Raw genomic sequence first — 65,561 nt, 5'->3', positions numbered from 1 at the left:
CTTTTCTGAAAAATCATTATAGTGCTTTAGGTTCTCGACAAAATCGTTCATAAAATCAAATGATAGATTCACAAGAAGATCCTCCTTTCTTTCGAGTACTTTATAAGTAATTAATTTCAACTATTACATAATTATGTACGTGCTTACATATACTTCTTCTAACCATCTTGTAATCTATAATATAAAGATGAGTCGCTGAATGTGTTGCTAAGCGCAAAACTCGAGAACGGTTGGACCGATTTCGCTAATTCTTTTTTTAAAATATTCCTTGAAGTACGAGGATGGTTCTTATGGAGAGAAAAATTCAAAAAAAAAAAAAATTAAATTTCCTGAAAAAGTCTAAAAACAACACTTTTCTATACTCCCATACAAAAGATTTGTGATAATACTTAAAAGTCAATTTGAACTTTAATACCATACGATAAAGTTTGTGTTAGGCGATACGAAGTTCGCCGGGTCAGCTAGTCAATAATAATTAAAATATCTCTTAAAGAGTGTCTCATAATAAATTATTAATCTATTTCAAATTTTATTTGGCCACTCCATTGATTTCGTTATTGTTTTGAAAGGTATATTTGAAGTAGCCATTTCTGCTGCTTCGTTGAATTTCACTGGCAATCCTATAGCTCACAGAGCTTAACTAAATGTCTAACTGGATATTTTAAGTGAATAATTTATTATTGTCTTTAAATTATGATTTAATTGCCTCAGACATGTAAATATAACAATATAATAATAATAATAATAATAAATATTCTTTATTGTACACCAAAGAAAAAATATAATATACTAAGATTAATCTTAGCTTTGTACAATAGGCGGCCTTATCGCTTAAAAGCGATCTCTACCAGGCAATCGTGTTGCGGATGATATTATGACCGGTGAATACAGACAGACATAGGTGTACTGATATCGAGTAATATTATTGTATATTTATATAAAAACATATATAAATAATAAAAACAGACGTAATGTACATATTAATATATCGGTAGTAAAATTTCGTTCCAGGTCCAATGCATGGGAAAGTGGTCGTGTGCTATATAGCGACATGGGCAGCGTACCGACCGGGTGCTGGAAAATATGATATATCTGATCTAGAACCTTCTTTGTGTACGCATCTCGTGTATTCCTTCGCTGGATTGGACGAGACCACACACAGCATCAAAAGTCTTGGTAAGTTGTATAAAATTTTCGTACTAACTTGTTTTATAAGACCAGGGTAGAAAAAATTATAATAATCGTACGATTGTCTAAATGGTAAGTGGTTGTAGCTATCTATGTTCTGACAATCACAAGCAAGTTGTAGACCCTACTTCCACTGTGGAAAGTCTGTCTAAGGGTACTGAAGGCGTTAATAATATGTGGTAAACGCTAAACTCCAGTTGGGCCGTATCCTTGTTTGGCAGTCGGCACAAAAAACAACACTTTTGATCAGTAGTTAAATAGTATGTACCTGTACTATCATTCATTATCATCATCATCATCATCATTTCAATCAGTTCATTGCTGGACATAGGCCTCCATAAGTTCGTGTCAAAAATGGCATGAACTCATGTGCATTGCCCATAGTCACCACGCTGGGTAGGCGGGTTGGTGACCGCAGGGCTGGCTACTGTCATTAAATAGATTTAATTCAAAATTATGAGTGCCATAGTTAAAAATCATAATTCTTTATCTAATGCTTAAATTAAATTTGAAGAATATATTCTGACATATATAGTAACAACTGTCTGAATCTGATGCTATATTATTATCATCAATTCTTTCAGACCCCTGGCAAGATCTGGAAAAGGATTATGGAAAAGCTGGTTATAAGAGGCTGGTTTCCTTAAAAGAAAGATACCCCCATCTCAAGGTAACAGTAGCTATTGGTGGATGGAACGAAGGGTCACCTAAATATTCGGCCATGGCATCTAAACCCGAAACTAGAGCAAAATTTGTGCAGAGCGTATTATTCTTTTTGGAGTAAGTTTTTAATATTTTTTTTATATGTTACATACAACAAAACTTTATAAATAACTAGCTGTGCCCGCGGCTTCGTCCGCGTGAAATTTAACCAAGAAAGTTATTGTTCAGTTCGCAGGGTTGTAAAATAAATAAATTTCTGAAATGAAAGTAGCCTAAGCTACTCTTTATTATACACCAGGTGCCTGGTGCCGTGGTCTGCCAGTGGAAGTCCTGTCAAAATCGGTTCACTCGTTTCAGAGATTAGCCGGAACAAACAGAGACAGACAGAAATTGGAATTATTGTTGTTATTTAGGTATATTGTACCGTGTATATATCCATATGCATGTAGTAAAAAGCAGTTATTTTAATATTACAAACAGACAATTTTATTTATTTGTATGGCAGATAGCAGATGTAGTAAGGAGTAACATTAGCTACTTTCATTATAGACATTTATTGATTTTATAGCTCTGCAAACTGAAGAATAACTTTATTGTTAAATTCCACGCGGATAAAGTCACGGGCACAGCTAGTATGTAATATTTTTAATCAATAATATTTATAGGTTGAACAGAATTTATAAATAAGGAGCTATATTTTTTTTCGCCTTTTTTTAGTCATTTTAACTTAAAAAGCCTAAAACCTAAATGACGCGATTTTGGAGTTTCGTTTACAAATTGTATTGAAAATTAATTAATTATTTGGCCTATATAAGTAATCTCCTCCTGGGGAATTGAGGATAGGATCGGCAATGCACTTGCTATACTTCTGGTGTTGCAGAAGTCTATAAGCTACGGTAATCGCTTACCATCAGGTGAGCCGTAGGCTGGTTTACCGACCAAGTTATATTTATATATATAAAAAATTGGCTGCTTGGCTCTTTCGTGTCATGTATTGACTAATTCGTTGGGTACACAGTCAACATTTGTCTAGACTATGATTAGTAAATAACTGTAAATAACAATATACTTAAAAGTGTTATATGGTATTGGAATTTGTGTTAAATACTTCTAACATAACATCAGTAAAGGTCAGATGTAAATCAGCTTATGTAGCTAATTATGTAAATCAAACTGGTACATAATTATAATAAAAAACTGGTATAATATAAATATAATTAGAAGTTTAGTAACAACTCATCGGCGAAAGATTCCATCATTATTATGAAAAAAAAACGGACTTAAATGAATGAATGAGCGAGTGATTAAATTAATGAATTAAAGAATAAATTAATGAAACAAAGGAAGAAGTAAAGAAAGAATGAATCATTAAATGAATAACTGAACGAACAGTCTCTTAAAAAACCTTATCTAACATGCTGCTATACTGAGGATTAACAGATATTTTTTTCTAATATGAGTGACAATCACTATTAACTATCTATGGTAACATCCAGGACCAATAGCTTCCGCACCCTCCGAGCTACGATGACAAGATTCACATAGAGTTTTCACATAATTCGAATACGCATGGCATTTCCGTGCATTTTACTTCCCTTTTCTAAATAAGAGATTAGGCCTTAAAGGAATACCTAATTTTAAATTATGTTGAAAAGATAAATAAACATCTTTAACGAACTCACATGGTCTCCTGTGGTAAGCAACTTAATGCTAGTGTTTTAGGTAATAGCTGACTGATATAGCTAAATACATAATTGGATTATGTATATATTTTTTATGCGCCTCACGATCAACGACCCTCACTAGGATTATTTCTTGTGTCAGGGTCCGTCCGAATACACACATACATACACACACACACGTACACATACACACACACATACACACACACATACACAAGCACAAACACCCAGACCACGACAAACATCTGTTGACCAATACAATGTGCTAACACGCTAGTCTAACTTTAGGACTAAAAGGTCTAATTTATCTCGAAAGAATTGAGCACAGATTGTAATGACAAATCCTTGTTGTATTTTACTCTTGATATTGATATTTCTTTCTGACCTGTACCATGATATAGAGTAAATATTTTCATGTTTGACAAAAGTATTTTGTACCGCTTCATTTCGTATGGACTTGCATCTAAATCTCAGACGATTACCTCGGGATGTTAAGAGGACAGACAATTGAACTAGTATTAAAATCTTTTATGTTTAACTAATCCTACGCTTCAGCCTGTACGCTGTATGCCCCATGTAGGAGAAGGATCAGAGCTTAATCCATCACGCTGCTCCAATGCGTGTTTGCGAATATATTCCCTACTATACTATTTTATAATACTGTGTTCAAGCAGTATTGTGTTCCTGTTGGTGAGTAAGGTGACCAGAGCTCCTGGGGGGATTGGGTCGGCAACGCGCTTGCGATGCTTCTGGTGTTGCAGGTGTCTATAAGCTACGGTAATCTTTTATCATCAGGTTAGCCGTACGCTTCTTTGCCGACCTAGTGATGTAAAAAAAAAAAAAATCTATGAGTAACTACTGCAATCAGGTGAACATGATAACAACCAGGACCGACAGTTTAACGTACTCTCCGAGACAGGGTGAAGAGACCCACGAGAACTAACAACCAGACTGGAATTAAATATTTGTATAAGCACAAACATTCACTCCAAGCTGGAATTGAACCCGCGACCGTCGGTGTTTAGGGGCCGCCAGCACGGCGCACGCAACATTGCACCAGAGCGGTCGTAACTAATCCTACTTATAATTTTTTTTCAGCACGAACAACTTTGATGGCTTGGACTTGGATTGGGAATACCCAACGAAGAGAGGAGGTAACCCAGAAGACAAAGCCAATTATGTTTCTTTGGTTAAGGTGGGTCTTTTTAATTGATTTACGTAGGTTCCAAAAAAGACCATAAAACATCCAATATACTTTGATTTGTTAACGAGTAGGTATATAAATAAACTACGAGATACTGACATTTGATTTGTACTTAAGAGATATATCACTTTTACATAAGTTCATGATTTTTATATATACTTTAGAGGATCTTATTCACAAATCATTTATTTTAACAATTTATCTTAATTAACTATAATTTCAATTTGAAGGAACTTAAAGAAGCGTTTGAGCCACGTCAGTACATCCTCACAGCGGCATTGGGCGCTGGTAAGGAAACAATGGACAGCGCCTACGAACTTGCCAAATTAAGTCGTTACTTGGACTTCATACATATGATGTGTTATGATTACCATGGGACATGGGATGGTGTGGTCGGTGCCAACGCTCCGGTTAATGGGATGGGTGATAAGGATGTGCTTAGTTTGGTGAGTATTTGTGAATTAGTTGAACAAAGATAATAATAATAAAAAGAAAAAGATTACAAGATAAAGATAATAGAAAGAAAAAAGCTTTGTTGGTTTGTCTACAAAACTTGTTTTTGTGGGAGAGCCTGGTTATTGTGTATTCTTAAAATAAAAGATTACATAATTATGTTCTTGTGGAATTGCGCATTGAATATCTTAAGTTTACAATATTCTGTTTTATTTTTTCTACTAGTGTCTGCGGTAGGCAAGTCAATGATACTTCTGATAACCTTTTAATAAATATTTTAGCTTAATCTTTTCGCACTTGGCTATAGTTACGGCTGCAAAGAATATAGCCACCCCCTCTTTTTCCGTGGGTTTCGTAAGTGGTGACTAAGGGATAACACAGTTCCACTACCAACTTGGAACGTAAAAAGCTGACCGATGGCGGGATAACCATCCAACTGCTGGCTCTGAAATACACAGACCAAAGACGGGCAGCAGCATCTTCGGTGCGATAAAGCTAGTCCTGCGGTCATCAACCCATCTGCCCAGCGTGGTGAATATGGGCAACACACATGAGTTCACGCCATTTTTGGTGCGAACTTGTGGAGGCTATGTTCAGCAGTGGACTGCGATAGGCTGATGTGTGTGTGTGTGTGTGTGTGCGCATGTGTGTGTTTGGCACCTCATGTGTAGAGTTAACAAAATATTATTTATCAATGAGTGATTGTAATAGAATTACAGAGTCACATGTAAATATTAAAAATATATATATAAGTTTTCTATTATTAATATAACATTAAATCGTTGTGAAATTACTTGTTACTATTATTCAAACATGCTTTTTACAGAAATATACCATTGACTACATGCTTTCCCATGGTGTCAGCCCCTATAAAATGGTTCTTGGATTGCCCATGTATGGAAGAACGTTTATCTTGACAAACCCAGGCGTTAAGAGCATAGAGTTTGGTGTCACACCAGCGAAGTCCACAGGATTTGCTGGTCCTTGGACTCGAGAAGCTGGTTTCATTGGATACAATGAGGTGCGTTTGTAATTAAAGTTTATTTTCAAAGGTCTTTAAAGGGTTATTATATAATCTAGTAAAGAATATGACAAAATGGCAAAAGGGAGGATATTAATTTGAAAATAATATATGAATAATTAATATAATTTGTAAGAGTCACTGTGGAATTTAATGTTGTTTCTTATCAGCGCTATCTATATTCAAAATCACATATAATTATCATGAAATGACTATTCAAATTAATTTTTAAAGTTTGGTTGAATATATTGTATAGACAGACATCTGATAGAGATCGTAACTCATGGTAGGGAAGTTACCCATCAAACTACTGTGGAGCAACGTGATGGACTACTCCCCTCCAATCCATGTTATATATTTAGAAGTAGTATTAGCCACTTATAGGTTGCTTATAGGCTATTTATATATTGATAGGTTGATTCATTCATGTATTCACTTACTCACTCGTATTATTGGTTCTTGTACTTATGACCAATTTTGTCAATTATCCTACACAACTTACAATATTGAATAGGCATATTTTACTATAAATGAAGTTTTACTTATTAACAACACATAAATTAAAATTCTGTTACAAGGTCTGCATGGAAATGACGAACAAATCATCAAAGTGGACTCGCCATTGGGACGACCAATCCGCTACGCCTTATCTAAGAGATGGTGATCGGGTTATAGTTTATGATAACCCAAGATCTATAGCTATTAAAGTAAAGTAAGTATCATTACATAGTATAAAACAAATTCGTTTCCCACTGTCTGTATGCTTTCTGTTTTCTGTACATGCTGTATGTTTTCTTTAGTAAATAGAGTTATTCCAGAGGAACGTTTATATACATGCATAATATAGTAGAGGAACACTGATAGCTTTTGCAGCCGTGCGAAGCCGGGGCAGGTCACTAGTTTTTAATAAATGTGAACTATAAACAAATAAAGTGCATTTAATATACTGCAATTGTTATTTTAAAAACTGGACTCAATTTTGGTGACGTTGCAAACGCTATAGTCATAGAGGATTGAGAAAATAGAGTCTATACTAGAATGTCTAGCTTTCAGAAAGAGTAAACAACACATATTTGGCTTTTTTTAATGGAATATTTCACTTGTTTTTAGAATGGCCATAGCCTACGGTCTAGGAGGTTTGATGGTTTGGAGTATAGATACAGATGATTTCCGAGGTTCATGTGAACCAGAGGATGGAGCGTATCAGGATTTCATCGACCAGTACAACGATATAGTCGAAGATCCACTACTGGAAGAAGCTTTGAAGAATCTCAATTTACCAGATGGTTAGTTGTTCGTTAATATTATTTATTTTCGAAAAGAGACAAGTTCTTTTTTACCAAGTTGATAAATTAATCTTTGTTAGGTAACATCGGATTGTTAAAATTGTGTAACAATAACAGTAGTGTAATATCAAGTATCTTAGAATAATAAAAACAAATGAGGTCATGAGGCTTTGAGGTTACGGTGGTATCGTCACATGTTCATGTTTTGAGGTCAGTTCTCTAATGTATACTCAAAACAAGATTACATTTTATTTTCATTTTTATCTTTGTTGGGTATAACGCCACAACTACTTAATCAATTTAAATGAAATTTATCACAATTTGACGCAATCTTACAAGCTAGTACACAGAACACTTTTTATCCAAAACAATAGCATACAAGGTAATGGGTACAGTATATTACAGCAGTGACTTTTCAATCATTCACTCTTCAATTCAGCGAATCATAGAGCAGAAATTCTTGAAATTTCAGTACCTATATACCTTAACTGAGGTAGGGCACAGCAGGAATTTCCTGCTCAAAATATGGAGCAGCCCGACTGGGGTAGTACCTCGACCTTACAGAAGATCACAGCTAAATAATAGTGTTTTCAAGCAGTATTGTGTTCCTGTGGTGAGTAAGGTGACCAGAGCTCCTGGGGGGGATTGGGGATTGGGTCGGCAACTCGCTTGCGATGCTTCTGGTGTTGCAGGCGTCTATAAGCTACGGTATCTCTTACCATCAGGTGAGCCGTACGCTTGTTTGCCGAACCAGTGATATAAAAAAAAAACAAAACCTATATGTAAAGCTCATAGACAATGATATAAAATTAATAAATATACAATTTTTTTAGCTAACCGTATTGAAAACTTAAGTAGACGTACATCATACGTTGTCTCAAACAACAAACTACACCTCCGTCTACCAGAACCTGAATTCTCCAACTACCCTATAATGAGAACTATAAATGACGCAACAACACTCGCCCTAGAAGAGAAGAAGATAATGGACGAAATGAAAGCAGTGACAAGAAGTAACGAAGTAGAAGATAGAGATGATGAAAAGAGCTCAGCGAAGGTTGTAACTGGTGGGATTGTATGTGTTCTAATCGGGTTGATGATTGTTTTCAAGCTTTACTGACTGGATGTACTGTGATTGCTGTCTCAAGCATTAGACTAACTCTTAGATTATGACATTGATGTCAGACACTTGTGTCCATGTAGCTGAAATACGATTCAGTGTTATTTTTGTTAGGTTATAGTGATTATTCTGTTATGTATGGATTAATTTTTATGGTGTAAATAATTCTTTTCGAAAATAAAAAAGTTTAAACCTAAGATTTTCAACGGAGCTAGTTTGTAGTTCAAGGGTTATGACAAGATTTATATATATAGAAATGGTTTACTAATCTGTTAAAAAAACAACATATTTATATACTTACTCCTCTGGCTCAGCGACCCGAAGTGGATCTTGGCCTCCGACACCAAAAGTCTCCAGCGGTCCCGGTCCAGAGCTATTTATTATATATTATACATATTTATATAGTCATTTTTAAATAAAAAATATTTTAGACTACTCGAAAAATTGATACTCATAATCATAGAATAAAATTTAGAAATGAACAAAAATCTAATATGTAATTCAGTTCACCTAATCGAATTAAAATACTCATTTATATTTACTGTTTTCTAAACTCTACATACGTAATATATTTCTAAATAATATTATTAAGAATTTGTTTCACTTGCTTATATATCTATTTGACATATCTATAATATAAAAAGTAGCATATACTAGATAGAACTTAGGTTTTTTTTTCACTATCAAATTTGACTTTTTTGTCACATCTTTTCGTTACTTACTTGTATTTCGAAAGTTGTACGATGTCAGTTTAAGTTAAACAGGATGTAATCGTCAGTTTTGTCTTCTGGTAATATTTTCTATCGGTGACTCATATGAGAGATAAATTTTATCAGCAACCAGTAAAATTAGTCTGCTTCTGGTGTTGCAGATGTCCATAGGCCACGGTAATTGCTTACCGTTAGGTAAGCCGTAGCCCGTACGCTTGTTTGGCGACCTAGTTATATAAAAAATGTAAAATATTCCGTCCAAGACATTTGTAAATAGAGATTTGATATAAACATAAATAACTTTAATCTAGGCTTATTTTAAGAACTAAATTCTTATACACCTATATAACTTATAAAATCATATATTTTGTACAATCTGTTAAATGTCACTTCTATTATTGTAAAAGCCTGTAAATATGCCAATCATTGGCGAAAACTTATTTTTCAAGTATTAAGGGAGATCCGCTTTCAATCCATTAACATTGTGTGATACAGTTGTTCATTTGATCATTCATTAGTGCTCTGGACATAAATTCGTTTTCTGTTAAGAGCTATCTATCATAGTCGACGTTTAATTGAACTTAAAAATGACATTAGATACTGACTTTTTTTGACACATGACTTCAAATATGACATTAGGAATAGACATAAGAATTTAACTTAGGTAGGGCACAGCAGGAAATTTCCTACTCAAAATATGGAGCAGCCCGGCTGGTGTAGTACCTCGACCTTATAGAAGATCACGGCTAAATAATATTGCTTTCAAGCAGTGTTGTGTTCCTGTTGGTGAGTAAGGTGACCAGAGCTCTTGGGGAATTGGGTCGGCAACGCGCTTGCCATGCTTCTGGTGTTGCAGACGTCTATAAGCTACGGCAATTACTTACCACCAGGTGTCGTACGTTTGTTTGCCGACCTAGTTGTATAAAAAAATATGACAGTCGTTTTTTGTTCGAGGTAAACGACAAAACAACACGGATAGCGACGCAATGTATAATTAACGGCACGGATATTGAGAGATCGATGACAGAGTGAGGCATCGTGTAAGGATAGCAAACAAAATAGTTTCACTGACTTACTGACTAACTGACTGAGTAATATACTAAAAAGTTGAAGGTCTGCGTTCAATATACTTGCCACTAACTACATGTATCGACATAACGCGACCAAACTAAACACGACTAATTTTCATTCACTTAAAAAATCAGTAAACAATTTTTTTATCTGTATTCAATCATGGTACAGATAAAATAAGTGGAGTGGCACGAAATTAAGTTAAAAATATATCACAAATCTCCCTCAAATTGAATTAAACGAAAAAAAAAAAAAACATATTTTATTAGATACTCGTATTAGATACTATACAAGTTGAATGTTGTAAGTTTAAAAATAAGGTTTTCTAAGATAATAAAGAATGTATTGATATACAATTTTGTTTTTCTTTGTGTTACATTATTTTCCTTAATCATTTATAAACTTTTCTTAATATTAATTTATATTTTTTTACAGAATATTATTACTTCTGTATGGACGATGACCAAAAAATGTTGAAAAAATGGTAATTATTTATCAAATAATTTTTATTTTGTATTCTAGATAGCCACTAGCGGTTGCTGGTTCGATTTCCTCTCGGAATATACGTATTATACAAATGTATTTTATACAAATATATTTATACAGATTTGTTTCCTGTTTAGGCGTTTGTCCTTGTGGCTATCCTCATCGTGCTTCGGAGAGCGTTAAGCTTTCAGTCACAGCTGTTATCACATACACCCGATAGCGATAGTAGTCGAAGTAGAGGTAATTTTAATTCAAAAAAAAATCTATTTAAAGTATAAGAATATATTTAGGTACAATACTCAAATCCATATAGCTATATTCTGACATCACCCAAATCCTAGTATTTTTTAGGACTTTTGAAGTGCGGTAGAGATCCCGCCTTTGCTTGTTGACTTTTGCTTTTTCTTGTATTAATAGGAAGAGTTTCCTCATCTCGCAGCACCGTCGATCTTAAAAAAGGCTACTTATTCAGAAAAATCAATTTAATTTTTACACTTCCTAGATTTGTTGAATTCAGATTTCGTAGATTTGTTGAATTCAGATTTCGTAGATTCTTTAAATCCAGATTTCTTAGTTTTGTTAAACACCCTTAAGTAAATCCTAGGATTTTTCAAATTTTTACCTCAAGGTACGTTGCGGTTTATTTTGACATTTTGATAAATGCAAAGATTTTGGAATCGGACCCTAGGATTTACTAATAAGAGTTTGTAAAAAAAGTGCGTGTCTTATTATCTGTGTCCCAAACCATACCACATGTATGTATAATTAAGTTTTCTTTCACTGCTGAGCACAAGACGAATTAATAGAAAAATTATTAAAAAAAAAACTACTGAAAAAGTAGTTACTCTCTGATCAGAACCAATCATATGGCAAGATATAGTAATTTTATTTATATCGGGGTTTTCGATAAGCTGATAGGTTCTTTACAGTTGAAGTACAGTATGAAATTAATGTATTTTAGGAAATATTTGCTTTTTAATAATAATAAATTTAATAATAATACGTATATTTTGCGTAGTTGTATTTATAGTATCTTCGGATACCATCTTAGATGTAGGTTACAGCAGGATATATCTTGCTCAAAATCTGAAGCAGTCCGTCTAGAGAAGTACCTCAACCTTACAGATCACTAAATAATACTGCTCTCAAGTACTGTTGTGTTCCTGTGCTGAGTAAGGTGACCAGAGCTCCTGGGGGGATTGGGGCTACGCGCTTGCGTTGCTTGTGGTGTTGCTGGCTTCTATATCCTATGGTAACCACCGGGTGGTCCGGTCCGTACACTTGTTTGGCGACCTAGACTTATAAAAAAATACCATTTCACAACCATTTGAAGAGATTTTTTTTTGTGTTATTTCATGTGTCACCTATTAATACGAAAAGAAAATGAAAGCCACACACTAAGTACTAAAGGTGAATAAAGGTAAGACAAAGAGAGGTAAAACAAATAAAAAATGCAGACTAAAAATAAAGAATAAAGCACATTTATGTATTATATAAAAATTTACTTAAAAGCAAATTAAAGTAAAAGAAAGATTATAAGAAATAATTTTTTAAATAATGGCACTCAGCGTGACAATGGCATAGTGTACGTTTTAGCGCTATAAACCATTAGTTAAATTAATTGATTAAAACTTATTTTAAGATTTAACTGTGACGCAATATTTTTTAACAATTTCTGTTTTAAGCGTCACATAAAATTTTATTATGAGAATCAGGGCTAATATTAGTAAATCACATGACTTACTTAATAATATGGCTAAATAACTAAAAAAGTTTTAAGTCTAAATAATGAGGTAAATTGAATTTTTTATTAAAAAAAAAATATGACGTCATAAATGCAAGTCTTACATTCCGTAATAGCAGACTTCAGTGCAAGTCCGTACACACGGCGATTTGCCCTTTTCAATGTCAATTCTTCTTATGTCCTTAATTCTTTCCATTTCATCGAAAACCTTTTTTTCTTCTGTTGCCAAATTTATGGCCTCGTTGACAGTTCTTAGAAGAGGGTAGTTTGCAAATCTTGGCTTCGGTAGGCGAAGTTTTGCTTTTTTATCGGAAATAACGTAAAATTCGGTTTCGACACCAGCTGTAAATATTTTGTAATTATTATAAGTTAGTAAGTAGCCGAATTGAATAAGCGACAAAAAAGTATCTTTGTTACAAAAGGCAATTGTAGGTATACCTATACGTATTAAAAGAATTTATAGCTTTTTAAGATTAGCACCTTACAGAAGATAATAATACTATAATGCTATTCTCAAGTGTTATTGTGTTCTTGGAATGAGTAAAGTAGCCAGAGCAGCGTGGAGCTGAATTCAGGTTAGGGTTGGTAATGCGCTTGTAATGGTACGAACGTACTCTTCTGGCATAAAAAGAGCTCTTTGGTCGGTAGTTATTGAAAGATTTTTTATTAAAAATTTTCTTCTAAAAGATAAAATTGTTACCTTCTTTTAAACTTATCAAGGCATCTTTCAATAGAGGCTGATCGGCAATCTTATTGAATCTCTCGATGTAATCTTTATAGGTGTCCGGTTCATCATCACACGATCCTCTGAAGTCATCTGTGACTATACTCCAAGCTGAAAAACCGCCTATTCCACGATCCATTGCATACCTGCAAATGACATCTTTTATAAAAGGTAAACAGATTCATATAAATAATAATGAAGCTAGTAATTATTTTGTTGAAAGTTTTTTCTTAATCCTTTTTAGATGGTTCTTGTGGTAAGAAAATTAAGAACATTGCGCAGAAAATTGCGCCAATACTGACAGCCTGGTAGGTATTTTGTATATCTTAGAAACGCCAAGCAGCGTACGTGGCTGAATTTGATGTTTATAGAATGCTCTGACTAAAAGATCTGAACAATGGATTGATCAAATCTTCCAGAAAAATGAATTGATCGAAAGAATAATATTTATTAAGAAGAATGATCATACTTGACTTTGTTTGCAATGGAGCGAGGATTGTCGTATGTTATAAAACGCGTTTCATCTGCAATATATGGAGTACTTGTTTTCTCATCCCAACCGTGGACCCATGGTGATGATTTATTTGTAAATTCCAAGCAGATCTAAAAACAATTAACCATATTACTAGCTGACTTAACAAACCTTTCCCAAGGTTAATGTTTTACCGATTATTCTTTCTATGAAAAGCTGGTTATCAAAGTTACATAAAAAAATCATGAACACTACTGCTTTTTTCTGTTTTTTTTTTTTTGGTCACGTGGATATTGATAGGGGCTTAAATAAGAAACTGGATAACTTTCACGATATTATTCATATAAGTAATAAGTAAATGCTTTATACAAAGGTAATATTTACTACCATTTCGGCGATCTTTCATAGACTCTTATGATAGGAAAGCTTATATAATTATTATTTCCTTAAAGTTACTCTCGTTTCTTCTTCTGTCATTATCTGTCTCTCTTATTATCATTTACTTTACCATTTTCTGTTAAGGTCAAATATATAAAGAAAATTACCTCATTGTATCCCATAAAGCCGTTTTCTTTACTGAACGGTCCAGCAAAACCAGTGGTTACTGTGGTGGTTTCACCGAAAACGATTTTCTTAGGATTAGGAACATTGAATGTGGATGTACGTCCATACATTGCTAGACCGAAAACCATTTTACTGGGGGTCAGACCTTTGGAGAGAAGATAGCTGATGGTATAATCCTGAAAATAGTTTGTAAACCTTTATATTTTTAAGTTTTAATGTTGAGAGACAGAGTAAGAGTCACAAATAACATTTAGAAAATAAAAAAATCTAATACGAGTGAAAAGGTGGGAGCCGTCTAGTCATTTAAGTGTTATTTTTAGACTTTTTGAAATCGAATATGAGTAAAAAGGTTTTAATTGATGCGTTAAAATAAGAGTACTGGATTCGAGTTAAAATGCGAATAGTGTTAAGAAAGTTTTAATTAAGCGCAATTAGAAAGAACATAATATGAACAATATTTAAGAATTTTGTCGGCTTAATGTAACGGAAATACCACAGACAATTGGCTATGAAGTATCAACAGTAGTTGCTTTTTAAATGGCCAGTGGGTTTTCTTAGAGTCTTATTTATATTAAATTTTAAAGCGTCGAACGCGCTTATGGTCCTTTAACTTCGTTTTTTGATCATTTTTATTCCATTCACTAGAATATCGAAAAAAAAAAACAAGCAGGCTCCAATAAAAACTTGAAAAGTAAAGAATATAATCGTGTCTATATAGAAGTTTGCAGTTTTCTTTTTTGATAGTGGTCATTTAATATCAGAATATGTATTGATAAATTAACGGGAGGGTGATTCATCTTTTTAAAAATAAAAAATAATTAAAAAAACGTAATTAAGCTTGCTTGATTAAAGTGAATTAGGTAACCAAACATAAGGGTATAATTCAATCCAAAGTATGATGTTATAAGCACTCGTATGAAAATAACGGTTCCCCAAGTTATGAGGAAATTCGTGTTACATAATTGAAACGCTGATTTAGCATCAACGTGTATTGTCCTCATGATTTGAGCTAAATAAATATATGCATAGGTACTAGATACACGCGTTCGTTAAGTACTTTCCCAAAGATTCTAAAATCCTAAGTGTCCTCAAATATTCTAAGTGTCCTCAAATATTCTAAGTGTCCTCGAAAATTCTAAGTTTCAACTTCAATGAGGTTTCTACTCACGATACTGTATATATCATTCTCATGTTGCCCATATATTGGTGCATTAGCTCCGACAACCCCATCCCAAGCTCCATGGTAGTCATAGGTCATGATATGCATGAAGTCTAAATAGTAATTCACGTGGACTAAATCATACACTACATCCATGTCATCTTTGCCAGTTCTGAGTGCTGATGTGAGAAGGTATCCATTTGTTTCAAATTCTTCTGATAATTCCTGAAATAGATATAATTTTTATGTGACAAAGAAAAAAAGAAGAATAGTCTTGATTTTTATTTTATTTTATAAATATGATATTATTTTTTTGTTAGTTGAAACTTACTTTACGAAATTTCATTTAACTAGCTATACTAAATTATCTATAAAATGATATATAATTTATGTGGAATGATTGTGACGCTTTTTCTAAAAAGGGAGGCAAACATCCTAACCTTAGCGTATTAATATATATAATGATGATGATAAATTCATTTTGACTAATGACTTTCAGTAGGTCCAAAATAATAGGTACGGATGATTTGGCAAACGTCACACAGAATGGAGAAATTTAAAATTTCAATAAAAATTATAACAAAGACAAAGAAAGTTAGCATCTGAACTAATAGAGGATTTATCTTTAATTAGTAATATAAATTAAATGTAAATATAAATCTTAAATAAATAAATAATAATAAGTTCGTGGTTTAATTTAATATAATTACTATTTAAATTTTCAATGAATGATCATTTACCCTAATCAAAGTAACGAAGTTTGTCCTATCTTCCGGTTTTCCTCCTCTTTGTGTTGGGTAATCCCAATTTAAATCTAAGCCATCGAATTTATATTTCCTGAAAATAATAATAATAATACGTTTAATATTGTGAGTTTCCCACCTACGTGGTTGATGACATGTTTCGGTCAAATTACGAAGAAGGTTAGCAAAAATGGCCGACCAAGTTTAATTAATCTATATATTAATTCTTGCATTTTATTTACAATTCCTAGGACCTAAATTAAGGAAATTTATGCCTTTAAAAATATTTATTTCTCAAATATCTCAATTTAAAGAACTTTATATAATATACTATATAATATAGACGCAGCGTTGGCGCAGACGCCACGTTGGCGCAACGGTTACAGGCATGGATTGTATCTTTTGCATTGGTGGTTGCGGGTTCGATCCCCACTCATGACAAACATTTGTATTGGCCAAACAGGTGTTTGCCGTGGTCTGGGTGTTTGTGCAGTCCTTGTGGGTCTCCCCACCGTGCCTCGGAGAGCACGTTAAGCCGTCGGTCTCGGTTGTTATTATGTACACCTGATAACGATCGTTATTCGTAGTCGGGAATATATCCGCCAACCCGCATTGCAGCAACGTGGTGGATTAAGCTCTGATCCTTCTCCTACATGGGGAAAGACGCCTATGCCCAGTAGTGGGATATTACAGGCTGAAGCGTATATAATATGCTTTGTTTTTTTTTCATGTGTTATTCTAAAAAGTTACGATTACTCTTTTTTTGTGTAGGTATGAAACATGTTTGTTATTTATTGTACTATACTTTAATGAATGATGTTTATGTATTCACAATAGTATTTGTAACAAGATAAGACAAAGGTAACAATTTGGTGATCTCATTTCCTCAGTTTTTCCTTAACTCAAACTGTTTACCTAACACTCATTAAAATACCCAGCACGATGACATGTAGTTAAGCGCATCTATTTTGTTAATCGAATATTATTAAAGTAGAACTTCTTTACGCCCGTTTGACTTGGGGCGTAAGTTGGTGAATGTGTGACGAGAGCGTTACGAAAAGTGTGATCGGGTGAGGCGAATGGAGCAAGAGTGAGAGGTGCGAGGACATATTTTCTTACTCTCTTTCTTTCATAGTCAGTTACGTTTCGTATTTCTAAGACAGTGCACACCTACAGTGCAGGTCTATTATGCAGAAGTTTTATTTGAGTCGTGTTAAGCACACTCGGTTTTTTAAAAAATACTGTGGTAATTAGAGTTTGTTCGAAAACGAAAAAAAAAAACAGATTTCATAACATCAACAAGTAATATAATGTAGGTAGTCGAAAAAATAGTCAATAAAATACGCATCATTGAGGATAACTCAAAACTACTGATTAAGGTGATCGGAGCTCCTGGAAATTAGGTGTAGGGTTGGCAATCTGCTTGCGATATTTCTGGTGTTGCAGGCGTCTATAAGCTACGTTAATCGCTTACCATCCAGTGACTGGTAGTTGTATAAAAGAAAAAGAAAAACGAGACCACAAAACAAGCACCACCTTTCCATTAAAAAAAAACCATCCAAATCAGTTCACACAGTCAAAACTTATTAGGTAACACATAAAAAAATATAGTCAAATTTAGAACCTCCTCCTTTTTTGAAATCGGTTAAAGTATTTAATAGTTTTAGTAATTACAATTATTTGGTAAGGTGGTTAGTTGTTGAATCAGTTAGTCATACTAGCTATTTTTTTTTGTCTTAGGGCCCTAATTCGATGTGTGTTTCTAATACTATAAACGAGTTATACAGGAAATATTTAGACAAATCCTTTATTGTGCTGTTAGATGTCATTTTATGCAGCAAAAATTTAATCTTTTCCAATGGTTTTTACTAAAAAAATAATAATTTGTTAATAACTATGAAAATTTTATATGTTACTAGCCGACCTGGCAATCTTCGTACCACCTTATTTTTTTCTCTTGAATATAATAAATATATACCTCGAAATAAAATATATCTTTCAAGTTGGATTAAGCACACGATGTTCCAATTTGATTAAAATCGGTCAAGTAGTTTAGGAGTCCATCGCGGACAAAAAACATGACGCTTAATTTATATACTTGACAAATAACGTAACACTTAATTTATATATATTAAGATTTTACACCATTAAGCAAATTATTTTTTACGGTAATATTTGTTTGTGTTACACATACACGTTTAATTACAATCAATCATTACTTACTCTAAGTAGTTCATTACGCTCCTTATAAATATGGTTCTTAATTTTGGGTCGGCGGCCATTTTGGAGTATTTCGCAGAGCCCTCGTTCCATCCCCCGATACCCACTGAAAGTTTCAGGTGTGGGTGTTTTTCTTTCAGTGCAATGAAACGCTTAAAACCACCCTTACCTCCGTTTTCTTCCAAGTCTTGGTAGGGGTCTGAAATATTTTTGAATATTTACTGATAATGTTATTGTCACGTTTATGGTTTTGTCAAATATAAATGCTTAACAATCAACTTTATGTAAATTATTTATAACATACATTACACAATTTTTATATTATTTATTTTTATATATTGTAATATCAAATAGTGTGATGATAGAACAAAACAAAAAAGAACCAAAAAAATAAAATACTGTTATTACCAATATTTTTAATTTTGAAAGTATTCTCATCCATCCCAACAAAACAGTAGATAATGTGGGTGCAGAGGGATGGCTCAATATCATGGATATCGAAGCTTCCGGCACCAGGCCTGTATACTGACCATCTTGATACGTAGCATACGATCACCTTGTCGTGAGATGATCCTGTAAAACAAAGAGTTTGATTGATTCAGTCTGTAATATCTCACTGCAATGGTTGCAGCTTAATACACCACGCTGCTCCAAGCGGGTTGGCAGATATATTCAATACTATGTGTAACGATCGCCATCAGGTGTTTACGATAATCACCAGGACCAACAGATTAAACTGCTGTAGGTAGACTCATTTGGATGGACACACGAAGCGATAAAAAAATTCTGTAGAAATATAAGTATCCATTCCGAGAAAACAATGTTTAGGCGACTAAGCTCAACTATGCCAGAGCGGTCATTAAACAAGAGATTAAAATGTAAAGAGATGTAAAAAAAAGAGAATTTAGAAGGAACAGCAGAAGTATCAGCATAATTAGCAGTATAGCAGATAGTACTTTTGTGGTTAGTAATGTCCTGGATTACTTATCCAGGATGGATAACTAACCTCAAAAAGAATAAGGTATTATATAATTCTAAATCTTTTTAAAAACATTTTATCATTATTACTGTGTTGCTTTATTGTATAATTCAAAAGAACTTTACGAGGAGTTGTTCTACAGACAAAGTGCTACATTATAACAATAATATGAAATATGTGATGTGGCTAAGCTTAGTTACAATAAGTGAATTGTCTCTTGCTTTCTCCACTCTTGTCTTAAATATATACTTCATGTCCTGTTTTTGTAAATTTTATTTTAGAGAATAACGCATTCGATGGTTTTGCTTTGCAGTTGTTTAATGACAATGGTGACAGTGCGACAGTGTCATTATTTAAAGATCATGTCCATTCAATAATAGAACAAGTGGGACAGTAAATGGAACAATAAAGGATGGAGGACTCAACTGTGTAGTTACTATTTTAGTTTCTTCTTCCATAAAAATGGAAGTTAAAATACACACACACACACACACACACACACTTCAGCCTATCGCAGTCCACTGCTGGACATAAGCCTCCACAAGTTCGCGCCACAGCGTAGTTGGGTGGTTTCCTGCCATCAGCCGACTTTTTAAGTTCCAAAGTGGTAGTGGAACTGTGGTATCCTTTAGTCGCCTCTTACGACACTCACGGGAAGAGAGGGGATGGCTATATTCTGTACTGCCGTAACCACACAGCAAAGTTAAAATATAAAAGGAACTAATACGTATAATCAAGTTACATCAGTTCATAAACACCCTTATCGCAAAAAAGAGCGAAAAACAGGCAACAAGGCATTTTTTTTTCATCATCCACACTAATCTAAATGATAATAAAGGATACGTTCTAACTTTTATTTGTATCAGCTAATTCTAAATTGTCCTTGAGTGTAGGGTCAAAGACATTCGAAAACAGTTATCGAATCGAAAAAGATTAGTATAAAAACTAAAACGTTAAGGAAAGATCAATTGATAAATAATAATCTCAGTGTTTTTTATTTATCTACAAAAACATTTATACTCTTAGACACTAAATGACTACGTACTTATAATCCAGGAAATAAAAAAAACGATTTACAGATGACAGTAGTGTATGAAAATCCCGTATCTATCCGCCCCGTATCTATATCTATATTATAAAGAGGAAAGATTTGATTGTTTGTTTGTTTGTATTGAATAGGCTCTGAATAGAAAAATTCTTTCACTGTTGGGAAGCTACACTATCCGCGGATGACATAGGCTATAGCCTATATTATATTTAAAATAAATAGGATTTTTTTTGAAATTTTTGTTAAAAAACTCGTGTGAAGCCGTGGTGGTACGCTAGTTTATTATATAATTTATCCTTATGAGATTTTTTATCACCATTGGGATATAGAGTGTTACAATATAATGTTGTTTGTTATTATATTGACATCTATGAATATAAAAAAAAAAAAAAACATAAGATAAGCATATGTTGTCAAAAATTTTAATTGCTTTAAGAATAAAACTTTAAAGAACCGGATCCATAAATTTATATCATTTGCTTTAATTGGATGCAGATATAACATCAACTAGCTATGAGTCGTATTTGAAAAAATCATTTTGAATTTGATTAAACATTTTTAAAGGAATTGTCGCGGTATGAGACATTATTTTTTTTTAATTTAAACTTCATACGTTTGACTGTTTGCAAGATAGGGCAACGTATCTCGAGTCAAGCTTATTTGTAAACTAGCTGAGCCACGCGGTTTTGTAAGCTTTAATTTGAGGGAAAAAATAGCCTTCTTCACTTCTCCACACAAAAATAATACGTCTGTTTGAACCAATGGTTCCGTTCAGTTAATTAGCGCATTTCAATAAACTAACAAACTTTTCAACTTTATAATATTAGTGTAGATGTCTATATATACGATTTTTACATTTAATTAAACGTACGAATAATCTTTAAATACAATTTTTTGCGTCAACGACTTTTTGTTGATCATTCTTTATTATCGATAGGTATAACCTTTGATTGTACACACTTTTATCAAAATACGTGACGCATGCAAAACAGGCAAACGTGACAGGTTGTTTATGAAAAATTTAAAAGCTTAAGACGTCCATATATTAAGTAATTTGCTCTATTTAGATATAAATATTTATAATTAATGTTTACGTAATCAAACAGTTTGAGAGATCGCTTATTTGTACGAAATTGTTTTAAAAAGCACACCTATCTGACTACCAGAATCTTCCTACATTACATTGTAATGTAATGTAGGAAAATTCTGGTGCCTCTCAACAGACTACTAAAAAAACCTCTTTTATCTATATTTTAAGAGTTTTGTCAGCTAATTCTGATTGTGTCGCTCTGTAATTTAATAAATTTGTGTACGATAAATGAAATGTAATAAAGAAAGAGACTCCCAATGCCAATCCCCACCAATCACAATATAAAATAACCTCATTAGTTTTCTTTTTAATTAAGTTATATATAACATTCTTAAGGATTAATAATATTACCTGCAATTGATTCAGCCTGTGAGATCCCACTGCTGGACATAAGCCTCGTTCTCCATGTAAGAGAACGGTCGGACCTTATTCCACCAAGCTGTTCTACTACGAGTTGGCGGATATACTAAGAGTAAAGATCGCCAACAGGTGTCTATGACAACAATCGAGATTAAAGGCTTAACATGTTTTTTGAGGCACTGTGGGGAGACCCACAAGGATAGATACTCAGACTGGAGTCAAATATTTGTACGAATTACGTTAGCGCAACGGTCACAGCACTGGTTTGTGGCTGTTGTGCTGGCGGATGCGGGTTCGATCCTCGCCGTGTCTGGGTGTTTGTGCAGTCGTTGTGGGTCTTCCCACCGTGCCTCGGAGAGCACGTTAAGCTGTCGGTCCCGATTGTTATCATGCACACCTGATAGCGATCGTTACTCATAGTAGGGAATATATCCGCCAAACCGCATGGGGCAGCGTGGTGGATTAAGCTCTGATCCTTCTCCTACACAGGGAAAGAGGTCTATGTCCAGCAGTGGGATATAACAGGCTGAAGCACGAAATATCCATTAGGAGCGGTAGTCAAACCTGCGACCGCCGGTCTTTGAGCTCCTGAGCCGTCGTCCGCGGAGATATTAACCGTACAGATAATATATAGAATAATAAGAACAGATATATTGTTAAATAAGTGACAGAACGAAAATCTTACAAGTATAAAACCGAGTCATGTACAATACATGTTTTAGCATAAAATTTACTGTTTCAAACCTGTTTCGACCGGCTTCGGTCCACTTCAATCGATTTCCGTTGAAATAATCATCACTTATGCTAATCTTAATAATTTTCTGTACATTGAAATCTTATTTACGTTATAAAGTTTTTATTTAAAACTAAAAATAAAGTTTTATTTTAGCCGAGCTAACAGACTTTATCACGACTGATTTTTACCAATTTTCTTTAGTTTCTATTCTGTTAATGCTCTCAACAAAGTATTGAAAAATAAAAAAAGCAACCGGAATTGTCCAGTTGCTTTATAATTTCGAACATTTTTGAATATCATATCAAAAATTTACCGTTCCAGCGCGGATCGAACCTGCGTCTCCGACTGACCGTGTCGGCGCTCTAGACAATTAAGCTATGGAACGATGTACCCGTTAGATCGAAATTTTTGATATGATATTCAAATATGTTTAGAATTCCTAATGTGTGAGTAACACAAAAATAAAATCGTACATATTAAAATTTTGACTCAAAATTTTTTTATTGATATTATTAAACTTGGCAACACCTTTAGCGATTCCTGTATATTTATATAATATAATACATAAAGGATTAAGCTCCAGTCCTTCTTCCACGGGGAGAAAGAGGACCATGCTCAGCGATGGGATATTATAGGCTTAATCGATCGACACAAAGGAAACTATGATTTTTAAACCACTAAAGTCGCAAAGAAGCGTGTCTACGTACGTAATAACCTGTGTAGTATATTTCACATAAAAATTTTACTGCACGAACATTTATGATATACATGTATTTTATCTTAAGCACGGGTCAGAAAGCGGGCCTGTTAACAATGACTTTGGAATAACTAAAGAAGATATTGACAATTAATAATTATCGGGAGTCATTTAAAGAAATATAATAATAAAAATGTTTATGACGATAACTCCTATCTATATTGCCTAGTCTTTATTTGTTATATTTTGAATATCGTTTATCCAACTACCGTGGCAAACCATCCCATCTAATGATTTGTCGCTGTTACCATCAAGGAAACAAAGTCATCTGCACTACTACTATAAAACTCCTACTATAATTATAGAATATACCTATTTAAAAAAAAAAAAAAAAACTCCACACAGTATAACATCGAACTCTTGAATTCCTATTTTTGTTCATAGATAATAGTATTTATACGTATCCCACAAAAAAGGGAATTAAAGTAAGAACTCGACAACAATGTTGTTACAGACGCAGTGGTTACAGATATTGAGTGTTACGTTAGCGATGGTGAGTTCGATCACTACTCATGACAAATATATAGGCCATAACATATAATTTTAGTACCCTGGGCATTTGTTTGTGCTAGTTAATTTATTTGATTTATTTAATATTTCTTTCTTCTATTAAAATTTTATTAATAAATTATTATATTTATCTTTACCAACATTGATAATTTTCAGTGTTGGTAAAGATAACGTAAACGCAGAATTAGAAAAAAAAACCGCTAAATATATTTACATAATGTGGTATGTTTGAGGAAAAACGTTAAAATAATAATTTTATCTTCAACGAACACCTTATCTAAATATTATACATAATATTATCTTCAAATACATGTGCCTACTAATTGATTGTTTACATACATGAATAGCGTATTGACATTTTGAACTTAAGATGGAAATAAGTTTAATATTTATTATTTTACTAGTTGACCACGCAAATGTTGTTTTGCCATATATGTTATTAAGCCCCCCCCCCCCCCTTTAACTTACTCGATATGCACACAAAATTTCATAAAAATCGGTCCAGCCGCTTCGGAGGAGTATTTTAACTAACATTGTGACACGAAAATTTTATTTATAAGATGACATTAAAGAAAATTTTCGATATACGGTATATACCTTTCTGTATGTACAATTATTAATAATATTATTTTCGACCTTAATATGCCTTAGCTATTAAATTGTTTTCAATATTAAGTTTAAATTTATTTTCTGTCAATTATTAAATCATTCGTGGGATCACATTAAGCTTGTAAGATCATTTTAATACTTCGTTCCGTGGTAATAAATTGTAAAATCCTGTTTCGAGTTCGAGCAGTCGTGTTTTGGTTCCTAATTTATACGTGTAATGTTGTAAGGTAATGGTCATTTTTTTTTATTTAAAAATGTTGATCCACGGGCTCAAAATGCTCGTGCTTTTTGTTAATCATGCATGCATTATAATAATACCACGGGCGATTTTTCTTTATTACTACAGATCGACAGTCCTGTGAGTGCCTAGTAAAACTAGAACGTGGTCCGACGCTGCCGGTTTTGTTTAAAAAAAAAAAAAAACTGGTAATGGTCATTATACGCTCATACCTTCGCTTATAAATTCGTAAATTCGTTTTATATCAACTAGTGGTCGCCTAGTGGTCGAAATTCGACCATAATTAATTTAAATTATAAGTTAGCACATTATTAAGGTTCTGTTGTCAAATACTATATTTCTATGATAATAAACAAAGGAGTATATATGAGTATGTGTGTCAAAAACATGGTAGTGTGTGTAATGTTTGTTTATTAGTTTAATGTATTTTTATGCATAATATAAAAAAATAGCATTTTGCACTACTTCGCTATATAAAGTTCTAGCTGACCCGTGCCCACTATTATTTTTGATGCAAATATATGCTAGTTTTCCTCTCGCTCGCATTTCTCCGACTTAATTTACATATACTGTTATTTTTCACTAAATTTTTTGTTCAATAACTATAAAATATAGCCTATATCACTCCTGAACAGTGTAGCTTTCTGTTAGTGAAAGAATTTTCATGATCAGATCAGTATTTGCAAAGTAACCTTTGTAGTAACCCCCTACAAACAAAGTTAGAAATTTTACCTCTTTATAATATTAGTGTAAATAAGTGTGCGAAACTTCATAATCCTCCGTTCGCGCAATTTTCGTAAAGAGGATTAGATTAGACGCAGATTACTTACCTAATCTTTTCTTAATGTTCAAAATATACATCGGTTTAAATCAAACAGATTTATACTAAATATTATAAAAATTAAATTATAAAAACTATTGTGCACTTTTATTCTCGACATTTATTTTATCGCTGTTAATAATATAGTTTTAAGCGCGTCAATTTTTAATGAGTTACACATATTAAAAATTTATTAATACTTTGTTAAAACTGAATTTTCACATTTATTTATTTCATCCATAAATCCACCCATAAATTACGTCACACTAATTTCATAATTTTTTTATCCCTGTCCCCGTTCTTGTCACATTTACATGATTATTTAGTCACTTAAAACATCCGTTTCGACATTAATTTTATTTCCATTTAATTTATTTTTCAATTAAATTAACATCACATCCGACACAGGTACAAAAAATATAATTATTTTAATACTAACAATTATATTATATATTAAAATATTTTGAAATATTGTAATGTCACAAAATATCACATTTTGTGAACCCCCTAGCCCCCTTTAAGTTATGACGTAATTTATTAATGGCCCCATACAATAAAATTTATCGGATACTATATATTTGTTTCATGAGTAATTTGCTGCTCTGATTAAAAGCAACACTAACAAACGAAACGAAAGTCAGGAAAGTAATAATGACAATTCAAACAACTAACAATAAATATATGCATATATATCTTATTTTACATTGAAACATGCATAATATTCAAATATTTTAATAACGAAATTCGTAAATATGAACAATTAAACGTCTAAAAAATATAAATTACAACATATAGTAATCTTTCTTGTAACCAAGCTAAAAATAAATCCAATTCCTTTTTTAATTTACCTAAAAGTACATAGAATATTTTTTATTACTGAAAGGTGAAGTAGTATTTTAAATAAATACATAAAAAAGATGCTAAGAGACAAGAAAATGACTATTATTTGAATTTAGAAAAAAAGAAAAACATTTTATTTACCTACGAAATAATACAATTCGTACTGCGTACTGGCTGTAAAAGAAAATATACAGCATTACAAACTGACTTATAAACATTAATAATTTACATCTAATTAATGACAAACTGATAATCACTTTAGAAATGATTTCACAGAAAAATATTTAAAAAACCTATTAAAATTATAGTATTTAAACTAAATAGAATTGATCCCCACTTTTGTATCTATGTAGCGTTTTTTATTACTTATATGTAACTAGCGACCCGCCCCGGCTTCGCACGGTTGCAAAAACTATCAGTGTTCCTCTATTATATTATACATGTATTATACATATAAACCTTCCTCTTCAATCACTCTATCTATTAAAAAAACCGCATCAAAATCCGTTGCGTAGTTTTAAAGATTTAAGCATACGAGGGACAGAGAAAGCGACTTTGTTTTATACTATGTAGTGACTACACTACTGTAATTATAATAATATTTATTATAGTAATTTATTTCTACAACTAGGTTGGCAAACAAGCGCAACTGATGGTAAGCGATTACCGTAGCCTATTAGCCGTAGACACCTGCAACACCAGAAGTATCGCAAGCGCGTTGCCGGCCCTATCCCTCTCCTGGAGTTTTGATCAGCTGAATGAAAGAACACATAACCCAAAGCAAAAAACACAAAACTTTGTATTTTTTGCTATACTTTAAGATGTACACGTTTCTAAAATTATTTCATGACAATAATAATAATAATGAATGAAATATATAGCTTTTGAGAGATTCGAAAAGTTATTTTTTGTATTGAATTACCAAGTAATCGCTGGATATATGAATTATATTTATATTGCGTGACTATTACTTGGGTATTTTTCTTTAACCGAATTCACATGAAGAATGTATTTGCAATATATAAATTATAGAATTTTCTTTATTACAGTTTTTATAGTTTATCTACGAAAATGGTTTGAAAGCTTTGTTTTATATTTCGCTTTCCGATTCTTTTCTTGGTATTAAAATTATTTTTACTTTACTTACTATTACTTACGTACTATTTTCATTTCATTGCATTTGTTTTACGAATGTACGTTTTTGTGTTCAAAATGTCTTCATATTTTTTTTTTTGCAAAATCTCTGAGATGTGATTTTGTAAAGTTGCTAATAGATTTCTTATATTGATACGTTGCTTGATATTTCAAATACATATCTTTGCTTTAAATGCGTATTTTGTAAGAATAAAAGATTTTTGATATGATATTAAAAAATGTTTAGAGTAAAAGAAGAAGATGGAATGATATTTATAATTTGAGAACTGAGGGTTTTTTCTTTTCTTTTTTTTCTCTGTTTTTATTTAAGGAGTTTTAGTCCATAAGGACTACGCCACTCCATAGGAACATCACACATTTACATACAAGAAATTAATGAGGTCGTCGTCGCATACCAATGTTTACAATCTGAACTGAGAGTTTGTTTGGTGATTTTAAATAAATTATTTATTTGTGTTTTGTAAAATAAAATTCATATTAAATAAACGATAGTAAAAAAGTAATATTTTAAGAAACTAAAAGAAAAAAAAACATTAATTTGAAAACTATTCTTTTATATGACAATAAAAAATAGTAATTAGTGAACCTAAAATAATTTATATTAACTTAACTTGTTTTTAACTTATACAAATTTATTAAAAAAAATAAGTATTAGTTACTGTAAGTACTCCAAAGCTTTGCTTATAAGGAATTTAGAATTATTTTTTATTTTATTTCTATTAATAACGTTTAGCTGTCAAAGGTTAACATAAAGACGAACAGAAAGTCACATTTATAACATTATTAGTAACGTAGTAACACGATAAATGCCAATGGTTCGCCAAAATATGTCGTCATCATTTTTTTAAACTGCACCATCAACCGGCATGAGAAGCCTTAAATGATTCGTGGCATGTTAAGCTTGAAGTTACTTTAAAAACAATTGTTTTTTGTAAATTTCGGCAGTGAGCGATAACTTTTTTTTTAATTTTTATCTAAAATAGCATTAATATTATACAGACTAAACTACGAAAATATTACGAACAAAAAAATAAACTTCAAAATGTTTATAATTATCTGATTAAGATATATATACATACATATATTATATGTGATATTATTTATGTGATAAAATATTTATTAATTTACTAATAAACAAAATAATATAAAACCTCTTTCTTACCTGCCAATCCTCGGCTCTGGGAGTTATGTAAAAGAGTCACAAATAAAAATAATAAACTTATAAATGCCGCCATTTTGTTTTGAGATCTTTGTTAGACATGTACGTCTGAACGCGCTCTTGCGCGTACTGATTCGTTTGTATAGGTAACATATACCTATATTTACTTGAATATTTTTGCAGTAGTCTTGGGAAAATGTTCTTTTTATTTTCCAACTCTGATATCATTAACCTCGGACAGATTTGGGTAATTTCCTAATGTAAGAATATCATCAAATTAGATTTTTTTTAGTAAATCTTTAAGCATATGAGGAAATATACAATGATAAAGCAATTAATTGTCATTTCAGCCTATTAAAGTCTACTGCTGGACATAGGACTCTCCAAGTTAGTATCTTATGTGCTTTGCCCATAGTCACCACGCTGGGCAGACGGGTTGGTGATCGCAAGGCTGGCTTTGTCGCACCGAAAACGCTGCTGCCCGTCTTCGGTCTGTGCATTTGAAAGCCCTATAGTTTGATGGTTATCCCACCATCGGTCAGCTTTTTAAGTTCCAAGGTGGTAGTGGAACTGTGTTATCCCTTAGTGACGACTAATTGAGATTTTATGATACCCAAGGGAAGAGAACGGGTGGCCTATATTTTTCACTGCCGTAACCACGCAACAGATGAATTTTAAAGATACTTTTTTGGCTTGACTCCTTATGAAAAGACTAGCTGTGTCCTATGGTTTCGCTCGCGATGTTATATAGTCTTATACCTATAGCCTTTATCAGGAAATGGACTATAATGGAATTGGGGAATGGTCGCGGGCACAGCTAATATTTTAATATATCTAGTTTCGATTCGCGATCTTTCATTTTATTATTTGACAGAGCCGACAGAAAAAACCTACCTTTAAAAAAAGTAAACAAAAACTCTTCATCATTATAATATTAATACAGATAATAAAATCTTTTAATATATAAAAAAAAATGTACGACAGAAGGTTATCTTTAACACTATCGGATGTAATTCATGACAAACGATGTGATGTACTGTTGTAAATTGAGATTGTTTTATATGTAATTATTGACTAGCCCGTTGGCGCAGTTTGTAGTGGCCCTGCTTTCTGTTCCGCGGGTTGCGGGTTCGATTCCCGCCTGAGTCTGGGTGTAATATTTGTATTTATGTATTTATATATGCATTATTTCCATGTATATTTATATATAGTTATAACAGTCGGCTGTTACCTGTAATACAAGCATTAAGTTGCTTACCATAGGAACAGACGACCGTGTGTGTATGTTATAAGATATTTATTTATTTATTATTATTATACAAAATTTGAAATATATATTATAGTGATACACGATACTAATAATTATCACTGGAATGCGTTAATTTTATGATAGATACTTAACTGAGGTAGGGCACAGCAGGAAATTTCCTGCTCAAAATATGGAACAGCCCGACTGGAGTAGTACCTCGACCTTACAGAAGATCAAAGCTAAATAATACTGCTTTCAAGCAGTGTTATGTTCCTGTTGGTGAGTAAGGTGACCAGAGGTCTTGGGGGAATTGAGGACGGGGTCGGTAACGCTCTTGCAATGCTTCTTGTGTAGCAGACGTCTATAGGCTACGGTAATCGCTTACCATCAGGTGAACCGTACGATTGTTTGCCGACCTTGTTGTACAATATAAAAAAAAACAATAATTAAACAATAATTGCTTCTTCTTGATATACTTCTTTGGTATTAAACGAATAAACAATAAGAGATGATTTATTTATATATATATAAAAACTACTATACTTTTCTACACTTTTTTATTATATAAACACAGTGGTGTCGATCGCAGATTTCATCTTGCACGGATGAAATATTTGAAGGTCAAGTGCCGAATTTCATATTTCTCGTCAGTATATATTTTGTTTTAGGTCTCCTACTTCGATTGAAAAACCAAATTTGACAAATAACTAACTATAATTACATAAGACGCACTAAATAAGGTAACGATCGTTATATTTGGTAGGAAAAGTATTGGTACGTGTAAACTATAACAGACTAAGCTCCAACCCTTCCCCATCAGAAGAGTTGGTTTATTGTACATCAAGAACACTCAACAATCACTACTACATCACACTCATAGGTCTCAGGTTATCTTTCAATTGATATTATCCACTTTTTAAGTCTATCATTTACGAGGGTAGAACACTAGAACTGAGGCTTAGAAGCTTAGTGGTTTAATCATTGTAGATTCATTCTTTTGCTGAGGTATATTAATAAAGTTTGCGAAAGTAATCACGACTCGTCTCTCTTTTTAATCTATAGTAATATAATAATCAAAATACATTTTAGACATACGATTCAAAGAGAAAGTTATCGTACAATTTTAAATTATAGCCTTTTCTATTAATTTATAATTTATGGATTTTCAAAAAGCGTTCGACAAAATCCATCAATTGTTAATACGTGTAACTAAAAATATATAATAATAAGCTTAAGCCTGAGCAAGTGTATTGGAAATTGGAATAATAAGCCAAGCGACAACATGCCCTTGTATTTCTATAAAAAGAAATTAACGATGTTCTATACATTATGCAGAAATCCTATATTCTTATTCTGCTAAGAAATTAAAGAAGAGAGAAATGACATTGAAATGTGAGAAATGACAATGTATTACATTGACAATGATATGGAATGAGGCTTTTGCTATAACTTTTCAATTTAAAATTAATTAAATTGATGAAAATCAAACGTAAAACAGTTTTTTTAATGTTTTGCGATATAATATACCTTTAGCAAACAAATCTAAGGCTTATAGACGATCGCGTGCCTTTGCAATTTATTCAGTATGTTTTTTTTTTGTTTCTTTTTAATTTACTTGTAAGTGTGCAGTAATGTATAAAGAATAAAATAATCGCCCGATAGATACGCGATTTCTTAAGGTTTTCTTTGCTTCAAAAACAAACAATAGAACTAATTTTAATTCCACAGTCGTAATAAGTTGTTTACCTATTATGAATAAATTTAGCGGTTTACCTTCCTCAGTGGCGTGTTTAAGTAATCTTTTTCTAAAATGGCTTATGACTTGTATTTTTGATGGGCAATCCACCAACCCGGGTTTAAACCCAGGTGGGTTATACCGAATGTTTTGGGTGTTTTTGGATAAACACCCGATTTCCACCCAAATTTAGGGTGTAAATGATTTTTATACATAAATGACATTTAGTTTTTAATTATTATTCTTTTATTGAATTATACATAATTAGGTGAAATAAAATAATGCAAAAAAATCTATTTTCTGCGACTAATCATAAACAAATGACCTACTTAATAATATCGAATTCTCCATTATCATTGTTATATACGACAAAATGTAAAGGCTGTCTGGCTTCGCCTGACGTTGAAGGTGTAGGTTCGTTGTAGTCGTCCAATATTATCGGGTCTATAGAACTCTCTATTCCGGTTTCATTTTCATCATAGCTCTCATTAAGTTGGTCTATAAAACTCTCTATTATGTTTTCGTTTTCATTTTCTTCATCTAACTGAATGTTCTCATTATTAAGTTTATGTTTAAGATTCCAGTTGTAACAAATATATGAAATTTTCGCGGCTTTTTCTGTTGAAAGTCGATTTCTTTTGTTATCTATAATATAAAAATGAGTCGCTGAATGTGTTGCTAAGCGCAAAACTCGAGAACGGTTGGACCGATTTCGCTAATTCTTTTTTTAAAATATTCCTTGAAGTACGAGGATGGTTCTTACGGAGAGAAAAATTCAAAAGAAAAATTTTGAAATTTCCTGAAAAAGTCTAAAAACAACACTTTTCTATACTCCCATACAAAAGATTTGTGATAATACTTAAAAGTCAATTTGAACTTTAATACCATACGATAAAGTTTGTGTTAGGCGATACGAAGTTCGTCGGGTCAGCTAGTTATATATATATTCTTGAATACTGAAGGAACGCTTAGTTGCTGCTGATGTACACGGAGCCGACAGGATGCGTACCGCTACTTTGCTTAGCTCAGTCAGTATAGATTCCTTTTCACCACACAATGGGCTTAATACTACGGACTGAATTCCATATAAATTGTCTGGCCTAAAAGTTTTCTTAAGCTTTGTAACAAGCCAGTTCGGCCATTACATTATGTAAACTTAGTTGCTGGCCTAAATCGTGGATGAACTCCATAGCCTGAATTTCTTCATCTTGAGTAAGTTCAACGCCCTGAGCTGAAGGATCCAGCATATACGCTGCCAAATGAATTAGTCTAATGGATATTTTGCGCCTTTCAGCGACTGATGTCAGAATTTGCTTTTTGCCTTCTTCGTTCAACATTGAAGTATGAGGCAATGCGAAACGTATTTTAGCCAGTATATCTTTAAACGTAATGTATATTTTGTGGATACCAAACTGATCTCCCTCCAAGTTATATATACTTTCAGTAATAGGCTCTAGAATACTTATACATTCATCGATCTTCCTCCAGAAATCGTTATTTAAAATTAGATTTTTAATAATCAGCATCTATCAATCAACACATCTTCACTAACAGCCATTCTTCGCAAGGCTATCTTGTTTGTTTTTAAACTTTCTAACGAAATAACGTGACTTCCCCATCTAGTAACACAAGGTAGTTTTAATGTTCGTGCGGAATCCTTATTTTGACTCAATTTTGTCAGTAGCCAATTTAGTCGTTGGCTCTTTTTAACAGTTTTTATTAGTTTTAAGGCTTCCATTAAAAGAAATTTAATGTCTTTTACCTTTAAGCAATCTTGACATAACAAGTTTAAAACATGCGCACAGCAACCGAGAGGAACAACATGTGGATATTTAACTTTAATTAATCCAAATGCTTTTTGAATATTTCTGGCGTTGTCACCAATGAGGACAAGAAACTTATATACCCCATACACTCTCAATACTTTCTCAATTTCTTGACTTAGGTATTCACTAGTGTGTGCATTAGTTTCAGTGTTCAAGCTTTTTATATATGCAGGTTGCGGTTTTGATATCAAAAAGTTTATTATTCCTTCATTTCTCAGGTTACTCCAGCGGTCACACTGAAGATGTAAGTAATTGCAAGCGTTTAATTCCTCATCTAATCTTAGACGCATCTCTTTATACACTTTATCCTAATGGTATCCTATCGATATTGGCGTCCCTGATACAAAAATAGCTTTCGCAAATTGTGTTGTTGTAAGGTCAATCTCATCGGCGTCCTCAAAATAAGTGTTACTGTTAGCAGACGAAGAGGGGCTCATATGAATATCAGTTCTCTCTGGCAGTACGTAGCCCTTTTTTTGAATGAGTCATCTCGTATTGTTTTCATACACTTTTTTACTATTTCTGGACTTTTTAGACAAGTACTGAGATGTTGAAGCATTTTGTCTGCATTACTAAATTTATAGATCTTTTCATAAAACTTGCAAGAAACAGTTTTATTTGGTAAAATACGGTAATGCTGCCATATGCGATGATCCTTAGACCGCCCCATTGAATCTAAAATAAAAAGAAAGAATAATTAAATAATATTTATTGCTTGTGGTCTAGCTCAGGGTTAAGTTATTTAAAAGTAAGATTATGGCAAAAATTTCACATCATTTTGCACCAACAGACAGTAAAGTTGATATTGTATTATTATATAGATCTATTGTTATGTGCATTTATTCTAACCAACAAAGCGTGAATAAAATTTAACGACACTTCAAACAATTACAAAGCATAATTTAAAAAAAATATATAAAAATAGTGCACTTACCGGCTAACACTTTTAAAATATAGGTACATTGTATTGACGCCGCGTTGGCGCAACGGATTGTACAGCCATGGGTTGTATCTGTTGCGCTGGCGGTTGCGGGTTCGATCGCCGCAAATGACAAACATTTGTATTGGCCATACAGGTGTTTGCCGTGGTCAGGGTGTTTGTGTAGTCCTTGTGGGTCTCCCCACCGTGCCTCGGAGAGCACGTTAAGCCGTCGGTCCCGGTTGTTATCATGTACACCTGATAGTGATCTTTACTCATAGTAGGGAATATATCCGCCAACCCGCATTGGAGCAGCGCGGTGGATTAAGCTCTGATCATTCTCCTACATGGGGAAAGAGGCCTACGCCCAGTAGTGGGATATTACAATCTGAAGCGAAAGCTAAGAATTTGTTTTGTTTGTTAGTTTTAGCTCTCTAATCTTAAGTTATACTATCTCGAATTGAAAAATTATTTTATTGTTGGATAATCTCTATATCTATAATACGCCCAGTAGTGGGATATTACGTGAAGCGTGACACAGTATTTTATGGATTCTAGTGAAACCAAGGATGTCGATCCTTTTTTTCACACGTTTACGCACCAATTAAATTGCACTTATATCTCTGTAGTCTACTTTTATCTATCAGCACTTAGCAACGTCGGGAAATCCCTGATCATAGATTGCTTTGCATACCAGATTTTAGCCACTTGTATTTTGATCTTACGTAAAATTCAAATATTTTGCTATATTTTATTAGAGATTGTGGATACTATTCAAAAATATAAATCAATTGTTGATTGAGCGCAATCTCAGCTGCTTTGTATGATTATAATTCATTTTAATTCTAGCAATTTGTGTTTACATTTAAAAAATAATTAAAATTAAAATCAAATACTGAAACCGGTCAGTTAAATTACAACAATTGAAGTGAATAGTCATTCAAAACAAGCTAGGATTTCTGCAAATTAACAACTGCTATAATTTTGTTATCATTTAGAGCTGCCAACTGTCGCTAAATGGCAACACTGATTTCGGGGATTTATCTAGCAGAATGAACGAATGAATGTCATTGGTAGAACTGTAAATGTAAACGGCTAGAGCTAGATAGTTTCGAAGTTAAGCGTAAAAGGAATACGATCACCGTGCTAAGTGTAAAATTTGTTGCTAAGCAGAATGGAAGGCAACCAAAGTGATGATAAAAATATTGCATTAAAGCAGATGATTGATACAAAATCATGTGAGTATTATAAATAAATTAGATACATATTTCATCAGAATTCTTCTGCAACATATAGCCCATCTAATTTAATTTTTATTATGTAATCGCAGGAGAGAAAAAGAACAGACTTTGTTATTGGAACCGGTCGCCAAACATTTTAGATAGTGAGACACAATGTTTAGATGATTTACCGTCACCAACAAAGCTACATAGACCAAGTTCTCCATCTATTCTTTCTGTCCCCACGGGTATAAAAAGGAGGAAAGAATTAAAAGATGACGCAGTTAACAAGTCTAATTGTTCAGAATGTGCTTTATATGGAGAGGAAGAAGACAAAGGAAATGAGCTCTTCTAAAAATTAGTGGCGGAGGATTTAAGTATATTAAGCTAATGCTATGAACAAATCTTAAAGTATTTACAGGAAGCTAAGGGGTATCATGTAAATCAACTTACAAATGAAGAATATGACAACTCTACAACATAAAATAAGCTAATCTAAAGTTGAAATAATAGAAAATGTGATTTTTGAAATTTCGTTTTTATCTCTTACCATTTTATTTTACCCTACCTGATCTAATAATGTTGCCTACAAGTAAAATGAAATGAATGGAAATCACTTTTATAAAATATTTTTTAACATCACTAATTTAATTTCATCAAATCAAATAGACACCCAATTTTCTGGGTGTTTATGGGTGCTTGCGGTGTTTATCGGGTTTTTATCAAAACACCAGGTTTAAACCCGATGGTTTGCCCATCTATACTTGTATTGTTTTTTACTTAAAACTAATCTTATAAAACTGGAGAGGGCTCAGCGTGCGTTATTGAAAGTTAGTTATTCTAAGCCATTTTTTACCCTACCAAAGATATTTATCTTTTATCTGACGTACTCAGTGTTCGCCAACTATATATACTAAACACAGTGCTCAAACAACATTCTATGACTCGCTATGATCCTTTTTTAAATAACAACAAACGATGCAAATATAAAGTCTGCACCTCAGATACCCGTTGGTCCACCGCTTTCTCAAGGAGGTTTTTTGGTTTTATGGGCTGTCATCTATATAACAAGATAAACAGGTTGATCAACATATATCCGCTTACTAAATATGAATGTAAAAAAGCTATAGTAAAATGGCTTAAAGATCTAGACTACAATGGGACTGAGAAGTTGTTACTGGTCCTCAGCTAATACTAAGCACTCTAACACGTGTATACACATATTATGTTCATTACCACACATACATGTACATATACTAAGACCTACATACACTAACACATTTACGACATACACTGACACATTCATGCATTAAAAAATACATACACTAACCCATACATACACCATGACACTAAAGTGTGAGTATATTTAATAATTTTATTGATCAAATTCGGTCCGGATGTGGAGGGACTGGCAATCTGTAATACAGGTCTCCTAGTACAGTCGCCAGTCTCTCACACAGATTTTGTTTCGTTATGTTGAAATTTTTATTTTGTTTTGTGTGAGAGAAAATAAAATAAATATTTATTATTATTATTATTATTATTATTATACTGAATGTCACTCCGCCCGCCCAATACATAATAGATACATATATTATAATAACTACTTATATAAATAATATAGTAAATTTACTTATACTTACATATATAAATATAAGCGGGTGGAGGAATACGCCCCGGCAGGGAGATCAAACGGCCGGGGGTTAGGGCTGTAGGCTGAGAAACCGGCGGACAATCCTAGCCGAGTCAAGTAACACCGCCTTCTGCATCCTGGCTGCGAGCGAACCGTCCCGGATCCCCAGTTGCCTCAGATGGTGAGCGAGGCTAACCGGGATCAAACCGTTGGCAGATATTACGATAGGGATTATTTCAGCAGACCCCACACCCCACATGTCGACAATCTCGTGCGCCAGATCCAGATATTTACGTTTTTTCCCAGTCTCGGCTTTCACGAGGTTCTCGTCATGCGGGACGGTGATGTCCACTAAAAATACCCTCGACCGTGCCCTGTCCATCACCACGATATCAGGCTTGTTCGCCAGTATCGTCCTGTCTGTGGCGATAGGCAGGTCCCAGTAGAGCCGGACTCCGTCGCGTTCGAGTACTGGCACCGGTGAGTATTGGTAATACGGCATCCTCTGTTCCAGGAGACCGTACATAAGAGCAAGCTCTTGGTGGAGAATCTTGGCCACTTGGTTGTGTCTGTGCAAGTACTCAGTATTAGCAAGCACGGAACAACCCGAAAGCACATGCCTGAGTGACTCACCGGGATGACGACAGGCTCGACAGAAGTCGGGAGTGCCATCCTTCAGGACGTGCTTTCGGTAGTTGTTCGTCTTGACCACCTGATCTTGTATTGCACAGACAAAACCTTCGGTTTCCCCAAAGAGGTCGCCGAATCGCAGCCACTGCACGGAGGCCTTACTGTCCACGTGTGGTGCGTGAAGCGCCTTGTAGAACCGTCCATGCAGTTCCTTCTCCATCCATACGGTCTCCCGGTCAGAGGTGCTCAGTACGACCGGTTTCTGCCAGTTCTCTTTGGCCAAGGCTAGGGGGGTTAGTCCTTTGTCACACATTGAAACGTCACCATGCAAAGCGCTGTCCCGTCTCGTTTCAAAGTAGGCCCTGAGGCTGCACACCTCGCGGTTATGCATAGTCTTAGCGCTTAACATGCCTCGACCACCACACTTCCGCGGGATGTACAGTCTCATGACCGACGACTTAGGGTGGTGCATGCGATGGTGCGTCATAGTTGTGCGGACTCTTCTGTCCAGGGCGTCAAGTTCGGTCTGAGTCCATCTGAGTATGCCAAAGGTGTACAAGAGAGTGGGCATGACCCAAGCGTTATAAGCTCGGACCTTGTTGGCTCCAGACAAGTAGCTCCGAAGAACTTTTGTCAGCCGTCCAAAAAAGATTTCACAAACTGCCTGTTTCATGTCCACTTCCTTCACCCCTATGCATTGTGACATACCCAGATACCGGTAAGATTCAGCTTCGGAAAGGGTCTTGAATGATGTTAATTCGAGACTAAGCTGCGACGATTGAGTCACCTGACCCCTGTCCACATGCACGACCGCACACTTATCTACTCCAAGCTGCATCCTGATGGAACTGCTGAACTCCGTAGTGATTTTCAGCAGTTCCTGCAGGCGTGCAGCGTTAGGTGCCAGCAATTTGAGGTCGTCCATGTAGAGAAGGTGGGAGACTTTAGTACCTCCTCTCCGAAACTGAAAGCCTGTCCCCGAACGTTCCAGCAGGGTGCTTAGAGGGTTCAAGGACAAGCAGAACCATAGTGGACTCAGGCAATCACCCTGGAAAATACCCCTCCGTATCCTGATTGGGTCATCCGCCCCCGTCAGTCGCTCGCCCTGGAGACATAGGATCGTGCTCCATTGCCCCATACATACTCCGAGGAAGTCTCGAACTGCCTGGTCAACCTTGTACAGCTCGAGGACCCTCAGGAGCCATGAATGAGGTACCGAGTCGAAAGCCTTTTTGTAGTCGATCCAGGCGGCCGAAAAGTTCCGACGGTTGCGTCTGACAAGCTGGCCCGCCACAGAGTCGATGAGAAGGAGCTCCTTTGTACCGCGACCGCCTCCACGACATCCGTTCTGAGCTGCAGACAAGATATTAAACTCACCAATATGTCGTGAGATCTTACAGCTCAGAACGGACGTCAGTGTCTTGTAGATGGAGGTCAGACACGTTATGGGGCGGTAGTTGGTGGGATCTGCGGTGTTGGTGGACTTAGGAGCTAAGTGAGTGATCCCGGTAGTGAAAAGGTTCGGGAGTGTCTTCCGATCTATTGCCTCTTGGTATTGTCGAGCCAAGGTCGCATGGCAGACCGAGAGCCCTTTCAGCCAGTAGTGATGCAGACCGTCGGCCCCCGGACTTTTCCAGTTCGGAGCCCGCCGGACCGCACCACTGACGTCCTCCGTAGAGATGGCGATTGGGTTCATCGGTTCGATTTTAGCACATGCGTCCTGAACCGCCGCAATCCAAGGGCCCTCCTCATGCTCCACCTCCCCTGACCATATGTTGCGCCAGAAGGCGACGAGGTCAACCGTACTCGGTTTTAGGGAAGCAGAGCTCGATATCGGGTTCTCCAGCTTTCTATAGAACCTTTTCTGATCACTCACGAAGAGGCGATTTTGTCGAAAGCGCTCAACTCTCTCAGAGTACCTGCGAATGCGCTTTCCCCATGCCGCGATTCTCTGCTTCAGGCCGTCGATGCGCTCCGTTAGTTTATCGGCTATGATGTCAGGCTGATCGAGGCTGATGCCTAGCCCGTTGAAGGCCATTCTAACAGAGCGCACAATCCTTGGCCTTGTGTTGCCCGACCTGAAAGCTAGCAGCCTACCAATGAGGGCCCTGGCCAGGTTGATACGGCGTTCTATTCTCCTCTTCCAGGCTGGTACGTCGCTATTCTTATGAGTAGCGCGTCCAGACTCCTGGGTCTTGGCTCCGACAAGGCGGTGCACCGCTAGAGCGGCGCCGAAGAGAATAGAACCCGTATCCTCCAAGCTGAGGCTGCCTTCCAAATAGGGCGGCAACAGTCTGTTGGCTGCCTCAATGGCATTCCGCGTCGCGGCATTGAGGGGGAGGCGAGAGAGTCGCGGTCTCATTTCCAGAGGAGCGCCTCGAGTCTCGGAAATCGCCTCTTGCAAGATCCCTCTCATCTGTTCTACTTTTTGGGCGACTGCTCCCTCAGTGATCACCTCCACAGGCGCTTCGCTACGAACGCCTTCTTGTTGCGCTGACACTTCGTTGCGCACCGTGGACACGGGTTCGACTTCAGGAGCAGCCTCACGTCGAAATCGTTCGAGCTCGGCGGCGTCAAATATGCCCTTTCGTTGGATGTACCGAGCTCGATCTGCCAGGTTCTGTTCCGTAACAGTTAGCGTAGGCTCAAGCAGTAGGAACTCGCGGTGCATTACTGCCCGGTAGCCAGTCCGCCCGGTTTCACGTCCTACAGCCCTATAGTACGCACGCATGACACTCTCGTTCATTTTCGGTGTCCATCTCATGCGACGTACTCCACCAGCGGCGGGCAACGAATGCTGAGTCCCTTGGGACTCTGTCGTCGCCAAGCCAACTGGCGGGGATGGTGGATAACCCGACCGGTCAGGTGGTGGTGCCGGTCGGCGGGGTTGGCTGGCGGCCCGCATGCTGCCACGTCCAGCGCCAGCTCCAGACGCGCCCTGGCGTCCCCCAGGCAGCGGCCCTATGCGCCTTTGTAAATCATCCTCCATCATAGTATTTTTTTTTTTTTTTGAGTGCTAATATACTCACTTGGAGAGGCACTCACGCTCTCCAAGGAGGCTGCGCGGGTGTTATGCAGCTTTTGTTGCCCTTAGTCGCCTTTTACGACACCCTAGGCGTAGGAAGGGGTGGTCCTATTCTACTCTGCCGGGAACCACACGGCTTTTATTATTATTATTATTATTATTATTATTATTACTTAAAACACAAGATGTACTTATGTAGCCGTAGGAGATAATTGCGGAATGCTTAACATGAGAAATTTCATTCAATTCTTAAGATTCCTACCGCCCTTCCTTTTGTCTATCTTAAATGTGTCACACATATCAACCCTTGTATGAAGTCAAAATGCTAATGTCTATTTCGTGCAACACTTCACGGTCGTTACTTTGTTCTCACTGATCAATAATTAAAAAGTTTTAAGTATAATATATTTTAATTAAAAATGCTCACACACGCTTCCGAAACTTGTCTGTTTTTATGGAATCAATTTCTAGGAGATGTCATAACATTCGTTGTTATACTAGCTGCGCCTTGGAGTTTCACCTGCGTCATTTTCGATCATATAATAATATCGGGCATAAAAAGTGGCCTATGTATAATTCTAGACCTCCAGCTACGTCCGTAACAATTTTGAATTTTGGTTAGATTTTATTTACTCGGTCATTGATTCTGGATAAATTATTCTCTAAGCATAAAATGTTATTTCTTAACGATTTGGCCAAGCGGTTTATGGAACAAAAATATATTGATAATAAGTTACTAATTGTAACAATATCTATTAATATTCAATTTTTTTTTTATTTTTTTTTTTATTATTACCATACAAACATGTAACAAAAGTACAATTTACACATTCACAAATAAACCAATTAGGTTTACATAGGAATATGTCGTTCAACAATCATTCGCAACACAAAAATCACAATACAGTTCTTAATCAAAAAAAAACAACATAATTATGAAGGTAGTATTGAAAGAAATCCGACTCAGTAAATAAAATAAAAAATTTACATATACAAACATGTTAAATATACAAAAACAATATTGATACAGGCTGTTATAGCTTGTTCAAGAAATGCATCTTAAGCATGTATTTTATATTTGTTGGAGTTAAATTATTTCTTAATTCTAGATCAAGATCGTTGACTAAAACCGGAATGAGATAGGCGCTGGTACGTTTGCCGTATATATTTTTAATTTTAGGTATATTTAATTTTTTGTGTGTGACTTGACGTGTGGCAATTTTGTGTTCCTTTAGCTCTTGAATATCCAAATTGAAGAATTGATTATACGAGAATTAGAATATATAAGAATTAATTATACGAGATATTAAGAATTAATTATACGAGAGTCAGTATTGTAACTGCCGTGCCAATCTGTAATTGCAGGTACCGTCGGCCAAGAAAGTGGTGTACCACCCTAAGGTTGAATGCCGCTTACAGATTCATAGGTGATAAAGATTAGTTTCGCTTGCAGATCGATCTGATAACTTCTATGCCGTCTTTATCTGATTATTGATAACGATATTATTTATACCTAATAGAGTTTAAAATGTCATGTATAATAATGACGTGTGAATACTTATCAATTAGGTTTACGTCATTATTATATGTCTCTTTCAGTAATATCTTTTAATAACGAACCTTGTTGTAGTTTTCGATGTACAGGAAACTAAATCAAAACTGGTACACCACTTTCTTGATCGACCGTACATGAACATTTTAACAAAATGTGAGCATTGCTAGATATTTTGCTGTGTACCTGGTGTTGATGAGCCTTGAATAAATATATAAATTAATTAGTTCAACAGTTTTGCGTGAAAGAGCATCAAACATCATTTTTAAAAGATAATAAACACTTATCAAATAAAATAGCAATGTTTTTGAATACTATTTAAGTAATTGCTATGTTTTTTTTATAAGTAAATTTTATTCTTATTTGAAAAGTTCAAGTGGCTTTATATTATTGTCTATATCCCATTACATAGTATAAAACAAAGTCGCTTCTCGCTGTCTGTATGCTTAGATCTTTAAAACTACGAAACGCATTTCAATGCGACCGACAGCTTAACATGCTCTCCGAGGCACGGTGGGGAGACTCATACGGATAGATATCCAAACTGGAAAGAAATATTTGTACTAATACAAATATCCATCCGTAGCGGGAATCGAACCCGCAAACTGTCGGTGTTAGGTAACTACTCGCATCACTACACCAGAGTGGTAACAAAATTACATTTATAAAAATAAAATAAAAAATAGTTATGTTATTATTATTCTACTGTAATTTATCAAGGAACAAAGTATACATTTTATCACAAATCTTCATAAGGAGATCCACAGCGCACGTTGTAAAAGTGATCGCAAACCTGTAAAGATAGTAATTTGTTTTTATTTACTTAAATAGCGTTTCATTAATAGTGTTTAGTATGTACTAAATATAAATATTTTACTTTTAAAATGATATTTCAACGTTAACATTCATCCACACTGCATGTACTATTTGCAGAGCAGATTTTCTAAATAGTACCTTCTAAGTGTTCCTATAACGAAAGTTACTTTTTGTGATTAGTTATAGCTACAGTACCGCTCCGGTGCAGTGCGTGTACCGTATCGGCGTCAACACACTGGCGATTTACGGGTTCAATTAACTCTCGGGATGGACATTTGTATTTTTGCAAATATTCTTTTCCGGTTTGGATGTTTGTGTTATCATAAATATCTGATAGCGATCGTAAAATCGTGATTTGTAAAATGACGATTCGAAAGTGCTCTTGAAAGAAGAATTTGAATAAACCTGTTTTGGATTTTGATTTTGGCTCATAGTAGGGAATATATTCGTCAGCCCCTGTTGAGAAGCGTGGTGGATTAAGTTCCAATCCTTCTCTTGCATGGAGAAAAAGGTCTTCGCCCAGCTGTGGGATGTTACAGGCTGAATTGTAGAATCGTACAGTAAGTATTGTACTTCTATGATCAAAGTGTTACAGACGGTAATATTTGCTGCAGAACAATGTATTAAATTAAGAATTGTTAAGTGAAGCGTTGGCGCAGCCACGTAATGATGCGTGTACGGTCGCAAGTCTTATGCCCGTTTCTACAAGCCCAACACAGTTTATCGTAGACTGAGCGTTTATATTATTTGTATACATTTGATGATAATATAGAAAGAGCCCTTTTTTAACTATCAAAATACTCTAAAATCAATTGATTCGACAACAAGTTAATACCATATTCATCTTAAAAGAATCTTAGAAGTGTGTTAAGTTTAATTACTATTCTTTTTTTTTTTATTTCAGTTTATTTTTATTTAAAAATGTATTTTTACCTGAAATTGCTCATTAAACAGCGTTCCGTTGCTACACAAGTCGGTGGTGATGATGCGATGGCGCCAGCAAAAATGGAAAGCCTGAAATATAAACATAGATATATAGGATATATAAATAACAATCACGATATACCTAAGATACTATGATAGCACTATTAAAAAAAAATATTTGTTTGATAGTTCGCTACCATTAAGTTATACTTAGTATTAAAAAAAATCAGAACTACTCGTAATACTATAAACAAAAAAAAAATCTGATATTTTTTGATTGTTTTCTAATGAATAACATACATACATACATATAATCAGGCCTCTTTCCCGTAGGGGTAGGCAGAGACCACTTCTTTCCACTTGCTACGATCCTTACATACTTCTTTCGCTTCGTCCACTTTCATTATTCCCTTTTCTCTTGTAATGAATAAACTAAAAAAAATCTCGATTTAAAATTATTTCACCCGTAGAATTCAACAGTACTACAGTGAACAAAAAATTCACCCGTAGAATTTAACAGAACTACAGAGAAGAATAAAATAATTTTGATGACCCAGTATTAACACATCTTTACTGTACACCCAGATTTGCGCATGTAAATCTCTGATATCGTTCTATACATTGAAGGTAAGTTTACGGGTGTGTAGCTGACTAGCTGTCTATTTTGATTGAGACGTCCGTTTATTAGAAATATTGTTACATTAACAATGAAGTCGGCATACTAAGGCCCGCTTATTAAAAAAAATCTGTAAAGAACTCACTATAGACGGCGCCACGGTTCGCTTAAACCGAAAATAAAATCATCATATCAAAAATTTCGATCTAGCGGGTACATCGTTCCATAGCTTAATTGGCTAGAGCGCCTACACGTTCAGTCGGAGACGCAGGTTCGATCCCCGCTGGAACGGTCATTTTTTGATATGATATTAAAAAATGTTTAGAGTTCCTAATGTGTGGGTCACAAAAATAAAATTGTACATATTAACATAAAATATAATTAAATACAGCCTGGTGGATTAAACGCTGATCCTTCTCTTACACGGGGAAAGAGGCCTATGCAGTGGGATATTACAGGCTGAAGCGAACGAGCGATTAGGTTATATAATTAGATATTTACCTGACATCCACTATCTACATCAGCATAGTACCCTCTACTCCGTCCCTGGCAAGTGAAGCGGGTAGGAGGCGCTCTTTCGAACACGGGGTACAGGGGAGGGTCGTGGGGTAAGTGAAGTATGTGGTAATATTCGAAGTCCTTAGGATGCTGGCAGAAGACTGCGGCTAATGCTGGAAATATTCAAAAGAACTCTTTATAAACGCTTTGTACAACCGATAAAAATCTTTTATTTTTGAGAATCGATCGAACTTAGAATTTAGTATATTTTTAACCGACAAAAAAACGGAGGAGGTTCTCAAGTCGACGCGTATATTTTTTTTATGTGTGACCACGCATAACTTTTTACAGAGGTAGTCCGATTTTGATAATTATTTTTTTATTGGAAAGCGTATATATACCCCGAAGTTGGTCCCATATAAATTTAAAAATAAAAACCCAACCCTAAGGGTAGGAAAAATAATGGTTAAAGAAGAAAAAAAATTGAAATAAAAACTTTTTAACAAAATACTTAAACCGCAAAAAAAACTGAAAAGCGAAAAATAATAAACTTTTTTTATTTAACCTTAATAACTAACTTCCTAAAGTAATGGCCTTATCCCACTTATTTAGGGTCGTCACAACATGTTTTCCTCTTCCATTCCTCTCTGTTATTCGTCACTTCAGCGCTCACTCCTTTCATTCTCATGTCCTCACTCACACAATCCACCCATCGCTTTTTGGTCTGTCAGTCTTCGTCGTTCGACATTCATCCCTAACATTCTTGGTAAAAACCAATATAACGTTCATCCCTCCTCATAACATTCTAATCCCTCCTCGTTATATTCTAAGTATTAAGCTAAGAGTATATTAGTTTGTAGTATTGACAATTAGAAATTGAGATAAGCTTAAGGTAAGCAGACACAAAAACGAAATTATATTTTAGTTATTATATATAGTCTACAGAAAAGTAAAGAAACATTCCGTTACAGAGCTATAGCGTTATAGATAACCAGATAGAGTAAGGATATCTAATAAATAAACTTCTCTTAAAGAATCTTTTAAACAATTTAAAACTCTCAAACAAAGAACTAACTAAAATGAAAAAAATTGCATGATTATAAAAATAAACTCAAAATTCTAAATGAAAGTCCTTTATAAAGCTATAACAACATGTTAAGATTATACAGACAAAATAACGTACCTTAGAGGTGTATACAATCTTTTTTCTAATATTAAAATTCTCAATAAATACCAAACGAAAAATAAATAAATAAATAATTAACTCACCCAATAGAAACATAGCGATTGTTTTTAACATTTTATTTAATAAAATAAATAAATAAATAGAAAATAATTAAATAAATAAAGCGCACGTGTGGCGCGACGGTTGTTATGTGAATAACATGAGATTACCATTGAAATTTAGAATGTACTAACTAGTAACAAGATCTATATTGGTAGGTGTAATACGAGAGGTTTACGAAATTAAAACTTAAAAGAATTACGTAGAAATTTTGGAAATTTCAGCGAATATAACTATTGTTATAATTTACATTTCGCAAAAAAGAAAAACGTTTGTCGAGTAAGCAAGTTATTTATGGATTTGTACAGTAGACCTAAATTCTAGTAGCTACTTCGGTGGACGAAAAAATTTGATCATACGATGCCATTATTAAGCCACGATCCTTCTTCTCCTACATGGTGAAAGAAGCCAATGTCCAGCAGTGGAATGTTACAGGCTGAATTGTTCATAGTCGTATACAATTAATAACAACATTTTTTTTGGAATTTTATAAATGATGCAGGGAAGATGTAAAAGAAACGAACATAGATTTTATAATCGTGAAAATAAACAGACCTCTCATTTTTTACTATTAAAAAGTAAATTATATAATTACTAGCGACCCGCCCCGGCTTCGCACGGGTGCAATGCTGATACTAAATATACTACAGAATGTCTTTATTTATAGTGTGAAGCTAGCTTACAGCATGGTTATTATTAACATAATAACAACAACATTCAAATATGCGTCGTTATATTACGCGTTATTACTGAATGCGTTGAAGAAATAAAGGTTCACTGCTCGTTCCCCGTAGGTGACAGCGTGATAATATGTATACTCGATAGATATCGCCTATATGTTGACTCGACTTCTTACTAATATTCGTGCCAAATGTGAAGTAAATCCATGCAGCACTTTTTGAGTTTATCTCGGACATACATACAGACAAACAGACAAAAATTCTAAAACCATATTTTTAGCTTCGGTATCGATTGTAGATCACACCCCAAGTATTCATTTAAAAAAATATTCAATCTACAGTTTTGACTTTCCTACCATTTTATTATATGTATAGATATATTTAGTTCTTAAGTTGTGAATTGTAAGTAATTATTTATAATAATATATTTTTATTTGTTAGATTGATCTCTCTCTCATGAAACCATCCATAAGATCGGTGTATCAATTTTCGCACACAAAGGTCGTGATCAGGGAGACCTTGCGGTCATCAAGTGTCCTTAATATACCTACTATATTCTTTCGTGGTTTTACAAAAAAAAAAATCTTTCTGCTAATATTTTCAGAATTTGTTTTAATAACAATAAATCAGAGGATTATTATTTATAAGGCGGTATTTTAAAGATTAAAGGGGATTGTGTTAACAAGATGTTAAATCAAGTGTAAATATCGCTAAACTAAGGCATTGTCTATACTAATATTATAAAGCTTGTTTGGTTTGAAATTGAAAGGTTTGTTTTTGAGATTGAAAGGTTTGTTTGTTTGTTTGTTAGTTTGTTTTGTTTGTTTGTTTGTTTATTTGTTTGTTTGAACGCGCTAATCTCAGAAACTACTGGTCCAATTTAAAAATTATTTTTATGTTAGATAGCCCATTTATCGAGGAAGATTTTTAGTTCATTTCAGTTTCAATATCTTTTTTATGAATTATGCAATATTATGTACCGAGGATAGTTCTAAAAATATCTAAAAAAAAGTCGATCACCACACCTGCTTGCCCAGCGTTGTGACTGAGGGCAGCACACATGAGTTCACGTCATTTTTGGCGCGAACTTGTGGAGGCCTATGTCCAGCAGGGGACTGCGATAGGCTGAAGTGAAAATATCTAAGTAATTTTATTTTGTCCTTTTCAAAAGTGTAATATTTTTATTTTCATTACAGCCTATACAGTCCACTGCTGGACATAGGCCTCCACAAGTTTTTATTTTATTAAATAGAAATTATAATATCGATGATAAGTCATAAAACAATATTTTAATAAATACCACGGAAAAGCCCATAAAAAATCACGGTCATAGTCGTCAGTACAAGAATGGGGAACTAGATCTAATGTCATGGGGCGGTACTGTCACGACTATGATTCAAATATCATATCATAGATTACATCAAGGGCATAGCTTAAATTGGATAACATCTCTACTGTTATTAATAATGTAGGGGTTGTGTGTGCGTAAATATAGCAGTGTACATATTTGCCATACAGATATTAAATAATTGCTAAAAAATAATTTATTGTGACTTGCTCAAAATTCGCTTCCGGAGGTGCGTTTTTTGTTTTTCAGAATCATTGAAAATATACATATGTACATAAAATTTTTTTTTTTACTTAGTTTAAAAGTTTTCGGCTGACCTTTTTTTAGGCCAGCTATTCCATAAATCTATCGAGTATAATTGTGTTTGCCTGCAAACGAAAAAACTGAACTTCAATTACATCGACAAGTAATACAACGTAAGTAGACGAAAAAATAGTTAAGTTTATTATGCGTTATCAAAGCTTACTCAAAAATTAGTCATCAGATCTCGATAAATGAGACTACAGGACATGTTTTAGCTTTCAATTAAAATAAGAATCATCAAAATCGTTATACCCAGTGAAAAATTGTGAGGTATAATACAACGTAGTTCGACAAAAAAAAACAGTCAAGTAAATACGCATTATTAGATTTAAAAAATAATAATTAAAATCTGACTACCAAGTCAAAATTTCTCATTTAACATACATAAAAAAATACAATCGAATTGAGAATCTCTTCCTTTTTTGGAAGTCGGTTAAAAAGTAAAGTAAACGAAAATTCTCTTTTAACTGAGGAGTTGATTAACTACAGTGACAAAACCGATTTCAAATCCCTCCAATGTGTAACATTCGCTATAATATATATGTACGTTTGAGGAGAACAAGTAGCTTCATATGGTTCAGTACCATAATCGTCACTAGATCACCATCAGCCAGTGACATAGCGATATAGTTTTTATTATTATCTCATTAGCAGAAAAATGTTTTTTTTTTCTTTTCATTTTACGTCATTTCATATTCTCTTTAAAAATCCCTTTTTTAATTTTAAAACTAGCTACGATATTTGCTAAAAAAAAAAAAAAAAAAAAAATATCCGTGAGCAGTAACATTGTTACATGATTCTTATTAGCTTTGGTTTCATCATTACAGCCTTTACAGTCCACTGCTGGACATAGGCCTCCACAAGTTTACGCAAAAATAACGTGAACTCATGTGTTTTGCCCATAGTCACCACGCTGGGCAGGCGGGTTGGTGACCGCAGTACTCTGGCTTTGTCGCACCGAAGACGCTGCTGCCCGTCTTCGGCCTGTGCATTTCAAAGCCAGCAGTTGGATGGTTATCCCGCCATCGGTCGGCTTCTTAAGTTCCAAGGTGGTTGTGGAACCTTGTTATCCCTTAGTCGCCTCTTACGACACCCACGGGAAGAGAGGGGGTGGCTAAATTCTTTGGTGCCGTAGCCACACAGCACAGCTTTGGTTTGCTGATATCTAATCTGTTTACAGACTTATACCATGTCGAATTTTCGAGATACTTCCATTTAAATAAAATACCGGATTCGATCTATCAAAGCACGTCTTTATTTTGAAAAATAAATTACACTTTTAACGAATGAGCTATTTAATGGTTGAAGTAATGATAAGATTTTCGGTAAAATGTAAAATATAATTTCAAAATAACGTGCACGTAGTAAAATATAAAATAGAATTAATAAATTGTAAAACATCAATTATAAAAAGAGTTCAAAATACAAATTCTTGACATTTATCAAAAATACTTTTCTAAACAAAATTAAAACAAGAAATCTCCCCGGCTTCGCACGGGTGCAATGCTGATACTAAATATACTACAGAATGTCTTTATTTATAGTATGAAGCTAGCTTATACCATGGTTATTAACATAAAAACAACATTCAAATATGCGTCGTTAGATTACACGTTGTTACAGAATGCGTTGAAGAAATAAAGGTTCACTGCTCGTTCCCCGTAGGTGATAACGTGATAATTTGTAGCCTATAATATGTTGACCCGACTTCTTAATAATATTCGTGCCAAATTTGAAGTAAATCCATGCAGTACTTTTTGAGTTTATCCCGGACATACATACAGACAAACAGACAAAAATTCTAAAAACTATATTTTTGGCTTCGGTATCGATTTTAGATCACACCCCAAGTATTCTTTTAAAAAAATATTCAATGTACAGTTTTGACTTTCCTACCATTTTATTATATATATAGATAAAAAGTCTATATATGTGGATACGCCACACACTGATATTACTTTTTGAATATAATTTAAAATGTTAATTTAAAATATGCCTATGAGTTAAGAATCAAAATATAAATTAGGCAATAAGAGTAGGTAATTTGGTAGATTTGTGTCACTTGTTTCTTGATTTCTGTCCTACCAAAAATTACCTAACATTGCTAGGGTCGACTAGCCGCTATATCTTTTTTATGCGTTGACAATGTCTTGGTGGAATCATTTCCCATACTCATCAGGCGCGGCTTGCCCAGACTCGAATGTAAGAAGTGTATTTTTAATGACACGTTGTTCCCGAGTGGGTGGTGTGATAAAAGTAGTTCTTCTAGCATCTTTTCGTAATTTACAACCTTTTTATTTCCAAGAAAATTATGAAATATTTTTTCAAAAGCTATCCACGTTCTTTATACCTTATATCTACCAACATAGATTTGAACAATGGTTTTTAAAGATTTCTCATTTTTAACGACCAACAAATATGCCTTTCTTTAATTTGGCCTAACTTACACGGGGAACTTTAGTTTTCTATATAGATTAGATGCTTAAATGCTTCACCATCCCTATTTATTGATTGTATTGCTTTCGTGCATGCATAGGTAAGCATTTTTTATTATAGTAGGGGAACACCGGGCAAGACGGGGTGGTGGGCAAGACGGGGCATCAGGCTTTTCAGGTGATTTAAATTGATCAATCTCATTCGCTCTGCCATCTCGCTACTGGCCGCCACGACAACTCTTAGTCACACGGCGGCTATTCATTTGTTTTAGTTATCGTCGAAAAATAGATTTCGTTTGTTCGTATTAAAATTTCTTATATGTACGTTTCGTAGTGCATGAAACTTGTATTTGGTAAATTTTAAGCGGCACCTCGGTTAATCCTATCTACAGTACATTGCAGTAACAGGTAATAACTTGTTTTGTTATGAAACATTATTCATTTTTTTTTGTTTGAATATTAATTTTGAAACGAATCAACGGGCAAGATGGGGTATCTGATACCCCATATTGCCTGACACGATTTTGATTATTTATATTTTTTTATATATTGTTTTAGCATGGTATATATTTAAAAAAAGTCAGATATGTTTATAAAAGAAACTCAGAAAGAGAAAAACGGTCAAGGGAAGCACTGAACAAAGCGATAGAAGTTGTTTTGAAGCGAGAAATGGGGTTGGCTGCAAAATTTTTCTTAGACCCACAAACTACATTGGAATGAAAGGTAAAAAAGGCTAAAAAAGAATGTAAAGGTACCTTTGGGTACCAGTATTTTCGCAAAAAGAAGAAGAGGATGAGCTTGATGGATTATTTACTAGACATAGAAATCGGTTTTTTTTAACTGTAGATACTGTGGCAGCACCTCTTACAACAACAGCAACGAGCACTGCAGTTGTTGTTACAGATCCTGCTACTTCAACAGTTGTGACAACTAGTACAACTGAAATTAACACATATTTAAATTTGAGTCCTTCCCCTAGATTTTCTTATTGGCCTAATTTAGTGCATTAGCCAGCCCAAAGCAACTATTGCCTCTTCCAGTGACCAAGAAGACATTAAAAGTGACGAAAAAACGCGGTAAAACTACTATCTTAACCTCTTCACCCTATAAACAGAAGTTGTTAAGAGTTAAGTTAGAAAAATTTATTAAAAAAAAAATGTGACAGAAAAGTTAAAAAAGCAAAACAAGGAAATCAGACAGAGAAGAAAGGAGCGAAAACAGAAAAAGGAAGAGAAACAAAACCTATTCAAGACTAAAGCCATAAAGAAATATAATTCAAAGAAACGTATTAGACAGTCGTCTTCTGAAAAGAGTGATGTTGAAACCGAAAACACTCATTGCCTACATTCTACAGGATTATATTTTGACTCCAAGAAAGGTTGGATTGCTTATTCTTCTTGTGGTAAATGGTTACATTATGGCTGCGCAGGAGTGATGATAATGATGCCGAAGCAACATTCATTTGCGAGTTCTGCACTCCTGAATAGTCGAGAGAATGGCTATACCCCATCTTGCCCATTAGGCTCACCCCATCTTACCCGACCTATCGGGCATGATGGGGTGATATGTCATATTTTACATTTTGTTATATTATTAACAATTCTATGGTGCTGTGTTCCTGATTTAAATTTAATATGTAAGATTGATAACTACGCGCCTGATTAAGAATAAATTTGATTATGAAACCATGAACCCCTACGATTTCTGGAGCTTTAAACCTTAACTACCCCATCTTGCCCGGTGTTCCCCTAGTTAATTTTCTGCAATGTACTTTGTCCACATGCGTCTCTCATTTCCTCAAAACAATCCCTGCGCTTGCGTATTTTAGTTAACTAGTAGTAAAAAGCTTGTTATCTATTTTTAATACCGAGCTTTGGTTCTGTTGTTAAATATATATTTAGTTAAATTTATTTTAATTAACCTTAAAATACTTTTAGCTTAATATCTGAAAGTAGTTTTAAAACCACGCGCTTTTAGATACGAGATCGACCTCTTACGCTTTGAACCTAAATATGTCAGTTTGTGAAATAAAAAATATGGTTCGGAACGTCGAACGAGTTAGGCTTTTATTTTACATGTTCTGTATATCAAATAATATATTTTAGTTTTATATGTGTTACTTTATAATTATTTTTTAGGGCTATTCTATCAATAGCGGTGAATTAAAAACCGACCGATGGCGGGATAACCATGCAACTGCTGGCTTTGAAATACACAGGCCGAAGACAAGCAGCAGCGTCTTCAGTGTGACAAAACCAGCCCCGCGGTCATCAACTCGCCTGCCCAGCGTGGTGACTATGGGCAACACACATGAGTTCATGCTATTTTTGGCTTGAACTTTTGGAGGCCTATATCCAGCAGTGGACTGTGATTGGCTGAAATGATGATGATGATGATGAATTTAAAACTTGATTTGGTTGATTTAGTTTGTAAGATCTATTTCTACATATAAGAGAGGAGTGAGAGTAACAGAGTAACAGTAGCTATTGCTACTGAGTTTCTATGAAAACAAAGAGTCACAATGTGGGGACCCACTCGGACTTGAATTATGTAACTTTATCTCCCAATGCAAGTCAGCAATTACTTTAGAAAATGTCGCAATTCATATTTTTTTCCAATCACAAATTAATTTACAATTTTATACAGGACTAGCATAACTGAATAAACTTAATTTTTGATTTTAATTATTAGGCTAGCGAATGAAATTCTATTAAAATTCACAATATTGGAGGTTTATTTATATTTCACGAGAGATCCCTAAAAATTCAAATTGGTTTCGACCTCGAAACGGTATGCGCACGTTTACTAACACGATGATAATATTATAATGTGTAGTCGTATTTAAAATATGACAAGTGAATACTTTTTTTTACTTATATATTTTTTTGTTAGTTAATGTTTATGTCAGGAACACGTCAATTAAAAAAAAGGTGACAATGTTAGTTTTTAATCAGTCTTTATTTCATAACTTATTAAATACTTACACAATTATTTTCTCCGAGTGTGGGTATAATGTAAAATTATTTATATACTAGTTCATACCCGCGACATTGTCTGAATTTCATTAGTAGTTAGTAAGCCCTTTAAGCGTATTTTTTCGCGATTAAAGGTAGCCTTTGTTCTTTCCCAAGGACTACTCTATTTTTATACTAGATGTATATCCAGTGGGATGTTACAGCCTGAATTGTAAATAAATCAAAATATGTATTACCTTTTAGTTTTAATTTAAAATTTCGTGCCATCTGTAATTGCCGGAACACGAACTAATGATAGATGACGATATTTATCAAGACGTAGGTACGTACTTGATTAGGTAAGTCGACTATGGTGACCTTGAATAAATAAATTAGTAGAAAAAAAAAACTTGAGCCAAGGGCATACAAGGGTATACAAGGGTATGAAATATCTAGCTGAAAATCTGATGCAGGCCGACTGGGAAAGTACCTCTATCTTACAGATGAATTCAGCCAAATGATACTAGTCTCTAGTAGTGTTGCGTTTCTATAATCGAAATCGAAAATTTCATACTTTAGTCACCGCTAAAAAAATTCTTAAAATTCTTGCTTTATTAGTTAATCAGTAAATGATATTTAATTATGTAGCTTACTAAAAAAATGTCGCTATAATTTTAAATTATAATAAGATTTTTTTTTATACCCATGTATTATTTTTTTTTTAAATTCAAATAACTATAATTACCCACGCCCGAATAATTAAGTACCTCGATTAATCATTATCGATAAACAAAAACAAAAGTCGATAATGATCAATCAACCTCACTATGACACATCAATGCAACAGATATTATCAAACAAGAGTTATTAGAGTTTATAAATTGCGTTTAACTAGTCTTGATACTTAATTATAAACTTGTAATATGACCGTGTGAATGAAATATTGTTTGAAAGTATCAATTATGGTTGACATTTTTATAGATATGTTGCATTAGGGACAACGCCGGCCGTAGCTAATTCGGTAACTTTGCTTTTTAGTGTATTGTAATAAGTTTAATGCTACCCAGTTGGACAAGTATTTTATTACGGATTTTTTTTGATCTTAATTTGCTATGTTATTTAATTGTAAATCAACAAATATGTTCTAGCTTTATACATATAAAGGTTTTCTTCACAATGTACTTTGCAGTCTAGAAGAATCTTTTGAAGTGAACTTTTTTTTAGAATCGTTGTGGTTTAAAACTCGATTAAACGAAGATAGAAAAGAAAAAAGAAGAAAGAAACACATAAATGTGCAGGGGAGAATGAGATAGAATACATTACTGCTCAAACGTTTAAGCGAAAATTTTAATTTGTTCTTGTGACCTTTCACGAGAGCTTGATCATCGTCGATAGAACAAATCGCAATGACCTATACCTTCCTACGACTTTTCAGAAGTTTCACTTCTGCCGCGTGTGAATTACACACACACCTTTTTTTAAAATTATGTGTTCTATTCCCAGATTTTTGGTTTAAAACATAACATAACAATACACTTTATTGTACACCAAACAGAAATAATCCGAACATATCAGATTAACATTGCTAAAAATATTAATCTGATACGTATGTATGAATAATGTCAGAATTTCCTAGATAATGTAAAAAAGGTTAAAAGTCCTGGAAAAATGTAGATTTTTTTTAAATACGTATTTATGATTTTTAATAATTACTTCTACAGTAGTTCTGCAGATAATTTGACTACTGTTGTATATTTTCAACCAACCTGAAGCAGAAGTACTTAGGTCACAGCAGGAAATTTCCTGCTCAAAATATGCAGCAGCCCGAATGGGGTAGTACCCTCGACCTTACACATGATCACAGCTAAATAATACTGATTTCAAGCAATGTTGTATTCCTGTTGGTGTGAAAAGTGATTAGAGCTCCTGGGAGTAATTGGGTATATGGTTGGTAACGCGTTTGCGATGCTCCTGGTATTGCAGGCATCTATGTATAAGCCACGGTAATCGCTTACTATCAGGTGAACCGTACGCTTGTTTGCCTTCCTAGTTGCATAAAAATAGTGTTATTTAACGATAGTATATTGCCGGCCGGTGCCTAATCAGGTGATAATAAAGATAAAAATTCAGCGGAAGTGAAGATTTTGTGTTCCAAGCCCTTCGTTGCTTCGTATACGTGCGAGAGGCATATCAGCCCGGAAGCATATCATCCGCCCAGCTCGATCAAGTACAAGTAGTTTACGCTCTCATCATCCGCTCATCTGCATATCAAGTCCATTGCCCATTCCATCACTCTTCCAGTCCATTTGTCCATCACTCTTTATCAGCCCTTTACACCTCTCATTCTCATCTCAGCGGATCGTTCGCCGCTCCATACTCATCTTTGGATGTGACCGCCCTCAGCGATCACATACATTGTTAACTTGGAATTACGTATTAATTAAAACCTAAGTAATATATAATATATATGTATATACATATAAATGAATGTTTGTCTGTATGTCCCTTATAGAACCGTAAACTATGCATTTGATCATATCATGATCTTCAGCAAAGTATTGTGCATAAGCCCATAAAAGTTTCTGAGTTGGTACGACCAAAAATAAAAAAAATAAAAAAAATGCATAGCAAGTCGCGCAGGGTACAGCTAGTCTATATACCGTAGTGGCACCAATGACCGACAAGGCCCAATAACCGACACTTTATATTTTGATTCAATAAAATAAGAGTAGGAAAACGATTTCTTACTATAGCAAAACTGTACCATAAATAGCACACTTTTGATTGGCTCCCAGTGACTTTTGAGCGATATCCGTCTTTTTTTTTAAAAATGACGGTGTGACAACTGATTGCGCCTGGAGTACCGGTGAAAATCACAACATTTCTTAGTGAAATCCTTAAGGAAGTGAGTACATTTTTTTATTAATTATACTAATGTAGTCTAACATATTTGGATTTTATGTTTTTCACGGGTTATTATAAGAACTATACGATCGATTTTTGTTCTAACGAAAGTTTAAGGTTATTTTGATATTAGTATAATGTTGGTGTCGATCACTGGTTTTCATAAACTGACTTTTACCAATAATCGACACGGGTCGATAATAATTTTTTGAAAACATTTTTCATTTGACAAGCGAATATAGTTCTTCTTACTTTGCGTATTTGGTAGATATTTGAAGTAAACTAAACAAAGTCGAGAGACCAGTAATCGACAAGTGTCGATTATTGGGAAATAATGTGTCGATGATTGGTTCTTACAGATGGTTCCGAGAAAAAATTATATATATACGGTCGAATTGAGTAACCTCCTCCTTTTTTTGAAGTCGGTTAAAAATATGGACATTATACTATGGACAATAAATGAATACTTATTAAACTGTTAATTTTATTTTAACGACCCACTAAGGAGGCCGCGATTTGACAGATACACATTATAGGTAATAGTCGATAACTGGGAGTCGGTAATTGGTAACTGTCGATTACTGGGGTGTCGATTACTGGAGATTCGGTGTCGATGATTGGAGATTTATACACTTTTTCCATTTTTAGGATTTTTTTCTAATCCGGATATAGTTAATAAAAATATTACATCCTATTCTTATATCAAGAATATACCTTACCATACTCAATCGTTACTTTTGGTTTAAAGATGACTAAATGACCTTTAATTTTATAAAGAAGTCCACTATCTCCTTAAAGTGTCGACGACTGGTGCCACTACGTTAAATAAAAATGAATGTTGCTAAGCACATAACTCGAGAATGGCTCAACTAATTAGGCTAATTTATTTTTTGTATGTTCTTTATGGCCCACGGAAGGTTTTAATACAAAAAAAAACAAAAATTAAAAAATAAATGTAATTATTATCTATTATTAACTTTTGACAGAACGAAGTATGTCCGGGCAGCTAGCTCTAAATACTTTTTGCTTGCGGTCCGCGACACCCTGACTGAAACGTGTTTGTGGCCTTTATAAAAAAAGGTTAAGTATGGCTAATGCAACTGCTCAAAATTTCATATCATCAGTTTTCGTATCGGAGGTCTTCGCTTGTGTGTGTTTCTACTTCTTATGTGTTTCTGTTTGTACAGAAACACATTAACAAAAACAGAGTTAGGCGCATGGATATACGATCACCTGGTGAAAATTCCAAATAAAAAACGATGATTTTTATGGGAAGTTATTGTAAACTATTGTGTGGTTGAAACATGGATTCCCAAATTTCCATACAATTTTTATATGTTTTTATTTGGGCTATCTGGACCTATCTGGATTACAATTTAAGTAGTTTACAATAACTTTGTATACAAATTAATATCGTTTTTAATCTGGAATTTTCATCTGGGCACGTCGGCGTTATTCATATATAGCTTGTTATAATATAGCGGACGCGAAGAAATATAGATTTACAGCAAATGTTTACATTTAATAAGCAAAAAAGAAATATCAACCGCTGCTCAACTTGGGTGTTATCGTCGTCGCATGTCGACACGTTATGATAGTCTGCACTTCTGCAGGATTGGACACGATGTGGCGCGCTTGCCATGCTAGCAGCCGCACACATATTCGCGCATGTAATTAATCAACACAATTATGTCGAAGTTTGTTACTATCATAACGAATATGACTAAAAATTGGAAAAGATTTTTTTTCTTATTGTATTTTTAAATCTACATAATAAAAGTGATTTGATATTTTGATAATAAGTAAAATGATTAAAATGCCTTGTTTATTAAATAAGTATCCGAGCGTATTGTGTTGTATTTGATATTTATATATTACTAGCCGTCCCCGCAAATGTTGTTTTGCCATATATGTTATAAGCCCCCTTAATCCTTACCCCCTCCCTTATAACTTATGGGTATGAGAAATAGATGTTGTTCGATTCTCAGACCTACCCAATAAGCACACAAAATTTCATGAGAATCGGTCAAGCCGTTTCGGAGAAGTTTAACTACAAACACCGTGACACGAGAATTTTATATATTAGATAGATTGATTGATTGGTATCAAGAAGCTTATACAAAATATTGGTATTTATCGGTATAATTATTCGGACTAGCCGTTTGAATTTGATTTGACATTTACATTTTACCTTTGACAGTGACTTTGACAATTTTTTATTAAGAAATACGCTAAAAATAGTATTACAACTTGAGTACAACAAATAACAATTTTGTTGCTTATATTCGGTAAATGTAGTAAATAAAAAATGATATATTGCTTAAAATAATAAATACAGACATATAAATAACTGTTTAGGAAATGAGTAACGTTTATATTCAAGAACCGCCTGCATTAGGCAAGGTATGTACATCAAAGTTTGTGTTGATAAATATGTTTTTATATTATTAACAATTGTATGTAGAACGTTATGTAGAATTTTATTTCTTCTTTCTGAATGTTTTTCTTGTCTATTGTTATTTTTAAAATATTTTACAGTGTTTTTTTTTTATTAATTATTTCATCAATAATTAATTTATTCGTATTAATGACTTCCAATATATGAATAATTGCAGGTTCTTTTAAAGACGTCAGCCGGTGATATAGACATTGAGTTATGGACGAAGGAAACTCCGAAAGCTTCAAGAAATTTCATACAACTTTGTATGGAAGGATATTATAATGGTAATAATATTTTGTATTTTTGTTCCATATTATAATTTTTTGATCTTTATATTATTATCTAGTCAGATAGATCATAGAAGATTTGTTGGTGTAGTTATTGGTGTAGCAGTACAACTTACTTAAGTTCTAGTTAACAAAATCAATCCTCACATATGGCAAATATTTATAAATCTTTGTAGTGGTCTATGTTTGCGATTTTGTTGTGTGTTTCCGGACCTGGGCTCCATATTTATTTATTTCTTTATACTTTATCGTACACACAACTACATTTTAAATAATAAACACATTTAAAAAACATTTACAGACTGTGAAGTACAATGGGCGGACTTATGGCTATTTAGCCATTAATAAATTTAAAGAGGCAATTGAATGTGAAAATTTTTACTGAGTTATTTGTGGGTGTCTTGATTGTAAAGCGTTTATTTGTTATTGTAATCTTGTGTGTTTCTTGATTCAGATTGTATAATTTGAATTTTTAAATATTTTCAGGAACAATATTTCACAGAGTAGTGCCAGGATTTATCGTCCAAGGTGGTGATCCAAATGGTGATGGTACTGGTGGAGAATCAGTGTATGGAGAGACTTTTAAGGTATGTGTTATAAATTAAAAAGTGCTATGCTTAACTAATGTTCTGTACTTCAAATATTTCATTTATTTATTAACAAACTAACATTACAGTGAACCCAATGCGTAAGTTAAGTTGATCACATCTATCTACAGATTTTTGTATATTAATAACATTAAATTTAACAATTAATTTAAATAATTCAATAAAATCAATTAAAATAATAATAATTAATAATAATTTTAAGTCTGATTAATTAAATAATCAAACTTAAAATATCATAAAATTTTGTAAAAACAATAGACAAAAATTCAATAATAATAACACATTAAGTACATTTATATTATTATAATTAAATTAAAAGTTGATACTTGACAATAGTATTCTATGTCTGTGTTGATTATTTTTCATACTACAATTGTGTGATATATGCTTACGGCCCTTCTGATTAGTTAACGGTTACCGTTGCCTATATACATATGTTACACTAGAAGCATCGCAAGCGCTTTACCAACCCTGGAGCTCTGGCTACCTTAATCGCCACAGGAACATAACACCTACTCGAGTACAGTATTATCTAGCTGTGATATTCTATAATATTAAGGTACTTCAGCAGTAAGGCTGGTCCAGATTTGGTGGATATTGTGGTACCCAAATACCCCACTGCAAGTATTGTAGTTTAAAAGAACTTGCTTTAATTTCTGATTTCTCCTATATACATATTGATCACGACATTCCGTGAAATCCAAGTATAATTGTAGTGCGTATCTCTAAAAATGGTTTCATCCAGCACACCCAAAAAGGAACAATTAAAGACAAAAATTAAGGCGATGTGTGCATCGTACAGTTACTAAAAAGAAAGCATTATGATATAAAAATAACAAAAAAAAAGTGTTTTATTCGTAACAATTAAAGGTACAATTCACACTTTTACAATTAAGGTGATATCAATAAATGTATTTACAATTTAAAGTGCACCTGTTATCTGTACTAGTAAGATAAAACTGTATCTCAGAATAACAGGGTTCTCCAACAGACAAAGTATTGAGGATTAAAAAAGAAATTGTTCTCTTAATTTCTTTTAATAATATTTTTTTAATCATATTTTTTGCGATACATAAAAATAAAATGCAAACGTAAATAAATTCCTATTGTTTTTTACAGGATGAATTTCACTCACGCCTCAGGTTTAACCGACGAGGCCTGGTCGCTATGGCCAACGCTGGGAAAGACGATAATGGTTCACAATTCTTTTTCACTTTAGCTGCTACTCCGGAGTTACAAAATAAACATACGATATTTGGGAAAGTCACTGGTAAGTCACATTTCTTAATATTTGTGAATATTTTAAATTATTTTAGTATGCACAAGGGATAACTATTATGTTTGTGAAGGGTCTGCTAGGCTTCCTCAAAGAGCTAGGCTGGCACGAATAGTGCCCCCCAGCCAGTCGCAAAAAAGGCACAAGACGTCGAGTTGCGGAAAAGAGCCCGCGAACAACAACAACAACTATTATGTTTTTATAAGTTATTTTTAGCCGAATCAAATAAATCTTAGTTCTAAACAAACAACCAATCTGATTAAAACTCAGGAGCTGATCAAAAAAAAAAAAAAACACCGTCTGAAATTTAATTTTGTGTAAAAACCTTATGCATGTAGTTTTTTATATCTGTAAAATAATAAATAATACACAGTTGTCTTCTTCATAATGTTTTGATAAAGTATATTTTTGCAAAATATAGTTCACTTGTACGTGCCCTGCGGTTTTACTTATAGCCTTTATATTTTGCAGGTGACACAATATACAATGTTCTGAAGCTAGCCGAAGGTCTCATAGGCCATGATGATAGACCAGAACACCCCCACAAAATTATCAGTACACAAGTGTTAATTAATCCTTTTACCGATATTGTACCGAGGGTTCAAGAAAAACCCCAAGAAGAGGACATTGATAAGACTAAAAAGAAAAAGAAAGAAAGATTGGGAGTTAAGTGAGTGTATTTAATACATTACTAGCTGACCCGGCAAACGTTGTTTTGCCAATAAACTATCTACTATAAGTGTGCGGGGATTTACTTATAATCGAAAGCGTTGTAGACAGTGAAAGTATGCTTTATTTAGTGCACAGAAAAATTAAAATAATACGTATAACAGTCACTGCTACAATCAATACATAAATAAAACCAAAAAAAAAATATAGGCGAAAATGGTATGGTGAGTAAGACAGGAGACCGGCTTCATTCTCATCCCTACTCTGTGATGTTTGCTGGATGAGAGGTGACAGCGGTAAACATCTAGCGGGGATAACTGATCGATTGATAGTTATCGACCAGCGAAGGCAGGCGGTCAATTGAATTGAGAAAAAAATTATAGTTAAAGGAAATTATTAAAAATAATAAAAAATAAAAATTGCGATTGAAAAATAGGGGTTGATTATAGAGAGGTGGAAAATTAAGAGTAATATATTTTTTTTTATTCTAAGTCATGACAAAATAAAAATAAAAATCTTGCCAAAACAATTAAAGTTTATAATTAACAAATAAAATATAGGGGTTGATCGTAGAGGGTTGAAAATTTAGGGTTGTATGTATTTTTTAATCTTGTATCATAAAAAAATAAAAATTAAAAAATGTATCTAAATTAAAAAAAAAAGAAATTTACGGGTGGACTACCCTTAACATTTAGGGGGATGAAAAATAGATGTTGTTCGATTCTCAGACCTAACCAATATGCAAACAACATATTCATATTTAAAACAAAATGGTAAAATAGTGTAATAGAATATGTAACAAACAATATCTAAACATTTACATTTATGTATGTATACATAGATACATGCATGCATATAAATATGCGTACAAATACAAACAAACATTGTAAAGTACAGTTTTTTTTTTCTTATTAAAGGAATTTCGGTCTCCTATCATTTGGTGAAGAAGCAGAAGAAGATGAAGGCGAGGCTCTAGAATTTAGAGGGAAACCAAAATCGACACATGATCTTCTAGAAGATCCTAAGTTGAGCAAGAAAACTGCTGCCGGTAATCTATTATCTTATTTTACTTCATATACAAGTTTTATTTGTTTATTTATGCTATGATGCTACTTTTTTATGCTATGGATGCTACTGCGCTGTTTGGCTATGGCAGTGTAGAATATAGCCACCCCCTCTCTTCCCGTGGGTGGAGAAGAGGCGACTAAGGGACTAGGGAGGGACTAGGGAGGGACTAGGGAGGGGCTAGGGAGGGACTAGGGGTCTTCTGTCTTCTGTCTGTCTGTCTGTCTGTCTGTCCGTCCGTCCGTCCGTCCGTCCGTCCGTCCGTCCGTCCGTCCGTCCGTCCGTCCGTCCGTCCGTCGCGTCTGTCCGCGTCTGTCCGCGTCGTTTTTTTGGAGCTCTTGTGATTCTTGCAATTTGAAACTTGTTTGCTCTTGTAATTCTTGCAATTTGAAACTTGTTTGCTCTTATGATTCTTGCAAAGCACTACGAATTTCAGCCCTTTGCTGCTCTTGTGATTCTTGCAATTTGAAACTTGTTTGCTCCATTAATTTAATTAAACTTCTTAATTGAAGAGCCACTTGAGGGTCTGTAGTAGCTACGGTGTCGCTGGTGGGCGTGGCAAGGTGGTCGGATCCAGTTGGCGGGGCTAGAGACAAAGTGGGCGGGGCCTGAGCGCGAGTGGGTGGGGCCTGAGCCCGAGTAGGCGGGGCCTGAGCCCGAGTGGTCGGGGCCTGGGGCGTTGTCAGTGGGCGGGGCATGATAGGCGTGGTCAGTGGGTGGGGCTTGGCCCACAGTGGGCGGATCTTGGTCCCCAGTGGGTGTGGCCTCCGGAGCTCGTTGTGCCCTTGTCCTGACGCCCTCCTTGAAGTCCTATCTCGGAGTCAATGGCATCTCCAAATCCCACTTCTAACACCAGTTGTTACGTGTTAGGGTTCGAAGGATTTGGAGAGAAAGACCTGCTGACTCTTTTGGAGACTTTATTCACTAGCACTAGGTCCAACACAAAGCACTAGGTTCAAACACTAAGCACTAACGATGTCCTAAGTCGTAGCCAATGTCGTAGGTTTCGCTGGTACCACTCTTGATCACTAGTTTTCACTTTGAAGTCGCCTCGAAGATCGCTCAAACTGAACTGCACTCGCTCGCCTCCCTGCGGCTATTTATATCGGCCGAGACGAGGCCCGGACTATTCTGGAAAGTTGGCGTATGTACCCGGTTTTCGAGACTATACTTCTATATAGTTCCACAGTAGTTCCTCTAACGCCATCTAGTATTGAGTAGAGAGTTTCATGCTGTCTCTGTCTTTATGTCTTTTCAATGGTTGTCGCTAGATGGCGCTAGTTTCTTTGTGTGTTCGTAACAATATAATTGTTTATTTTATATGCACTACAAACAAAAAACTTTTTAAAGTTCCTCATTCCTAAGGAATCAAATCCAAAATCTTGCAGTGGAAAGCAAGCAGTGCCAACTAATTTATCGGGCAAGTCAAAATTTTCTAGCGAAATAATATCATATAATTACAACAATATTACATTTATTCCCCAAACGATTGTCTATGACAACTCACTGAGAAGGCTCGACCATAATGTATTGTACTGGATTTAGATATAATGTAACTTCTTATGTTTCGTTTATTGCAATATTTTATTTATTTATTTTTTTGCTAAGCATACAATATACATATACAACATTTTATATTAAACAATATATTATAATAATGTATCAGATATTTATATCATTTATAAGTGTACACGACACTTTGAAATACATAGATTAAGAACACAAAAACCACAAATGATTTCAAAAAATGTAACTTTAAATGTAAATGAATACAATTCAATATTTGTAATGTTAAAAAAAGGAACATCTTATTATTATAACTGAAATAATCAAAAATAAGAATTAAGAACTAT

At 34.2% G+C, this 65,561-nt stretch overlaps 4 protein-coding genes and 1 long non-coding RNA gene across 5 annotated transcripts in view; 3 read left to right on the top strand and 2 right to left on the bottom strand.

Moving 5' to 3' along the window:
* LOC123667840 (probable chitinase 2) overlaps positions 1 to 8,814 on the top strand; it is a 16,098-nt gene extending 7,284 nt beyond the window's left edge. Inside the window, exons 2-9 of the mRNA XM_045601678.1 lie at positions 1,012 to 1,176; positions 1,773 to 1,968; positions 4,632 to 4,728; positions 4,968 to 5,183; positions 6,017 to 6,211; positions 6,790 to 6,923; positions 7,322 to 7,497; positions 8,331 to 8,814. Coding sequence (XP_045457634.1) covers positions 1,012 to 1,176; positions 1,773 to 1,968; positions 4,632 to 4,728; positions 4,968 to 5,183; positions 6,017 to 6,211; positions 6,790 to 6,923; positions 7,322 to 7,497; positions 8,331 to 8,617 — 1,466 coding nt within the window. The 3' untranslated portion in view covers positions 8,618 to 8,814. The remainder of the gene's footprint in view (positions 1 to 1,011; positions 1,177 to 1,772; positions 1,969 to 4,631; positions 4,729 to 4,967; positions 5,184 to 6,016; positions 6,212 to 6,789; positions 6,924 to 7,321; positions 7,498 to 8,330) is intronic.
* A 2,336-nt stretch (positions 8,815 to 11,150) lies between these two features.
* LOC123667861 (probable chitinase 2) lies at positions 11,151 to 28,939 on the bottom strand. The gene is made up of 10 exons (XM_045601696.1): positions 28,815 to 28,939; positions 18,919 to 19,083; positions 18,514 to 18,709; positions 16,288 to 16,384; positions 15,557 to 15,772; positions 14,370 to 14,564; positions 13,822 to 13,955; positions 13,329 to 13,498; positions 12,733 to 12,970; positions 11,151 to 11,333 (listed from the first exon to the last, which is right to left on the bottom strand). Exons 1-10 carry the CDS (start codon positions 28,885 to 28,887, stop codon positions 11,222 to 11,224), a joined length of 1,596 nt encoding a protein of 531 aa, XP_045457652.1. The 5' UTR covers positions 28,888 to 28,939; the 3' UTR covers positions 11,151 to 11,221.
* On the top strand, positions 25,204 to 36,997 carry LOC123667863. The gene is made up of 3 exons (XR_006745486.1): positions 25,204 to 25,215; positions 35,470 to 35,475; positions 36,929 to 36,997. It is a non-coding gene; the product is annotated as an uncharacterized LOC123667863 (long non-coding RNA).
* A 6,294-nt stretch (positions 36,998 to 43,291) lies between these two features.
* LOC123667862 (U-scoloptoxin(01)-Er1a-like) lies at positions 43,292 to 46,847 on the bottom strand. The gene is made up of 4 exons (XM_045601697.1): positions 46,724 to 46,847; positions 45,458 to 45,627; positions 44,350 to 44,430; positions 43,292 to 43,393 (listed from the first exon to the last, which is right to left on the bottom strand). Exons 1-4 carry the CDS (start codon positions 46,752 to 46,754, stop codon positions 43,340 to 43,342), a joined length of 336 nt encoding a protein of 111 aa, XP_045457653.1. The 5' UTR covers positions 46,755 to 46,847; the 3' UTR covers positions 43,292 to 43,339.
* A 12,729-nt stretch (positions 46,848 to 59,576) lies between these two features.
* The window catches only part of LOC123667917 (spliceosome-associated protein CWC27 homolog), a 16,294-nt gene continuing 10,309 nt past the window's right edge, over positions 59,577 to 65,561 (top strand). Inside the window, exons 1-6 of the mRNA XM_045601746.1 lie at positions 59,577 to 59,766; positions 59,979 to 60,087; positions 60,577 to 60,677; positions 61,818 to 61,968; positions 62,446 to 62,644; positions 63,561 to 63,691. Coding sequence (XP_045457702.1) covers positions 59,725 to 59,766; positions 59,979 to 60,087; positions 60,577 to 60,677; positions 61,818 to 61,968; positions 62,446 to 62,644; positions 63,561 to 63,691 — 733 coding nt within the window. The 5' untranslated portion in view covers positions 59,577 to 59,724. The remainder of the gene's footprint in view (positions 59,767 to 59,978; positions 60,088 to 60,576; positions 60,678 to 61,817; positions 61,969 to 62,445; positions 62,645 to 63,560; positions 63,692 to 65,561) is intronic.

The sequence above is a fragment of the Melitaea cinxia genome, chromosome 29 (assembly GCF_905220565.1).
Source record: "Melitaea cinxia chromosome 29, ilMelCinx1.1, whole genome shotgun sequence".
Taxonomy (NCBI): domain Eukaryota; kingdom Metazoa; phylum Arthropoda; class Insecta; order Lepidoptera; family Nymphalidae; genus Melitaea; species Melitaea cinxia.
The sequence above is the reverse complement of the archived record's forward strand: the minus strand, read 5'-3'. Positions and strand labels throughout refer to the sequence as shown.

Bases quoted from the DNA above. Each gene is read 5' to 3' on its own strand.
- LOC123667861 (XM_045601696.1), bottom strand. From the start codon at position 28,887: ATGGCGGCATTTATAAGTTTATTATTTTTATTTGTGACTCTTTTACAT. The intron at 18,710-18,918 runs GTAATAACAGTA...AAAATATTTCAG, and splicing joins TTTCAAAATTAAAAATATTG to ACCCCTACCAAGACTTGGAA. The intron at 15,773-16,287 runs GTAAATGATCAT...TATCTATTTCAG, and splicing joins ACTTCGTTACTTTGATTAGG to GAATTATCAGAAGAATTTGA.
- LOC123667862 (XM_045601697.1), bottom strand. From the start codon at position 46,754: ATGTTAAAAACAATCGCTATGTTTCTATTGG. The intron at 44,431-45,457 runs GTAAATATCTAA...TTTATATTTCAG, and splicing joins ATGTAGATAGTGGATGTCAG to GCTTTCCATTTTTGCTGGCG. The intron at 43,394-44,349 runs GTAAAAATACAT...CTATCTTTACAG, and splicing joins TGTTTAATGAGCAATTTCAG to GTTTGCGATCACTTTTACAA.